General features: G+C 45.9%; 1 protein-coding gene across 1 annotated transcript; it reads left to right on the top strand.

Annotated features, from left to right (window-relative positions):
• The first annotated feature begins 17132 nt into the window (after positions 1 to 17132).
• Positions 17133 to 65617, top strand: LOC141058887 (microtubule-associated serine/threonine-protein kinase 3-like). The gene is made up of 10 exons (XM_073555092.1): positions 17133 to 17195; positions 61602 to 61687; positions 62592 to 62800; positions 63206 to 63344; positions 63436 to 63568; positions 63760 to 63925; positions 64042 to 64140; positions 64762 to 64875; positions 65025 to 65137; positions 65591 to 65617. Exons 1-10 carry the CDS (start codon positions 17133 to 17135, stop codon positions 65615 to 65617), a joined length of 1149 nt encoding a protein of 382 aa, XP_073411193.1.
• The last annotated feature ends 6472 nt before the right edge of the window (positions 65618 to 72089 follow it).

The following is a 72089-nucleotide window of genomic DNA, read 5'->3' as shown; positions in this document are numbered from 1 at the left end:
TCCACATAATGCTACAGTATATGTTGGTCCCCATGGATGAAGCTCCACTGTCTTATGGGCCCAAATAATGCTCCAAACATAATGGGCCCCATTTCTAATGCTCTAGTGTATAATGGGCCCTGTAAATGCTGCTCCAGTGTCTGATGTCCACCTTTGGAATGTTCCAGTGTATGGTGGGCCCCATCTATCATTCTCCAGAGTATAGTGCTCCCCAAAAATTGCTGTCCCAACATTGAAAACAATCAAATAAGTCTCCTCGCTAGGGAATCCCTGTACTTGTCTGGACAGGTGCTGTAGCTTGCTTAACAGCTCGCCAGCCGTCCTCACGCCCAGTATGGATTACATGTGATTGCACAAAGGTTAGAAAGGGTACCGTATCCCCAGATAACATGTATGGATAGCGTACACATTCAAAATATATGTCTCAGGAGGCAGGCTCAGACGGTGTTAGGCCCAGTATGGATTGCACGTGATTGCACAAAGGTTAGAAAGGGTACCGTATCCCTGGATAACATGTATGGATAGCGTACACATTCAAAATATATGTCTATACAGCATGAGGCAGGCTCAGACGGTGTTAGGCCCAGTATGGATTGCACATGATTGCACAAAGGTTAGAAAGGGTACCGTATCCCTGGATAACATGTATGGATAGCGTACACATTCAAAATATATGTCTATACAGCATGAGGCAGGCTCAGACGGTGTTAGGCCCAGTATGGATTGCACGTGATTGCACAAAGGTTAGAAAGGGTACCGTATCCCTGGATAACATGTATGGATAGCGTACACATTCAAAATATATGTCTCAGGAGGCAGGCTCAGACGGTGTCAGGCACAGTATGGATTTGACGGCCCAGATTACACAGCGGAGGAGCAGGGAGAGGTAAAGATTGCAAATGCTGGGGCCCTGCCCAAGCAAGGGGGGCCCACTCGTGGGCGTCGGTACTGGCACTGGGCCCCTCATAGTACAGCGGTGTGTCTGACGGCGGGTGTGCACCACCACCGTCAGAGACACTTGATTGCACTATGAGGGACCCTGTGCCAGTGCCCGCGCCCAAGAGTCGGCCTACCCACCTGTCCAGGGCAACGGCACTCGCACGGTGTCGTGCGGTAGGTGGTGACCCCGGCCATGGGGGGGGAGGCAGCACAGTTAGGGAGTTTTAGAAAGTGGCATATGTTGATGTTGGACATTCAGCTGATGCAAAAGGCGAAATAGGTGAAGTACCAGGAAGAGGTGGACCAAAGCAAGCCATTTTTCTGTCACCCTATGTGTCATCAGGGGAAGGTGGGACAAAATCCTTGGAAACCCATGCGTGGTTCATTTTAATGAAGGTTAGATCATCCACATTTTGGGTTGACAGACGGGTCCTTTTTTCTGTCAGGATTGATCCAGCTGCACTGAAGACTCTTTCCGATAGCACACTTGCAGCTGGGCAAGCGAGCTCCTGTAAGGCATATTGTGCCAATTCAGGCCAGGTGTCCAGTTTAGCGGCCCAATAGTCAAAGTGGAATGACCTGTGTGGGAGAACATCGATATGGGAGGAAAAGTAGTTTGTTACCATAGTTGACAACTGCTGTCTCCTGTCACTTTCCATCGATGCAGTATTACCAGTTGTGTGAGCGGTATTTGAAAAATCAGTCCACAACATTGTCATGAAAGCCCTGTCTCCAACGCCACTTCTGCTGTGTGCACCACGAACACCTCTGCCAAGCTGCCCCCGGCCCGTACGGCTCGTGTGAGAACCATCACCGCTGCTGTGTGCTGGGAATGCCTCAAGCAACCGATTTACCAGAGTTGCTTGTTTATTAGCCAATATTAGGTCAAGGTTCTCCTGTGGCATGATGTTTTGTAATTTGCCTTTATAGCGTGGATCCAGGATGCTGGCCAACCAGTAGTCGTCATCGTTCATCATTTTGGCAATGCGGGGGTCCCTTTTTAGGATCTGCAAGGCATAATCTGACATGTGGGCCAATGTTCCCGGTGTCAATGATGCACTGCGAGTGCTGGGTGGAGGAGCACTTTCTGGCAAATCCACATCCCTCCAGTCACGCACAAACCCTGTACCAGACCTTGCCACGCCAACATTTTCACTTGCCCCACGAGATGCATCCTCCTCCCCTAAGTAATCATCCCCATCATCCTCCTCCTCCTCCTCTTCTTCCTCCACCTCGTCCAGGAGAGGTCCCTGAGCAGACAATGGCTGAATGTCATCAAGGATTCCCTCCTCCTCTTCCTCCTCATCAACATTGGCTGCAGACGCCTGCTCCTTAAGGTGCGTCAAAGTTTGCATGAGCAGACGCATAAGTGGGATGCTCATGCTTAGGATGGCGTCGTCTGCGCTTACCAGCCGTGTGCATTCCTCAAAACACTGAAGGACTTTACAAAGGTCTTTCAGCTTCGACCACTGCACACCTGTCAACTCCATGTCTGCTCTCAAAGTGCCTGGCCGTGTATCCTCCCACAAATGCATTATGGCCTGCCTCTGCTCGCACAGCCGCTCCACCATGTGCAGGGTGGAGTTCCACCTTGTTGCAATGTCGATAATGAGGCGGTGGTTGGGAAGGTGGAGCAATCGCTGCAGCTTCTGCATACGAACGGAGTGTACAGGCGACCGGCGGATGTGCGCGCACAGTCTTCGCACCTTCTGGAGCAGGGCTGTTAACTCCGGATAATTTTTGAGGAAGCACTGCACCACCAGGTTCAAGGTGTGAGCCAAGCAAGGTATGTGGCTGAGTTTTGAAAGGGCTATGGCTGCCACAAAATTACGGCCGTTATCACTAACTACCTTGCCTGCCTCAAGCTGTACACTGCCCAGCCATGACTCAGTTTGTCGCTTCAAGTACTCGGCCAGCACCTCGGCGGTGTGTCTGTCGCCCAAACACATCATCTGCAACACAGCCTGCTGACGCTTTCCACTAGCTGCTCGATAGGGGGACACATCGTGTGCAACAGTGGCAGCTGCAGATGGAGTGCTCGTACGACTGCGCTCTGTGGATGAGCTTTCGCTTCTGGAGGAGGTGGAGGAGGAGGAGGGTCGAACGCCTACAGCCAACTGTTTCCTATACCGTGGGCTAGGCAGCACTGTCCCACCACCGCTGTCCCCTGTGGACCCTGCATCCACCACATTAATCCAGTGCGCAGTGATGGACACGTAACGGCCCTGGCCATGCCGACTGGACCATGCATCAGTTGTGAGGTGCACCTTTCCGCTCACTGACTGCTTGAGTGCATGGACAATGCGGTCTTTCACATGATGGTGGAGGGCTGGGATGGCTTTGCGAGAGAAGAAGTGGCGACTGGGTAGGTCATAGCGTGGTACTGCATAGGCCATGAGTTCGCGGAAAGCTGTGCTTTCCACCAACCGAAAGGGCATCATCTCAAACGAGATTAGTTTGGCAATGTGGGCGTTCAAACCCAGTGTACGCGGATGAGAGACTGAGTACTTTCTTGACCTACTCATAGTGTCTGGGAGGGTGAGCTGGACTTGAGAGCTGCATATGGTGGAACTAGCGGTGGACAGGGCGGACTGAGAGAGGGTTGATGATGGTGATGGAGTTGGTGTTCTTTCTGATGGCCTAGAATCAGTCTTTCGTTGATATAACAGTGGGATTCCCTGACTGCTGTGGCCTTGCAACGACACCTCAACATTTGCTGCTGTGCTAACCGGTGGGCTTACAGTGGGGGAAACAATGTAGCGTTGCTGACTACCTTCGTTGTGATCAGTTGCACATGTGGCACTTGAGGTTTGGTGTTGTGTCCACGCTTGCAAGTGCATGCTGGTTAAATGTCTAAGCATGCAACTGGTATTCAAATTTTTCAGATTTTTCCCTCGGCTAAAGGTCTTTGCGCACTTCTTAACCTTGGCCTGATCATGAGGATTTTGTTAAAAAAACTGCCACACTGCACTCTTCCTACTTTGGCAGACATTTTGCGGCCTAGCACGCTGTGATCTTTTGACCCTCTGGACAAGCTGTCCAGCAACTCTTTGGATGTTTGGAACCTGTCTTTGGAGTGCTCCGGGCCTGCCAGATAACAGCTGTTGCGATGTCGATGTCTGCTGTGGATGCTCCTCATCTGAGCTATTGGAAGCAGCACCCTCTTCCCCCAATGGATGCCAATCTGGGTCAACAACTGGGTCATCCATCACCTCCTCTTCTATGTCATGTGCACCTTCCTCTGTGTCACCGTGTATGGTAGTATAGTGTGCGGGAAGGGGCACCTGAGTCTCATCAGGGTCAGAATCTGGCTCTGTACACTGCGAGGACAATGTAGTGCTCTGAGTGAATGTACCAGCAGAATCATCCATCAGCGGCTGTGCATCAGTGCACTCCATGTGAGATTCATCTTGGCCTGGGTAATTCACCATTTCACTTGATAATCCAGGCATGGTATGTGAAAACAGCTCCATGGAGTAATCAGTAGTATGGCCTGCGTCATCCTTCAATCTTGGTTGGGGTGAAGGACACAAGGAAAGGTGTGGTTCATGAACATGAGCCTCCAATGACGACTCAGTGCTTTTACTTTTTACAACTGAAGAAGAGGAGGCGATAGAACTGGAGGCTGAGTCAGCAATGTAAGACAAAACTTTTTCCTGATGCTCTGGCTTTAAAAGCGGTTTGCCAACTCCTAGAAAACTAAGCGTTCGAGGCCTTATGTAGCCAGACGATGACGCAGGCTCAACACCTCCTGCATTCGGTCCTATTTTGCTCTTGCCACTACCATCAGATCCACCACCAACACCATCATTACCAGCTGCCAACCCCCGCCCAATTCCACGGCCTCTTCCACCAGCCTTCCTCATTTTTGGTAGAAATGTAGACAAAATCCAACAAACTATATAGTATGTAAAACAAGGTGTCTATAGGACAGGGGAGATTTTGAATTTCTGCACACACTTTTGGACACTGGACACTTTTGGATTGTGTGAGGCCCACTGATATCTGAGCGCTATGTCACAGGCTCGATGGCACAGCTGTGACCTAAGTGACTAGAGAATAAGTGAGATTTTGAATCTCTGCACACACTTTTGGACACTGGACACTTTTGGATTGTGTGAGACCCACTGATATCTGAGCGCTATGTGACAAGCTCGATGGCACAGCTGTGACCTAAGTGACTAGAGAATAAGTGAGATTTTGAATCTCTGCACACACTTTTGGACACTGGACACTTTTGGATTGTGTGAGGCCCAATGAATATCTGAGCGCTATGTGACAAGCTCGATGGCACAGCTGTGACCTAAGTGACTAGAGGATAAGTGAGAGTTTGAATCTCTGCACACACTTTTGGACACTGGACACTTTTGGATTGTGTGAGGCCTAATGAATATCTGAGCGCTATGTGACAAGCTCGATGGCACAGCTGTGACCTAAGTGACTAGAGGATAAGTGAGAGTTTGAATCTCTGCACACACTTTTGGACACTGGACACTTTTGGATTGTGTGAGGCCCAATGAATATCTGAGCGCTATGTGACAAGCTCGATGGCACAGCTGTGACCTAAGTGACTAGAGGATAAGTGAGAGTTTGAATCTCTGCACACACTTTTGGACACTGGACACTTTTGGATTGTGTGAGGCCCAATGAATATCTGAGCGCTATGTGACAGGCTCGATGGCACAGCTGTGACCTAAGTGACTAGAGGATAAGTGAGAGTTTGAATCTCTGCACACACTTTTGGACACTGGACACTTTTGGATTGTGTGAGGCCCACTGATATCTGAGCGCTATGTGACAGGCTCGATGGCACAGCTGTGACCTAAGTGACTAGAGGATAAGTGAGAGTTTGAATCTCTGTACACACTTTTGGACACTGGACACTTTTGGATTGTGTGAGGCCCAATGAATATCTGAGCGCTATGTGACAAGCTCGATGGCACAGCTGTGACCTAAGTGACTAGAGGATAAGTGAGAGTTTGAATCTCTGCACACACTTTTGGACACTGGACACTTTTGGATTGTGTGAGGCCCACTGATATCTGAGCGCTATGTGACAGGCTCGATGGCACAGCTGTGACCTAAGTGACTAGAGGATAAGTGAGAGTTTGAATCTCTGCACACACTTTTGGACACTGGACACTTTTGGATTGTGTGAGGCCCAATGAATATCTGAGCGCTATGTGACAAGCTCGATGGCACAGCTGTGACCTAAGTGACTAGAGGATAAGTGAGAGTTTGAATCTCTGCACACACTTTTGGACACTGGACACTTTTGGATTGTGTGAGGCCCAATGAATATCTGAGCGCTATGTGACAAGCTCGATGGCACAGCTGTGACCTAAGTGACTAGAGAATAAGTGAGATTTTGAATCTCTGCACACACTTTTGGACACTGGACACTTTTGGATTGTGTGAGGCCCAATGAATATCTGAGCGCTATGTGACAGGCTCGATGGCACAGCTGTGACCTAAGTGACTAGAGAATAAGTGAGATTTTGAATCTCTGCACACACTTTTGGACACTGGACACTTTTGGATTGTGTGAGGCCCAATGAATATCTGAGCGCTATGTGACAAGCTCGATGGCACAGCTGTGACCTAAGTGACTAGAGGATAAGTGAGAGTTTGAATCTCTGCACACACTTTTGGACACTGGACACTTTTGGATTGTGTGAGGCCCAATGAATATCTGAGCGCTATGTGACAAGCTCGATGGCACAGCTGTGACCAAAGTGACTAGAGGATAAGGGAGATTGGATTGCTTTTAAAAAAGCAGTTTGCGGAGCAGTGGGTAAACAGCAATGCCAGCCTGTCAGGAAGCCTTAGAAGGCAGCCCAACAACCAACACCACTGATACACCACTATATAGCCTCCCCTTGCACTGCACACACAGTGATTGGTGTGTTGTGCAGGCCAAATCGCTAGCAGCAGAAGCAGTTTTTTGGTCTTCTTCCCTGCCTAATGCTCTCCCTACAGAATCAGCAGCAACCTCTCCCTATACTGAGATCGGCAGAAGTAAGATGGCGGTCGGCGTGCACGCCCTTTTATACCCCCTGTGACGCCCACCAAAGCAAGCCAATCACTTGCATGCCCTTCTGAAAGATGGTGGTGACCCGTGCCTATGTCATCACGTTGCCCACAGTGTCCGTGGATCCTGATTGGCTGAAAAAGAGCGCAAAACAAACTTTTGAAACGCGACTTTGGCGCGTAAGTCGCCGACCTCGTGGCCGACCTCATCCTAGGGTCGGGTTTCGTTTCATGAAACCCGACTTTGCCAAAAGTCGGCGACTTTTGAATTTTTTCGACCCGTTTCGCTCAACTCTAGTGCTAAATAAATAAATAAATAATAATAATAATTTGTGAACAAGCAAATCATTATGTAAGTCACACTGGCTCAAGCTGATGGTGTCACTGTGAGAGGTTAACTGAGACAGGTGATGTGCCATATATTTAATAATGTCCTCTCCTTCTCCCCACTAATACATTTGCCATAGACAAAATAGCACTGTGCTGTAGTATTACTGCACCATTGGTGGTTATTAGTGATGAGTGAGTATACTCGTTACTCGAGATTTCGAGCATGCTCGGGTGATCTCTGAGTATTTGGCGTGCTCGGACATTTAGTTTCTGTCGATGCAGCTGCATGATTTGTGGCTGCTAGACAGCCTGAATACATGTGGGAATTGCCTGTTTGTTAGGAAATCCCCACATGTATTCAGGCTGTCTATCCAAACCAATCCAAATACTCAGAGTTTACCCGGGCATGCTAGGGAAATCTCGAGTCACGAGTATACTCGCTGATCACTAGCGGTGATAATTCTTTTGCAGCTGATTGCCGTTGTATGGGTTGTTTTTCTTTTACACTACCCCATCCATTGCCATTGCCACTTTTTCTTTTACCATGTTCTAAAACATTTTAGTTAACTTTTGACAATCTTTTAACCTCAATTATTCAACCGTTGCCAAAAATAACATATTAATAAATGCTAGGTAGGTAGGCAAGTACATGGAGAGAAACGAACATGTGGCAGCAGGCAGTCGTATAGACGTGGAATGAATAGTTGTCAAATTGGACTAGAAAAACAGTTGTGCAATAACAGACACGTCTTCACCAAATTTCTACCTCATTCCCAAAAATGAAAGTATAAGAAATATTAGGTAGGCACACATCTAAAAATCTGCATCATGACGTTGTATTGGTGCGGTTGATCAGGATGTGGATGTAAAATTTGGCTAGTAACATCGATGTACAAATAAAAGTCTTGTGGACTATACGCTTTTTGTGGTACCTGGTTGCAATTAAATGTCTTAATCTTCGGGAATTTAATTTTGTACTTTTCAAAAACAATGATTTCCCCCTTCACAAAAATGATTGCTCAAGAAATGCAAAAATTCAATACAGTTGCTCGATCACACTTTCTCTGACTGACAGTGATTTCAGATGTTTTTGTCTGTAAGAACTATTGTTGGGTTGATACTGCTTTCTAGTGCATTAAGTATTAAGAAAAAAATGTAATTCAGATGTAGCGTTACAGATGCCAGCTACACCATCTCACTGATCATTCGCACTAAGTCATTCTCTGCTGCTGTTGGTATCTCTTCTCCTATCACTTGAATCTCTGTATTATACGCTCTCTACTACTCTCACCTTTTCAGTGATGCAGTTATACAGTACATTACTGGTTGGAGCATATGTCCAATGGTTTAGGGTTGTGAGCTCTGACATCATCTCATTATTCTAATTCACCCAACAATGGCTGCTGCATTCCCTGCCACAGCTTTTATACTGTCTATGATTGCCAGTCGTTTCTCTCAATTGTTTGCAATTTATTCAAATTCACCTGCAAATTTTATCTCTATTCATAACTAATGCCTCCGTTGGAAGCCTCCAAATTTGATTCCTATAGGATATTACATGTGAGTAGGTTATGTACTGTATGTGGCAGAATGTTCCAAAGAATATGGAGTGTGTAATATTTATTCCACATATTTCCAATGTGTGATTGCCGTGTATTCACCACGTCCACATGTCTAATGTGTGAGTGTCGTGTATGCACCACGTCCACATGTCGAATGTGTGAGTGCCTTGTATGCACCACGTCCATATGTCTAATGTGTGAGTGCCCTGTATTCATCAAGTCCACCTGTCTAATGTGTGATTGCCGTGTATGCACCACGTCCACATGTCTAATGTGTGAGTGCCGTGTATTCACCACGTCCACATGTCTAATGTGTGAGTGCCGTGTATGCACCACGTCCACATGTCTAAAGTGTGAGTGCCGTGTATGCACCACATCCACATGTCTAAAGTGTGAGTGCCGTGTATGCACCATGTCCACATGTCTAAAGTGTGAGTGCCGTGTATGCACCAAGAGCACATGTCTAATGTGTGAGTGCCATGTATGCACCAAGTCCACATGTCTAATGTGTGAGTGCCGTGTATGCACCACGTCCACATGTCTAAAGTGTGAGTGCCGTGTATGCACCACGTCCACATGTCTAAAGTGTGAGTGCCGTGTATGCACCAAGTCCACATGTCTAATGTGTGAATGCCGAGTATGCATCATGTCCACATGTCTAATGTGTGAGTGCCGTGTATGCACCAAGTCCACATGTCTAATGTGTGAGTGCCGAGTATGCACCAAGTCCACAAGTCTAAAGTGTGAATGCCGAGTATGCATCATGTCCACATGTCTAATGTGTGAATGCCGAGTATGCACCACGTCCACATATATAGCCCAATATCACTGCCCCCATTCGCTTCTAAACTCCAGGAGCAGCACGTCCACGCTGAACTTTCCTCCCACCTCTCATCTAACCTGCTCTTTGACAATCTACAATCTCGTTTCCGCCCCATCACTCCACTGAGACAGCCCTGACCAAAATTACCAACGACCTGCTTATAGCCAAAGCTAATGGACAATACTCTATACTCCTGCTTCTAGACCTGTTCTCTGCTTTCGACACAGCTTACCACTGCCTCCTACTACAGATCCTCTCTTCCTCTGGTGTCAAAGACCTCGCCCTATCCTGGATCTCCTTATACCTTTCCAACCGCATATTCAGCGTCTCTTACTCCCACGCTACCTCCTCATCCCACCCTCTCTCTGTTGGAGTACCCCAATGCTCTGTTCTAGGACCCCTGCTCTTCTCAATCTATACACTTGGCCAGGGGCAACTCATAAAGTCCCACAGATTCCAGTACCATCTTTATGCGGACGACACTCATATCTACCTTTCTGGCCCAGACGTCACCTCTCTGCTCTCCTGAATCCCGGAGTGTCTATCAGCCATATCCTCCTTCTCCTCTCACTTCCTCAAGCTCAATGTGGACCAATCTGAACTCATCATCTTTCCTCCATCTCACAGATCTTCCTTACCCGACCTAGCTATAACAATTAATGACATCACACTTTCCCCAGTACCGGAAGTCCGCTGCCTCGGAGTAACCTTTGACTCTGCCCTGTCCTTCAAACCGCACATCCAAGCTCTTTCTACCTCCTGTCGCTTCCAGCTCAAAAATATTTCCAGAATCCGTCCTTTCCTCATTCTACTAAACTTCTTGTGCATGCCCTCATCATCTCCCGCCTCAACTACTGCATCCTTTTCTGTGGTCTCCCTGCTAACACCCTCGCACCTCTCCAGTCCATCCTTAACTCAGCTGCCCGACTAATTCATCTCTCTCCTCACTACTCCTCCACTTCTCCTCTCTGCAAATCTCTTCCCATTCCCTCAGCGTATCCAGTTCAAATTACTAATACTGACCTACAAGGCCATCTATAACCTGTCTCCTCCATGTGTCTCTGATCTAATCTCCTGATACCTTCCCTCACGTAATATCCGGTCCTCCCAAGACCTCCTTCTCTCCTTCACACTTATTCGCTCCTCACCCAACTGCCTCCAAGACTTCTCCCGAATATCACACTCCCTCTGGAATTCTTTGCCCCAACATGTCCGACTATTAACCACATTCGGATCCTTCAGACTGAACCTGAAAACCCATCTCTTCAGGAAAGCTTACAGCCTACCGGAGATATTGCCTCAACCAACACCAGAACTGCTGCAACCCCCCTACCTACTGTCTCCATCCCCACCATCCTGTAGCATGTAAGCCCGAAAGGGCAGCGTCCTCTCCACTCTGTACCAGTCTGTCATTGTTAGTTTGGTTACTGTAGATGATAATTGTATTTGTATGTAACTCCACTTCTCATGTACAGTACCATTGAACCAATGGCGCGATAGAAATAAATAATAATAATAATCTGTGGCGCCCCTGAGGGTTCAGTCGCCACAGAGGTACTGCACCTCCTCCTGAGGTGTGGTACCCCACCATCCAGGTAAGGTGTAGACTCCTGACCACACTTCAACACCTGCATCCCACACAACTTGGTAGTGTAGCAAAGCACCCTTTGGTGGCTCCCTGCTTGGAACACGAAGCATGCTGGGAGGCGGGTGGAGTTAGTTGGCACCAAAAGAGCGGGAAGAGTTTAGGATTTAGTCAGTCTGACAGAGTCAGAGGAGGAGTGAAGATCCCCTGAGTGGGATGGATCAAGGAAGGGCTGCAGCCGACCTCAGTGACCTGGGTCCACTGGCGCAGGAAGGAGACATTGATGGAAAGCCTAACTCTCTCCATAAGAAAGAAGGATTAGTACGGAATGTGAGGAGAGGAGGACTAAGGATTAGGGTTAGAGGAGAACCCTTCTCAAGTTCACAGCTCAAGGCCGGGGTCCGGTCCCTGAGGTTGTATGGATACTAATGGTCCTGCAGCAGACACCGGAGAAATAGAAGTTGTCAACACTTTATTCCCACACAAGACTTGGGGGTACAACAGCAACGATAGTGAGCCGGGACTTAGTAGCAAGGAGTCCCCGAAGCAGGCTACAGCTGTCTGCCGTACAAGTAGAGTTCATAGGAACATCTGACGGGAGGAACTCCAGTGTAACTCAGTACTGTGAGTACTTCACTATAGGCACGAAAGGGAGACGTTCAGAAATGGCACATATGTTGGCAGAGTGTTGGAACAGAGTACTTGATCTTGCCTGGTGGTTGGCTGGGCCCCTGACCCGGAGGACACTGCACCGAGGCAGGCACCTGTATGCATCGCAGACTGTGAGTAAAGCTTTGGAACTACATGCCCTGGTGTCCTCCACTTATTCCTGCACCAACACACTCAGCACTGCTACATCGCTGTACCTGACACCGCACCATTTACGTCTCCTCACGATCTCTCGACCTACACTACCCTGGGACTACAGCCCTACCTGTGGAGGGCTACACCATCATTGCTGCACCACACCATCAGTCTCAGAGGATCTGTCTGCAGCGTCGGCTTAACACCTTCATTGCCGAACACCACAGGTGGCGTCACAAATCATTCACTAATAAACTTTAAGCATCATCCGCACACTCAACATTTTCCCCCTTTTACAATGACAACTCCCATTGAAATCCACCGGGCCCGGCTCCAAGTACCCCCACCGCCCTGGGTGAGGGCAATCCAAATCCACATGTCAAGTGTGTGAGTGCCGTGTATGCACCACGTCCACATGTCTAATGTGCGATTGCCGTGTATGCACCAGGTCCACATTTCTGTGCGAGTGCCGTGTATGCACCACGTCCACATGTCTAATATGTGAGGGCCATGTGTTCACCACGTCCACATGGAGAGAGAGAGAGATTTTTTTGGTGCCAGAAAGGCTTTTGGGGTTAAATTAAAGGAACAGAAATGGAAAAAACGGAATCCAATGACAGATCCGTTTTTTGACTGACAGCAACGGATTCGCCGCCCATAGGCGTCCATTCTAGCTGACGATGGATGGCGACGGATCCGTCACAGTTCGCCTTGTTGACTGAGACAAAAAACGTTCCTAGGGACTTTTTTTGGGCTGACGGACAGCTATTTTCTGACGGATCCGTTGTACATCGGATGAAACGGAAGGACATCCATCACTAATACAAGTCTACGGGGGAAAAAACAGATCCGTCAGGCAAATCCGTCAGATCCGTTTTTCCCACAAATGGCGGATTTCGACTGATGCCAAAAAACGGGAGTGTGAAACAAGCCTGTGCACCACGTCCACATGTCTATTGTGTGAGTACCATGCATGCACCACATCCACATGTCTAATGTGTGAGTGCCATGTATGCACCACCTGTCTCATGCGTAGATGTAATTTTTGTGTATGTTAACTGCCTGATGTGAAAACAGTGTAATATAAATCTGTATATTTTATTTCAATGAATACTGGTATAAATTACATTTGTGTAAATTTGTTGCAATAGCAGGGGCTACTCTTACTAGTGGAGCACCTCAGGGGACAGTGTTGGAGTGGTCACTGTTACTAGTTGGGCACCTCAAGCGACAGTGTTGGACTGGTCACTGTTACCAGTGGAGCACCTCAGGGGACAGTGTTGGAGTGGTCACTGTTACTAGTGTGGCACCTCAGGGTACAGTGTTACAGAGGTCACTGTTACTAGTGGGGCACCTCAGGGGACAGTGTTGGAGTGGTCATTGTTACTAGTTGGGCACCTCAGGGGACAGTGTTACAGTGGTCACTGTTACTAGTTGGGCACCTCAGGGGACAGTGTTGGAGTGGTCACTGTTACTAGTTCAGCACCTCAGGTTACAGTGTTGGAGTGGTCACTGTTACTAGTGGAGCACCTCAGGGGACAGTGTTGGAGTAGTGACTGTTACTAGTTCAGCACCTCAAGGGACAGTGTTTGAGTGGTCACTGTTACTAGTGGGGTACCTCAGGGGACAGTGTTGGAGTGGTCACTGTTACTAGTGTGGCACCTCAGGGGACAGTGTTGGAATGGTCACTTGTTACTAGTGGGGCACCTCAAGGGACTGTGTTGGAGTGGTCACTGTTACTAGTTGGGCACCTCAGGGGACAGCGTTGGAGTGGTCACTGTTACTAGTGTGGCACCTCAGGGGACAGTGTTACAGTGGTCACTTGTTCCTAGTGGGGCACCTCAAGGGACTGTGTTGGAGTGGTCACTGTTACTAGTTGGGCACCTCAGGGCACAGCGTTGGAGTGGTCACTGTTACTAGTTGGGCACCTCAGGGGACAGTGTTGGAGTGGTTACTGTTACTATTTGGGCACCTCAGAGGACAGTGTTGGAGTGGTCACTGTTACTAGTGTGGCACCTCAGGGGACAGTGTTACAGTGGTCACTTGTTACTAGTGGGGCACCTCAAGGGACTGTGTTGGAGTGGTCACTGTTACTAGTGGAGCACCTCAGGGGACAGTGTTGGAGTGGTCACTGTTACTAGTGTGGCACCTCAGGGTACAGTGTTACAGTGGTCACTGTTACTAGTGGGGCAGCTCAGGGGACAGTGTTGGAGTGGTCACTGTTACTAGTTGGGCACCTCAGGGGACAGTGTTACAGTGGTCACTGTTACTAGTTGGGCACCTCAGGGGACAGTGTTGGAGTGGTCACTGTTACTAGTTCAGCACCTCAGGGGACAGTGTTGGAGTGGTCACTGTTACTAGTGGAGCACCTCAGGGGACAGTGTTGGAGTAGTGACTGTTACTAGTTCAGCACCTCAGGCGACAGTGTTTGAGTGGTCACTGTTACTAGTGGGGTACCTCAGGGGACAGTGTTGGAGTGGTCACTGTTACTAGTGTGGCACCTCAGGGGACAGTGTTGGAGTGGTCACTTGTTACTAGTGGGGCACCTCAAGGGACTGTGTTGGAGTGGTCACTGTTACTAGTTGGGCACCTCAGGGGACAGCGTTGGAGTGGTCACTGTTACTAGTGTGGCACCTCAGGGGACAGTGTTACAGTGGTCACTTGTTACTAGTGGGGCACCTCAAGGGACTGTGTTGGAGTGGTCACTGTTACTAGTTGGGCACCTCAGGGGACAGCGTTGGAGTGGTCACTGTTACTAGTTGGGCACCTCAGGGGACAGTGTTGGAGTGGTTACTGTTACTATTTCGGCACCTCAGAGGACAGTGTTGGAGTGGTCACTGTTACTAGTTCAGCACCTCAGGGGACAGTGTTGGAGTGGTCACTGTTACTAGTGGAGCACCTCAGGGGACAGTGTTGGAGTAGTGACTGTTACTAGTTCAGCACCTCAGGCGACAGTGTTTGAGTGGTCACTGTTACTAGTGGGGTACCTCAGGGGACAGTGTTGGAGTGGTCACTGTTACTAGTGTGGCACCTCAGGGGACAGTGTTGGAGTGGTCACTTGTTACTAGTGGGGCACCTCAAGGGACTGTGTTGGAGTGGTCACTGTTACTAGTTGGGCACCTCAGGGGACAGCGTTGGAGTGGTCACTGTTACTAGTGTGGCACCTCAGGGGACAGTGTTACAGTGGTCACTTGTTACTAGTGGGGCACCTCAAGGGACTGTGTTGGAGTGGTCACTGTTACTAGTTGGGCACCTCAGGGGACAGCGTTGGAGTGGTCACTGTTACTAGTTGGGCACCTCAGGGGACAGTGTTGGAGTGGTTACTGTTACTATTTCGGCACCTCAGAGGACAGTGTTGGAGTGGTCACTGTTACTAGTGTGGCACCTCAGGGGACAGTGTTACAGTGGTCACTTGTTACTAGTGGGGCACCTCAAGGGACTGTGTTGGAGTGGTCACTGTTACTAGTGGGGCACCTCAAGGGACTGTGTTGGAGTGGTCACTGTTACTAGTGGAGCACCTCAGGGGACAGTGTTGGAGTGGTTACTGTTACTATTTGGGCACCTCAGGGGACAGTGTTGGAGTGGTCACTGTTACTAGTGTGGAACCTCAGGGGACAGTGTTAGAGTGGTCACTGTTACTAGTGGGGTACAATGGATCAGTATTAGAGAGGTCATTAATCAGTTGGGTACCACAGGTCAGTGTTTTAATGGTCGCTGTTACTAGTGGGGCACTACAGGGGGCAGTATTGCATCTTTTTCATGTTAATATTTTGATGAACGACCTGCACAATAGAATACCCATTTCTGCAGATGATACTTGCTGGTGTAATTACCACCAGTATTCTGTTGCAGATGGATCTCGATACGATGAAGGATTGGGCAGATAATCGGTAAGTGAGATAAATATAAAGTTATGAACACTGGAACGATTCCATACTAAACAGAAAAACTCTTTGTAAAGGTTACATGGAAAATGATTTAGGAACTATAACTGATGCAAAGCTTTAGTATAGTGACCAGTGACAGGCAGCTGACGCCAAGGCAAATAGGATCATGAGGTTCCTACATGTAGACAGGGATGCTCATGGCGAGAGCTAAGTCTACAATTCGTCCGTCTGCGCATTAAATAATATGTACTGTTGGCCACCAGTACACAGGAAAATAGAGTAAACCTTGAGAAGAGTCTAAGGGGAGAAGTCAAATTAAAAAAGGTAAAGCGTGGACCCAGATACATTATCGGCTGATGTGCAACCCAATAACTATGTATAATTAGAGGTCTCCTTCATGATCTGTTTATACCCAAGATTGCCTCTCAAACAAATGGGCATTAACTACATGTAGAGAGAATATTTCCACGTCATAGACCGGATTCTTTACTATAAGAGCAGTGGCTCTATGGTAGAGGAAATGGTGATGGTGAAATCAATGGAGGGTGTTACGTGTTACAGAACCACTTAGCACCCAGAATATGTTGTGCAGTTATATGTATGTATAATAGGTTCTATGTGAGATGCATGTCCCTAATGCATCAGCCCACAGGCTGCGCCCCTGGGCAGAGGGGACATGATATTCTCCTTTTGTCCGCCCTCCCCCCACCTTTGTAATTCCCACAGTAAACATCGGCAGGCTCCGGCCACCTGCGGCTTTTGTAATGCATGTCTGGCCTGCCGCTTTTCTATTGGCCTGCCCTCTATATCTGTGTGATATATTCTGTGTCCTGTGAGTAAAGTGTTGTCAGACTGGAAATACATGGAGAAGCAGTGATCTTTTATATGCGACCATGTAACCAAGGAATTCCAGCCAGCGTCATTCATTCAGACTCCAGCCAACGCAGAGCGGACCTCCGAAAACACGGGGTGGTACTGAAAGAGGTACCCCAGCCTGGGTAGACCCCGTTACTCTGGTGGCAGCAGTGGGATTTGATACCCCTTCTACAGGAGGAAAGGAATGAATGGAAAATAACTACCAGAAGTTAAAGAGGACTACATTAAAAGATCTGGTGGAAGCCCGAGGGTTGATCGCCAGCAACAAAACAAAAGCGGATTTGATAGCAGCCATCATGGAACACGACAGTGCAGCGTCCTCCAATGTGAATGTGGCGGAGACCGAATTCCAGAGGGAGGTAAAGAACAGACTGGCGTTCTATGGCCTAAACCCTGCAGTAGAGATCATATGAGAGGTGATGGCTGAGCTAGCCAAGATGGAGATGGCAGAGCGGACCAAAGTGGAGCTGGCCAAGATGGAGATGGCAGAGCGGAGAGAGGAGAGCCAGCGAGCAGGGGGAGCTCTGGCCTTCGACCAGGTACCTTCAACAGTAAGCCACAAAAAGATCCAGTATAATGCCTTCCGACAGTTGGGGGAGGCAGAGGAAGACATTGATGGCTTTCTGCAGGACTTTGAGCGGCAGTGTGCCCTTCATCAAGTGAAGCCGGAGGAACGGGTTCAGATTCTGGCCAGCAAGCTGACAGGCCAGGCAGCGGATGCCTATCGCACGGTACCTGATGAGGACTGTATGGACTATGAGCGGATCAAAGAAGTGATCTTGGCCCGGTATGCGCTGACACCAGAGGCCTACCACCAAAAGTTCCGCGGACTTATAAAACGCGTAACCGATACCCACGCTGAATGGGCCTGTAAATTACGGCGGTCACTGCTACAGTGGGTACAAGGGAGCCAAGCAACCACTAAGGAGGACGTCCTCCAGCTCTTCCTGTTAGAACGATTCTTTAATGGACTAAACCCAGAGACACAGGAATGGCTTCGGGACAGGCGGCCAACAACTCTTGAGGAAGCCGCTCGTCTGGCCGATGAACATCATGATGCCAGGAGGCCGCAGTTGTCCGGATCAAAGGTGGTCACTAGGGGCCCGCCCATGGACCTGGAGGGCCCCAAACCACCGAAGATTGTAGGGGGACCAGCTAGAAACCCGGCCTACCATAGTCCCCCTGGGGCGCGATGCCACACCTGCTGTCAGCTGGGCCACCTGCAAAGACAATGTCCCAACCGGACTCAGCATACCCAGTGGCCAAAGGCGGGAACAGCTACCTTCAGCCGGGCTGCTGTACACTGCTACCAAGGCGAAGCTGACCCGGCATTGGGGGCTACGACTAACCAAGGGGTGGAAGAGATGGAGGAAGTGCTGCATGAAGTAGACCCCGTGCAGGCAGCCCGGGCAGATAATCGACAACAGCATCGACAGGTCGTGTGGGTTAATGGGAAACGTATGCAGGGACTAAGAGATTCCGGGGCAACTTTGACCCTTGTGAAGCCTCATCTTGTCCGGGACCAAGAGAAGACGGACCGGACAGTGGCAGTCCGTGTAGCAGGGGGAGCTATACATCGACTACCCACTGCCAGGATTCACCTGAACTGGGGAGACGGGGATGGCCTTGTTGAGGTCGACTTGATGGAGGATTTGCCTGCAGACGTCTTGCTGGGAAATGACTTGGGGCCCATGTTGTCTGCATTCTTGGTGGCCCCTCTGGCTGAGACCTATCCTGTGACCACCCGGAGGCAAGCTCGAGCTGCGGAGGCGGAATCACACTCAGAGGAGGCCCAGGTAAGACATCCCAGCCCTGCACGTATTCCCATAGCCAGACACATTTCTTGGGCCACCCCAGATGAATTTAAGAGGGAGTTACTTGAGGATCCCTCATTAGAGGGATATCGTGGGAAGGCACAGGAGGGGAGAGGAGTACTGGAAGGGGAACAGTTTGTATGGAAGTAGGGACTCCTCTACCGGATCACAGAGCAGCACCACACAGGGACAGGCCTCACTATAAAACAACAGCTGGTAGTTCCCAAGAAGTATAGACAGGAGTTACTGCAAATCTCTCATGATGTACCCTTGGCCGGGCACTTCGGCGTCAGTCGCACCAGGCATCGTCTGACACAAAACTTCTTTTGGCCGGGGGTAACCTATGATGTTCGTCAGTACTGCCAGACCTGTGACTGTTGTCAGCGCATTGGCAAGAGGGGGGATCGATGCAAGGCCAAAATACGCCCCCTCCCCATTGTGGAGGAACCATTTAGCCGAGTAGCAGTCGATCTGATAGGGCCGTTAGCCAAACCCAGTCTGTCAGGGAAAAAGTATATATTGACAGTGGTAGATTATGCCACACGGTATCCAGAGGCGATTGCGTTACCTAACATACTGGCAGAGACGGTGGCGGCCGCCCTGCTCCAGGTTTTCTCACGGGCTGGATTTCCCCGGGAGATTATCTCAGACCAGGGTACCCAGTTTACAGCAGAGGTGACCAACCAACTGTGGAAGCTGTGCGGCGTAACGTCCATTAGAAGCGCCCCGTACCACCCGCAAACCAATGGGTTGTGTAATCGCTTTAACGGGACATTAAAACAGCTCATTGGGACTTTTACCAGGACCTACAGGGACTGGGAGAACATCTTGCCACAGCTCCTGTTTGCCTATCGGGAGGTGCCCCAAGAATCCACGGGGTTCTCCCCGTTCGAGCTGGTATACGGGAGACGGGTAAGGGGAGCCCTAGACTTAGTGCTGGAACACTGGGAAGGGGAGGGCCTCATAGAAGGGGTACCTATTGTACCCTATGTGCTGGAATTCCGGGACCGCCTACAGGAGCTGACCCAGGTTGTACGTGAGAACCTGCAGGCGACACAGCGGCGCCAGTGCATATGGTACGATTGGAGGGCCAGAGAGCGCACTTTGGAAATAGGACAGAAGGTCCTGGTGTTAGAGCCCACTAAGCAGAATAAGTTTCAAGCTGCATGGCAGGGGCCCTACCAGGTAGTGGGGAAAATAGCTGACACAACCTATAATGTCGCCGATTGTGACGACCCCAGGGTTATCCGCATACTCCACGTGAATATGCTGAAGCCCTACCGGGAGCGCCCTGAAGAGGTAGTGGCCATCTGTGCACCTGCAGCAGAGGATTTAGCCAGATTTCCCTTGCCGGATGTCTTAGGGGAAGGACTCAGTCTAAAACATGGGACCAGGTACACTTGGGTGAATACCTAGGCCCGCGGGAGAGACAGCAGGCGAAGGCATTGTTGAGCCTGCGACAGAGGATGTTTTCAGAGAGACCGGGGTACACTCGCCTGGCACAACACATGGTTGAGACCCAGGATCAGACCCCCCTGCGACAAAACCCCTTCCGCGTCCCTGAGTCTGTACGAGAGAGGATGCGACAAGAGATACAAGAGATGTTGCGTTTAGGGGTCATTGAAGAGTCAGATAGTCCCTGGGCATCCCCTGTAGTGTTAGTGCCCAAGAAGGATGGGACTACACGGTTTTGTGTAGACTATCGTAAGCTCAATGAGAAAACAGTGACGGATGCATGCCCCATGCCGCGTGTGGATGAGTTGTTAGACCGGCTGGCGGGGGCAAAGTATTTGACCACCATCGATCTATGCAAAGGCTACTGGCAGATTCCCCTTAGTCCTGACGCTATTCCCAAGTCGGCATTTGTCACCCCGCTCGGCTTATTCCAGTTTCGAGTTATGCTATTCGGGATGAAGAATCCCCCGGCAACCTTCCAAAGGCTGGCTGATCGGCTTCTGGATGGTCTCCAGGACTATGCTTGTGCCTACCTGGACGACATCGCCATCTACAGTGCGACATGGGAAGAGCATCTAAATCACCTAGAGACAGTATTGGACAGGATCCACCAGGCCGGAATCACCCTGAACCCAAACAAGCATCACGTGGGCAAAGCAGAGGTTCAGTATTTAGGGCATTGGGTGGGAAGTGGGAAACAGCGACCAGAACCAACCAAGATTGAGGCCATAGCCAAATGGCCCATCCCACGCACTAAAACCCAGGTCATGGCGTTTCTAGGGACAGCGGGGTATTACAGGAAATTTGTTCCCAATTACAGTAGCGTAGCCAAGCCCCTCACTGATTTGACCCGTAAGAACCAACCCCGCCAGGTAACCTGGACCTCAGAGTGTGAGGAAGCCTTCCGCCAACTAAAGGACGCCCTCACCAATACCCCTGTATTGGCCACACCCGATCCTTATTCACACAGACGCTTCTATGTTTGGATTGGGGGCAGTACTGAGCCAAGTCGGGCCGGACGGCCAAGAACACCCGGTAGCTTACCTGAGTCGGAAACTACTGCCCCGTGAAGTAAGCTATGTGGCCATCGAGAAGGAGTGCCTGGTGGTAGTATGGGCACTCAAGAAGTTGCAACCATATTTGTATGAATGACAGCTTTCCCTCCTAACGGACCATAATTCCCTAGTCTGGCTTAATCGGGTCTCCGGAGAGAACGCCAGATTGCTGCGGTGGAGTTTAGCCCTACAACCTCTGGACTTCACCATCCACCACAGACCCGGCAAACAAAATGGTAACGCCGATGGACTAAGTCGACAAACGGAACTTGTACCAACCCCATAAACTTCGGTCATCCCCAAACCGATCCGTTGAGGATCAGACTGTGTATGCCGATCGCGTCGCTGAAAAGGGGAGCCGTGTTACGTGTTACAGAACCACTTACCACCCAGAATATGTTGGGCAGTTATATGTATGTATAACAGGTTCTATGTGAAATGCATGTCCCTAATGCAACAGCCCACAGGCTGCGCCCCTGGGCAGAGGGGACACGATATTCTCCTTTTGTCCACCCTCCCCCCACCTTTGTAATTCCCACAGTAAACATCGGCAGGCTCCGGCCACCTGCGGTTTTTGTAATGTATGTCTGGCCTGCCGCTTTGCTATTGGCCTGCCCTCTGTATCTGTGTCATATATTCTGTGTCCTGTGAGTAAAGTGTTGTCAGACTGGAAATACGTGGAGAAGCAGTGATCTTTTTTATGCGCCCATGTAACCAAGGAATTCCAGCCAGCGTCATTGATTCAGACTCCAGCCAATTCAGAGCGGACCTCCGAAAACACGGGGTGTTACTGAAAAAGGTACCCCAGCCTGGGTAGATCCCGTTACAGAGGGGGTTCACAACAGGTCTAGAGGCTTTTGCTGGCTGTAATAATGGTACAGGATAGGGGTGCTAGATCAATGGTGATGGGACATGATCCATTGATTCTCCCTGACTGGACTGCCACATTTAAAGACTGTTTTATGTAAGTTTTGCAATCCATTGAATTGACTACTTTGTCTTGTTCTTTACTTGATACAAGGATAATTTCCATATTTGGTTAAATATGTCTTTACAGAAGCGGCAGCTGTCGCGGGAAGAAATGTTGAACCCAATTCTCCTTGATGGGAAGATCTTCCTTTGACAATGTGGAGAAGCAATGTGTTTGATGTAAAAATAGCATTGACCAGGTCAGACATCTGTGCCGAGGACGTCATGTTACGTACAGGGGATACGGATGAAATGAAACCCACATGATGGGTTTATGTATCTCACTCTGACTGGAGGCTTAATCAGATTGTTTGCGATGGCTCCGAGCTGATGACTTCCAGTAGCCGAGTCTTACATATAATCTATCTATGGACATGGATGGCTCTGCTTCTTGTTTATGGCTTATCACTCCAATCTGGAAGAGAAGGAGGGGTGCTGAAGATTTTGGCTTTATGATTATCTTATTCATGGACAACATGTGTCATCCTGGTAATAATGGATGGGGATCAGAAGAACATGTGTGCCCGCTCCCGAAAACAAGAGGAACTGATTTAGTTATTTCTTTAACAAGTATCTAGCTGGACAGAGAGGGAGCTAATGATTCCTGCCCCCAAAATCAGCCCCAGGTCCAAAAAACATTGAGAAATCACCAGGAACATCGTCTCATGAAACTCCTTATTTTCCTTCTTTCATATGGGCTTTCTTTTAAGCAATTACCTTCGTGTCTTGGTGGCATTCGTCCCATTCTCCAATATGTGAATGCCATGGGACACTTCACTATTATAGATGAGTAAATTCATTTCAAGGAAATTGAAGTCTCCCCTAATTTTTCAAAAAAAAATCTGAATTTTTTAAACCTGAATTTATTTGCAATTTGTTTCAGCCAGCTGGGCACCATTTTGCTGATTTGTAGAGGATTAGAAAAAGGGTTAAAAAAATAATAACTATCTTGCCACTCACCTGCCCCATCACCAGCTCGGCTCAACCTCCGTTCCTCCTCTCCATCCGACCTCTACTTTCCTCCTCCTTCCGTCACACAATGTTTATTCTGTGGATCTCCATTCTGCGCAGGCTTCCAGCGCAGTAGGCCTTCAACTTTGCAGTGTAAGTTATGATGTCTTGAAGTGGGTAGCCCAAGGCTAAGTCAGTAGCTGAAGAGACAGGTGATGATCGGCGATCTGAGTATTAATTTTGCTCTGGGGTCTAGAGTAAATTTTCCTGCCGAGTGATCTACAGAATTCAAGCCTCACAAGATTCGCTCATCTCTATTCATCAGTCATCACGTCTTTGTTTCTTCGCTCAGAGTCACCTCCACAGCATGAAATCTCTATAGATCGGACTTATTTTTCCAGCGCATCCCAGAGATGGTCGATCAGATGGAGACCATTTCTGACCAGCTGTAAGAGGCCACAGCCATCAGGGAATATTGCTGCCATCTGACTTACGTAACACTGTCATTGCAGCTTATTTCAACCAATTAAAGTTCAGCTTTCATTTTTACAGTGCAGTTTAAGAAGAGAATGCTGAGCTCTGATTGGTGCTTTGGGCATCACAAACAGTCTTAGTAAAGTTTTTATAAATGAGACACAATGTCAACATAATGCTAATAAATGAGGCCTATCAAGCCCGAATATACAGGGTTCACCACAAAAAAGACACCTGAGAATGTCACATGAACAGAACGTTCATTACTCTCGTCTACCTAATTTTTTTCCCTGGCTATGTGATTTTAAGGATGGAATAAAAGCTACGTTTTATCCCTATATACTTTCTGGTTCCTCGGATTTTGGGAATCTGCACTGCTTTGGACCTTGTGGGGGGGTCATGCCATGTCTGCACAGAGCCACCATTGAATGAGAATTTCTCACTGATCCATTATTCCGTGATAGATGGAAGGTTTGTCTTAGTGACAGTGTGCCTTTATTAGGGATATCTTATGTGGCGCCCCTGAGGGTTCAGTCACCACAGAGGTACTGCACCTCACCCAGAGGTGTAGTACCCCACTCTCAGGTAAGGAGGGAGCACCCCACAGGAATCTAACATCTGCACCCAACACACACTACAGCAGCAGGTGCTCTTCTATCCCTGCTGGGTAGGAAAGGGTGTTGGGGGTGGATGGAGTGTAACAGATGGAGAGCGGGAAGAACAGTCTAGAGTGAGGCAGAACGTGAAGAGAAAGTGAAAGTAACAGACGTGTGGTGAAGCAGCTCCCTGTCAGGAGGAGCTGCAGAAGGGAAGAGACAGAAAGAAGATCCCAGAGGGGAGTAGAAGGGGTCTCACGGGCACGGGGAGTGCGGATGCCACCTGTGGGGCCCGATCCAGTAGTGGAGAGACCAGGTCGCAGAAGGGTATTGGCCCCTAGCATAGTGGAGTGAACAACGGACTCAGCTAGCAAGCCAAAGGCAGTGGCACCTTTTGGTACCTCAGCCACAAGCCACAGTTATCTTCACCAGAAAGGCAGCCATAAGGGAGCAAGGAAATGCAGAGAGTACATTATCCAACAAGGTCCACGGCTGCTGGCCTGGGACACTGACTGTGAGGTGTTGGGTAGGAGAGGCGAGAAACCAACACAGTGAGATGGCCAGGAAAGGCACACACTTAAAGGAGTCCTGGAAAGGTGTATTCTGATCTACCTGGGAGTTTGCTGGACCCCTCACCTGGAGGACGCAGTGCCAAGCGGGCATATGCGCATGAGAACAGTGAGTAAAGCTTTGGAACTGCACCCAGCTGAACCCTCTGAATTCTTCCTGGGTCACCTATCCAACTCTGATACCTCTATCATCAGTACACACCAACTAAGCACTGCTACATCCCTTTCCAAATACTACATCTCTTCTATTACAACTGCCCTGGGACAAATCTCTGCCTGTGGAGAGCTATACCAACTCTGCTGCATCACCAACAGTCCCAGAGGATTCTGCTCTGCAGCGCTGTCACCTCTGGCCAGAAAGCACAGGTGTTGTCACAAACACTTATTACAGACTTTATAAACTCTTATCCCTTGTAAATATCCCCTGTTGTGAGTTAATTTTTCCCTTCACCAGTGAGGTCTGATGAACTCCCTCTTCTGGCGAAGGAAGGTAGTGAGGCTGATTACCAAACAGCTGAGCAGGTAGATGATGACTGGGTCACAGGAACTGATGACTGGATATAAGGCAGCTGACGCCCTGCTGCCTTGCCGGTGATTTCCCTGCTGGATTCTTGGAGACCAGTCTGATTTCTGCTTCTCAAAGCTAAGTTTTGCTCTGCCTTTTGTACACTTTAGTTCTGGTTTTGTTTGCCTTGTTTTTTGGAGTTCAGCCATCCCCGGCCGGGGGTGAGCTGAAATCCATTTTTGTGTCTGATGTGTTTATCTCTGGCTCTGTCTTCAGAATATACCTGAGTGCTGATATAGTCTTTTTGAAGCCTAGCGACTTCAGGGCCTGTTTTTCCTATCAGTCTGTTGGTTCATTTTTGGATAGGGTTTTTGCGGATTTTCTATCCTGTCCTATTTAGTTAGCTTGGGCCCCATCATTTGCTCAACCTATCTTTCTATCTGTGTTAGTGTTTTTCATCTTGCTTCACAGTCATTATATGTTGGGGGCTGCCTATTGCTTTGGGGTCTGCTCTGGGGCAGTTTAGATTTCCCCTTTCTGTCTTTAGGCTAATTTAGTTCTCCGGCTGTGATCGAGGGGTCTAGGGCACCGTAGGAACCCCCCACGGCTACTGCTAGTTGTTGTGGATAGGTTCAGGGGTCTGCAATCCGATAGCTTCCAACTTCTCTGGTTTTCTGAACTTAGCTATTATTTTTGTTTTTTTCCTCCTTCGGTGACTCATCCATAACAATCCACCTTTCATTGGACGTCCAGGGCCATAGACCGGGTAACTGCTGCCGTGACACTGCCCCTTTAAGGAGCAGGCCGGTACCAAGTATCCCCACTGTCCTGGCGGGCGCTCCAATTACATCCACTATATATTTATTGGTTACAGTGAGAGAATTATACCTCCCAACTGTAAAAGAAGGGAAAGAGGGGCACATTTATTATGCCAATACAAACCCTAACTGTGCCCAATCATTCTGGTGTCCTACATAGAAATAGTGCCTCTGCTGAAGTCCCGCACAGTATGACAGGGGTACATCTAGTAGGGCGAGGAGCAGGCAAGCACTGTCAGCAGACAGGCACAGGCACAGTGAGTGGGAGGAACACTGTCAGGCCACCTTTTGCAGTGGTCTGAGGCATCTCCTACATGGCAGCACTACTTGGAGTGAATTTCAGCCATTCTCTGAACCAGTTGTTAAACTGACAATGACCTCAGAGAACACGTAAAATGCTGGCTCCATGCATTCAATCATAGTCACATCTTTCAGGCACAAGTACAATTGAAGCTCTACCACCAGGACTTCCTGGATCAGAGTGACTCCGACAGCATGATTAGGTGATGATGAGGTGTCATCATGATGAGGTCATGACAAATCCCCGGGCCCGGATGGGATACACCCCCAAGTACTGCAGGAATTAAGCAAAGTCATAGATAGACCATTATTTTTAATCTTTAAAGATTCCATAATAACAGGGTCTGTACCACAGGACTGGCGTATGGCAAATGTGGTGCAAATATTCAAAAAGGGGGCAAAAATTGAACTTGGAAATTATAGGCCAGTAAGTTTAACCCCAACTGTGGGTAAAATCCTGAAGGGTTTTCTAAGAGATACTATACTGGAGTATCTGAAGAAGAATAACCTCATGACCCAATACCAACATGGGTTTACAAGGGACCGTTCCTGTCAGACTATTCTGATAAGCTTTTATGAGGAGGTAAGTTCTGGACTGAACTAAGGGAATGCAGTGGACGTGGTGTACATGGACTTTTCAAAAGCTTTTGATACGGTGCCACACAAAACGTTGATACATAAAATGAGAACAATGGGGATAGGGGAAAATATGTGTAAGTGGGTTAAGAGCTGGCTCAGGGATAGGAAACAAAAGGTGGTTATTAATGGAGCACACTCGGACTGGGTCACGGTTAGCAGTGGGGTACCACAGGGGTCAGTTTTGGGCCCACTTCTTTTTAACATATTTATTAATGACCTTGTAGGGGCATAGAGAGTAGAATTTCAATATTTGCAGATGACACTAAACTCTGCAGGGTAATCAATACAGAGGAGGACAATTTTATATTACAGGAGGATTTATGTAAACTAGAAGCTTGGGCTGATAAATGGCAAATGAGCTTTAATGGGGAAAAATGTAAGGTCATGCACTTGGGTAGAATGAACAAGATGTATAATTATGTGCTTAATGGTAAAACACTGGGCAAAACTGTCACTGAAAAAGATCTGGGTGTATGGGTGGATGACAAACTCACACTTAGTGGCCAGTGTCAGGCAGCTGCTGCAAAGGCAAATAAAATAATGGGATGCATTAAAAGAGGCATAGATGCTCATGAGGAGAACATAATTTTACCTCTATATAAGTCACTAGTGCGACCACACTTAGAATACTATGTACAGTTCTGGTCTCCGGTGTATAAGAAAGACATCGCTGAAATGGAGCGGGTGCAGAGAAGAGCGTCCAAGGTTATTAGGGAACTGTGGGGTCTGCAATACCAAGACAGGTTATTACACTTGGGGTTAATTAGTTTGGAAAATCGAAGGCTTAGGGGTGATCTTATTACAATGTATAAATATATGCGGGGACAGTACAAAGACCTTTCTAATGATCTTTTTACTCTTAGACCTGTGACGGGGACAAGGGGGCATCCTCTACGTCTGGAGGAAAGGTTTAAGCATAATAACAGATGCGGATTCTTTACTGTAAGAGCAGTGAGACTATGGAACTCTCTGCCATATGATGTTGTAATGAGTGATTCCCTAATAAAATTAAGAAGGGACTGGATGCCTTTCTTGAAAAGTATAATATTACAGGGTATATACACTAGTTTCCTTAATATTGCGTTGATCCAGGGAGCTAGTCTGATTGCCGTATGTGGAGTCGGGAATGAATTTTTTTCCCCAATGTGAAGCTTACTGTTTGCCACATGGGTTTTTTTTTCCTTCCTCTGGATCAACATGTTAGGGCAAGTTAGGACAGGATATGGGTTAAACTAGATGGACTTAAAGTCTTCCTTCAACCTTATTAACTATGTTACTTTGTTACTGTGAGGTGTCATCATGTTAATGTTACTGCTGCTCCACAGAGAAGGATGTCAGCGATAAGGTAAGCCCTCCAATGGAGCTGAAGAAACAGAATCATTATTGTGGTTAAAAATCTTGTGAAGAGACAGTAAAGGAGCGGAGGGGGGGAGTGTGAGGGGACAGTATGGAGGGAGAAAAGTGTGAGTAGACAGTATGGAGGAGATAACTGAGTAAACAATATGGAGGGAGAAAAGTGTGAGTGGACAGTATGGGAGGGAATAGTGTGAGGGAACAATATGGGATAGAAAAGTGAGGATACAGTATGGGGACAAAAGGGTGATGGGACAGTATGGGAGGGAATATTATGAGGGGGCAGCATTGAGGGGAATAGTGTGAGGGGACAGTTTAGGTGGAAATCATGAGACAATGGAGACAGTGTGGGGAGAAAAGTGTGAGAGGACAGTTTGTGGGAGAAAAGTGGTTTAACAGTATGGGAGAATGGTGTGATCAGACAATATTGTGATGATGGTATATTAAGGGAAGGAAAGTGTGAGGGGACAGTGTGGGGAAGAAAGGTAAGGGGTCAGTATGAGGAAGAAACAGTGTGACGGAACAGTATGGGGGAATAGTGTGAGGGACAGTATGGGGGGATATTGTGAAGGGACAGCATGGGAAGGGACAGTGTGAAAGGTTAGTATGTGAGAGAAAAGTGATTTAACAGTATGAGGGAAAAGTGTGATCAGACAATATTGTCATGATGGGACAGTATGGGGAGGAAAGTGTGAGGGGACAGTATATGGAACAAAGGTATGGGGTCAGTATGAGAAAGAGACAGTGTAAGGGGACAGTATGGGGAATAGTGTGACAAGATAGAATGGGGAGGGAAAGTGTAAAAAGAACAGTATGCGAGGAGAGTAAGGTCAAGGTGACAGTATGGGTGAGAGTGTAAGACGAAAGTATGGGGGAATAGTATGAGGGGACAGTATAAAGAATAATGTTAAGGGACAGGTTAAGGGGGTAAAATGTAAAGGGGTTAGTGTAAGAGAACAGCATGTGAGAGGGCAGTATGGTGCATTGATGTGAGGGGCAGTATATGGGGAGAAAAGTGTTAGGGGACAGTATGGGTAAAAAATGTAAGGGGACAGTATGTGAGGGTTTGTCTCTATTTTTGTCTTTGTCTTTATTTATTTGATTGTCTCTTCTTATGCCTTTCAGATTACCATTTGTGGACTACGTCGGAATCTTTGGACTACTTTGGATCAGTATGGCTTTTTTTTTAATTAATAAATTAGTGAACCAGTCAGTCGGGGAGTGTTTTTTAAAACAAACTATTTTATCAGAACCCCATTGAATCCAATGGGAGGCAAAACCAAACAAATAGACAACACCTACAGGGGGCCCAAAAGTTGCCAAGACAGCTTAAAATATGGACAGACACCAGGAAAAGTTGCATCAATTGACCCAGAGTACGAATATTATAATTGCCTGGTGCTCTGAGAGGCTTGACAAATTCAGGCAACACACATGAAGGAGAACCAACTTAGAGGCCACACATTTCCAAAAATTATCGGCAGACACCAGGAAAAGTGGCATAAATTGACTCACAATAGAACTTTTATAATGGCGCAGCATGGGTGCATGGGACAGGGCCTGGACCAGCTTTCTAGCTTATAAATTGATCAGTAAGAGGTGGATGAGTGACAGGAGTAGGCCTGGTGCGCTGACACCCCTTCCACTACAGGCAACCCACCAGATGGAGACCCTAGTTGGAGTATTCCTTTTCAAAAATTATCTACAAGGCGTACTGTTGTGTGGCTTTCAAAGAAAGGGAGTGGAGTAGCTCGTGCAGTAGCCGACGTTGTTAGTTGTATTTGGGTAGTACTAGACTATGTTTGTTCAGTAGAGCTTTCAGTATCATGACCACCTAACCCACGTAGACCTCGAACACCAAGCGTAATTCCCCTTCCACCACAACCATGCCTTTCCCCACTCATGTTGGATGTACCCTTCCCCTCTTTTAACCAGCTGCTTCACAACCCTAGGCCCAGATTTGTCAGTCACCTGTCACTAAATTAACAATCAGTATTTATTTGCTGAGATAGTGTGGCTGCACTACAGAATTAGCACAAAATGTTTATATGCTGAAATGTGAACTGGTGTCTGGACCACACAATTACCACAAAGGATTTATATGCTGGAAGGTCGATGTGACACAGGATCCTATCTATCTGAACTAGCTGAGAATAAACTACCTAGCTAACTATCTGACTACTTGCAGCAGCAGTCTCACTACTCTTTTACAGTCACAAAATGGTGCCAAAGTCAAATGTCCATTTTTTGTATGGAGATGGACATGTGACTTCGTCAGCCAATGACAGAAGTCTCTGTGTCTGTATGTTGTGGATGGTTTCTGCACCCTGATTGGCTGTTGGAATTGTAAGGAGGAATACCATAGCAGTGCACAACATAGAAAAAGATTTTCCAGGGTACAGGGTGTGTTAGCGCAGGAATAATTGGAGGACACCAGGGCTTGTAGTTCAAAAGCTTTATTCACAGTCTGTAGTACACACAGGTGCCTGCCTCCGTGCTATGTCCTCCGGGTCAACCTCCAGATCAGATGGAATGCTCTCTTCCAACACTCCGCCAACATGTGCCTTTCTGAACGTCTCCTCTATAGCGCCTTTAAGTGAAGTACTCCTAGTACTGAGTTACACTGGAATGCCTCCTGACAGATGTTCCCAAGAACCGTACTTGTACGGCAGACAGCTGTAGCCTGCTTCAGGGACTCCTTACTCCTGAGTCCCGGCTCACTATCCAAGTTGTTGTTGTGCCCCAAGTCTTAGATGGGATTAGTGCATTTACAGCTCACTACTCCACCGGTATCTGCTGTAGGACCATTAGTATCCATACAACCTCGGGGATCGGGCCCCGGCCTTGCGCTTAGAACTTCTAGGCAGGGTTCTCTCCTAACCCACTTCCTCTGTTCCCTTTTACTCCTTCGTTTCGTACTAGTCTCTCCTTCTTTCGGAAGATCAGGTTTCTGTTCAATGTCTTTCTCCTTCTTTCCTTTCCCGTGCCAGCAGACCCAGGTCACTGAGGTCTGCTGCAGCACCTCTTTCCTCCATCCCTCTCCCAGTGATATTCTCTCCTCACTCCCTCTCTGACTGACTGACTTGAAATCCTAAACCTTCCCGTTCTTTTATGTATTCTAAGTCCACCCGCCTCCCAGCACGTTTCGTGTTCCAAGCAGGGAGCCACCAAAGGTGCTCTGCTACACTCCAAGCAGGGAGCCGCAATGTGGCTTTGCTGAACTACTGTGTTGTGTGGGATGCAGGTGTTGGAGCATGGTCAGGAGCCTCCAACGTACCTGGATGGTGGGGCACCACACCTCAGGAGGAGGTGCAGTACCTCTGTGGCAACTGAATACTCAGGGGCGCCACACTGTCACCCATGTTGCAGGGGAGAAGATTTTGAGTGCTGGACGAACCGGGTCATGTGACTGGGGTAGGCTAGGCAGGAATATATAGCGCTGTGCGCAGAAAAAAGGGCAGAGCTCACGCAGGAAAGCTAAGTGGCAGGACAGGCGCTGTGACCGCTTTGAGGGCAGATCATCTCACTTGCGCAGGTCGCCCCTACAGACTCCCTGCAGAGAGGTCGATCGCTGGTAGGCAACCAAGTGACAGGTTCCCACCTCTCTCACCAGGAGGTGACTTGGGGCCAATGTCACAGACTGTGCCATTAGCAGAACTCCGTGAGGGACTCCCGGCTAGGCCAGGACCTAGTTTACAAGGACTTGCACACCCCGCGGAGGGAGAGCTCGTTCCCGCGGTACCTCACTTTGGACTCAGTACCGTGCCAGACACCGTTAGGTATGGGAAATCTACCCGCTCCCCAGAGACTTCATCGAGACGTCACGTGCCGCTGTTGTCGGTGCCACCATTGGACCCCGTCCATCACAGACTTCATCTGGACCTCACGTGCCGCTGTTGCCAATGCCATCGTTGGAACCCTGAGACACTGTACACCAGAAGACTACAGTCTTATAAGTTTTCCCTTTTCTTTCTGAACTATCATTCGTCCCTTTCCTATCCCGTTCAAACACCCTGTCCCATCCTTTGTCCTATCATACCCCTCCGTGCCCTGTTGCTCCCTGCGTGGAGTATATTTGTTGTTAACTAAATCCTGTTAACTCTTGATCTGCCTCCTCTCCTGGCGGCATTCCATGTTACCTGCGATTTCTACAGAATCTCCACACATTAAGTTAATTTTAAAAAAATAAATAACAGTCCGTCGGTACTCTGACCTCCCCTACCCCTCCCCTCATCAAACACGTCTCTCCATTCCCCCTGCTCATCATACAGCGCCACTATCCTAGCAAAAGTCCTAACAAAAGCATTAGTGGAAACTCGTTAATTTACTGAACTTTGGTGAAATTTTAGAGTTGGAAGGGACCTCCAGGGTCATCGTGTCCAACCCCCTTCTCAATGCAGGATTCACTAAACCATCTCAGACAGATGTCTGTCCAGTCTGTGAAGACTTCCATTGAAGGAGAACTCACCACTTCTCTTGGCAGCTTGTTCCACTCATTGATCATTCTAACTGTCAAAAAGTTTTTTCTAATATCTAATCTGTGTCTCCTCCCTTTCAGTTTCACTCCATTGCTTCTCTTATTTCCATGTGCAAATGAGAATAAAGTTGATCCCTCTACAATGTGACAGCCCTTCAGATATTTATAGACACCTATTAAGTCTCCTCACAGTCTTCTTTTTTGCAAGCTAAACATTCCCAGATCCTTTATCCATTCCATGTGGGAAATACTTTGCAGTCCACTCACCATCCTGGCAGCTCTTCTCTGAACTTGCTCCAGTTTTTCATTGCCTTTTTTAAAATGTGGTGCCCAGAACTAGACACAGTATTCCAGATGAGGCCTGACTAAGGAGGAGCAGAGGGGGATAATTACTTCACGTGAATTAGACTCTATGCTACTCTTAATACTTCTGAGGCTACTTTCACACTTGCGGTTTTTTGCGCTGCATGCGCAGTGCAAACGCGCATAAAAAACGTATCATGCGTTTTTAATGCGTTTCCTTGTTTTTTTGTGCATGTTTTTTACAAAAAAAATCATGCGTTTTTAAACGCTGACGTGTGCATGACCATGCACATGTCAGCGTTCCCATAGACTTTAATGTGTGTTTGGGTGAATTCCATGCGCATTGCGTGTGCATGCGTTTTTTTGAGACAGGTCGGATGCACCAAAAATGCAACAGGTTGCATTTTGTGCACCTGGGCACACACTACAGAAAAACACATGTGCATACAAACGCGTACAAACGCATGACAATGCGCACCCATGTTGAATATAGGGGAAAAAACGCATGCGCATGTATGTGCAAAAACGCAGCGCAAAAAAACGCAAGTGTGAAACCAGCCTTAGGACTGTGTTTGCCTTTTTTTCTCTGCTGCATCACACTGTTGACTCGTGCAGTCTGTGATCTATTAGTATACCCAAGTATTTTTCACACGTACTGTTGTTTAGTTCCATTCCTCCTATTCTGTAGATGTAATTTTCATTTTTCTTGCCCAGAAGTAGAAGTAGAAGTAGCCGCTGATTGTTATTCAAGCTTATCTAGATCCTTCTGAATCCTTTCTCTGTCTTCTGCAGTGTTATCTATTTCTCCTAGCTTTGCATCATCTGCAAATTTGATCAGTTTACCTTCAGTTGCCTTATCTAGATCATTTATAAAAATGTTAAACAACATTGGGGCCAGGACAGAGCCTTATGGTCCCCACTTGAAACACTGTTCCAATTGGATGTGCAACCATTTATTACTACCCTTTGGGTACAATCACTGAGCCACTTATGAATCCACCTAACTGTAATCTTGTCAATCCTATACTTGGTCACTTTTTCAATAACGATACTATGAGATACTTTTTGAAATTATTTGCTGAATTTGGGAAATACTCTATCTACCGCTTTTCCCTGATCCACCTAGTCAGTGATTCCATCATAGAAGGAAATTAGATTAGTCTGACACGACTTGTTTGCTACAAACCCATGCTCGCTCTGGTTAATTACTGTATTCTTATCCAGGTACTTACATACATGATGTTTAATAATTTGTTCAAAGATCATTCCTGGTATAGAAGTAAGGCTCTCTACATTTTTGCCGTTTTGAGGAAAATGCTCTGGAATCTGTATACGAATCCGAATGTGCAAGGTCCGTGCCGAATTTGAGATTGGTGAACGTTTTCCAAACAAGTTCGCTCATCTTCACCCAGCAGTGACCTGGGAGTCACAGATGCATCCAGACGTCTTCCGCATGCTGTTTCCATCCAGGTCAGCGATTTTTCTGCCCCTCTCCCCCAATCCCTCCTCTTAGGGTCTCTTGGAAAAATGCTTGCGTTTCCCATAGATTTCCATTAAACTCGTTACCCGAGTCAAGCCCAATCGAGCTTTCAACCTGCTGGATTTGAGAAGCAAGCACTCGAGCATTTTAGTGCTCGCTCATCACTACTCAATAGTATTCTTCTTTGCACTGATATCTACAGATATGTCTCTGTATTCCAACACCTTACTAGATAAATAAATGTCTGACAGGTAAGTCTGTCTGGCCATGTGAATGCACTCATGGATGTGTAATATGACTTTCAGATTGCAGCTGAGCACTTCAGATTAGTTTTGGGATTTTTCTGTACCCCTGACTAAATAGGTTGTAATGGGAAATGAATGTTAGTCCTCTCACCTCCTCATGGTTTTACTGTTATGACTGGTTGATGTACACCCTTAGGTGGTAATTCACAGACGTAACCCACAAAGTGGGGGCAGGCTGATATTGGATCATTTTCTGGTTCCTCTGTGACAGGAAGCTGAAGAAGATGGTAAATCCCACCAGGACCCACACAGAGAAGAATTAACCCCCCCAGATCATCCGCCATATAATGCTGCCATCAGGTTCCCTTCTTCACAATTTCTCTATTGTGAACACTAAATCCCAGATATCTCATTGTGTTTCCCCTAAATACTGAAGCGACGTATTGTTCAAGATTCCTGAAAAGGTCATTTATGAGAAGGGGCTTTACGCTGAGTAAAGCAGATCCACAGGTCCGCGCCATATTTCTCCTTAATGCCAAGTACTTACATAGAATTAGGGAGGGGTGTCTGTGAAGATCCCTGAAAACATCAGTGAAAGGGCACGGGGTATCAGCCATTTGAGGGTGAACTTAATATGAACCCCCAAAGTTCTTCACTAAAACTATGAAGAGAGGAAAATTATACTTCTTTGCCGACATTAAACAACATGGCCCATAATTATTTTAATAGTTCATTTGCTTCCTAAATGCAAAGCTACGAAACCTTCTAAATAGTCTTCGGTAAAAATTTTCTACAAATTTTCAGCAAATTTTTTGCTGCTGCAAAGTGTCTGTAAAGGACCCCATAGACATTGTATAGCGAGACTGACCGACCTTCTGACTTGTCACTACTCTCCCCTGACATCGTCCAGTGATCTGCAGATTGGAATTTCACCAGCTAATTGTTTTGTTTGTTGGTAAAATAAGTCATCCCTAGAGGAGTCTGACAGCGGCTCTCTCCTAGGGAGCAAAGGGCAGCCAAGAGTTCCCATTCATAGGGAGCCGGGAGAGTAGCTGTCGGCCAAATGGCCTTTATCTAGATGAGCAATCTGCAAAAATGATGGAAATCTGTCAGAGCTCCTGCTCCTGATGGCTTTCTGCTCCTCCTGTCTCTCAGTGTTAGAAATAACAGAAGGAGGAACGAGATGTGCACGGATCTACAGCGGAAAGGGGAGAAAGCATCTTTTTTAAATCTAATGGTCAATTCACAAGAGAGAATGAGCTATTCCTAACTATCAGGCCATCTAAACAGGGTGTCAGCCATCCATAGAATGAACAAAATGCTAGGTAAAAAAATCATCATTATTGACAGTGCAATCCCTCATGTAAAATGCAGCAGATAACATGAGACCATATGGGGACAGAAGAATTGTGGTAACGATTATTCTGAGTTCATACAGTAGATGCTACTCAGACTGTCCATCCACCGCTAAGACTGGAAGGTGCCTCTAGTCTTAGCGGTGGACAACGCAGTGGGCCTGGTGCAGCGAATAATAAAGGTCTATTAGTGACCGAAACATCTAATTTTTTTCTGTATTTTGCCACTGTAAATAAATGGTTTTGTTGAATACACCAAGCAGAATGCCAAGTTTCTTACAATATTGATAATGGATTTGGTATCCTAACTCTTACAACACCTATATTCCAAAAGTGCCTTGTCTTTTTTTTATGATATTACTGGGAGAGACACACAAACCTCACATCCAGCCTATGTTACTGGGAGAGAGAGACACAGACCTCACATCCAGCCTATATTACTGGTAGAGACACACAAACCTCACATCCAGTATATATTACTGGGAGAGACACACAGACCTCACATCCAGCCTATATTACTGGGAGAGACAAACAGACCTCACATCCAGCCTATATTACTGGGAGAGACACACAGACCTCACATCCAGCCTATATTACTGGGAGAGACAAACAGACCTCACATCCAGCCTATATTACTGGGAGAGACGCACAGACCTCACATCCAGCCTATATTACTGGGAGAGACACACAGAGCTCACATCCAGCCTATATTACTGGGAGAGACACAGACCTCACATCCAGCCTATATTACTGGGAGAGACACACATACCTCACATCCAGCCTATATTACTGGTAGAGACACACAAACCTCACATCCAGCTTATAATACTGGGAGACACACAGAGCTCACATCCAGCCTATATTACTGGGAGAGACACAGAGCTCACATCCATCCTATATTACTGGGAGAGACACACAGAGCTCACATCCAGCCTATATTACTGGGAGAGACACACAGAGCTCACATCCAGTCTATATTACTGGGAGAGACACACAGACCTCACATCAAGCCTATATTACTGGGAGAGAGACACAGACCTCACATCCAGCCTATATTACTGGGAGAGAGACACAGACCTCACATCAAGCCTATATTACTGGGAGAGACACACATACCTCACATCCATCCTATATAACTGGGAGAGACACACAGACCTCACATCCAGTCTATATTACTGGGAGAGACACACAGACCTCACATCCAGCCTATATTACTGGGAGAGAGACACAGACCTCACATCAAGCCTATATTACTGGGAGAGACACACAGACCTCACATCCAGCCTATATTACTGGGAGAGACACACAGACCTCACATCCAGCCTATATTACTGGGAGAGAGACACAGACCTCACATCAAGCCTATATTACTGGGAGAGACACACAGACCTCACATCCAGCCTATATTACTGGGAGAGACAAACAGAGCTCATACACAGCCTATATTACTAGGAGAGACACACAGAGCTCACATCCAACCTGCATCACTGGGAGAGACACACAGACCTCACATCAAGCCTATATTACTGGGAGAGACACACAGACCTCACATCCAGCCTATATTACTGGGAGAGACAAACAGAGCTCACACACAGCCTATATTACTAGGAGAGACACACAGAGCTCACATCCAACCTGCATCACTGGGAGAGACACACAGACCTCACATCAAGCCTATATTACTGGGAGAGACACACAGACCTCACATCCAGCCTATATTACTGGGAGAGACACACAGAGCTCACATCCCAGCTATATTACTGGGAGAGACACACAAACCTCACATCCAGCCTATATTACTGGGAGAGACAAACAGATCTCACATCAAGCATATATTACTGGGAGAGACACACAGACCTCACATCCAGCCTATATTACTGGGAGAGACACACATGCCTCACATCCCACCTATATTACTGGGAGAGACACACAGACCTCACATCCAGCCTATATTACTGGGAGAGACACACAGACCTCACATCCAGCCTATATTACTGGGAGAGACACACAGATCTCACATCCAGTCTATATTACTGGGAGAGACACACAGACCTCACATCCAGCCTATATTACTGGGAGAGACACACATATCTCACATCCAGCCTATATTACTGGGAGAGACACACAGACCTCACATCCAGCCTATATTACTGGGAGAGACACACAGACCTCACATCCAGCCTATATTACTGGGAGAGACACACATATCTCACATCCAGCCTATATTACTGGGAGAGACACACAGACCTCACATCCAGCCTATATTACTGGGAGAGACACACAGACCTTCACATCCAGCCTATATTACTGGGAGAGACACACAGACCTCACATCCAGCCTATATTACTGGGAGAGACACACATACCTCACATCCAGTCTATATTACTGGGAGAGACACACATACCTCACATCCAGCCTATATTACTGGGAGAGACACCCAGACCTCACATCCAGCCTATATTACTGGGAGAGATGCACAAACCTCACATCCAGCCTGTATTACTGGGAGAGACACACAGACCTCACATCCATCCTATATAACTGAAAGAGACACACAGACCTCACATCCAGCCTATATAACTGAAAGAGACACACAGAGCTCACATCCAGCCTATATTACTGGGAGAGACACACAGACCTCACATCCAGTATATATTACTAGGAGAGACACACATACCTCACATCCAGCCTATATTACTGGGAGAGACACACAGACCTAAACATCCAGCCTATATTACTGGGAGAGACACACAGACCTAAACATCCAGCCTATATTACTGGGAGAGACATACAGACCTCACATCCAGCCTAAATTACTGGGAGAGGAGAGACACTCAAACTTCACATACAGCCTATATTACTGGAAGGACACACAGACTGCATTACAGATGGGTTGAAAATGTAAGGAAATTTTAAAATGTTATCCTTCAATGGAAAGATGAAAAAAGAGGAATTGTAATCCTTTTTAATATTTAAGTTGAAAATGACTTTATTTATTAAGATACTGAACTAACTGTAGACACAGGAGAGCCGTCACAGAGGGTGACCTGGCACACGCATGGATCCAAAGGTCCCTCTGATATAACGCTGGTATTACTATGTCACCACATAGCAGGGATAGATTTTCCAAACTGGCAGTAGAGGGTGATGATAAATGAAAGAAGTAACGTTTCGGCCCAGTGTGCACCGGCCTTTCATTGTTATCCACGCTCCACGTTGCCGGATTTTTACATCCCCCCTTGTTGCCATTTTGAGTTTTTTTGGGCCTCCCCTCACATCTATCTGTATAAGGCCAGCCATAGAAATGAATGGTCTTATTAATAGTCTTCTGTGTTAGTTTAGAGTCACGGTTCTCATTATTGTTCACCTGGAGAGGTGGATTAGCAAAGCCACAATTCAGTATGAACAGCTCAGGTGTTGGGCATGCTGGAGCGAGGTTCAGTAGAGCTTGGTGTAGCAAAGCCTTGTGTGCAGAGTACATGGTCAGGCACCTTGAATTAGCAGAGTCGTGGGTGCAGACAGTATCTAAGAACAGTAGTTCTGCGATTCTTAGTAGGAATCTATGGACATCACCTTGGAATAGCAGAGCTGAGAAGGCAGTCAGCATTTTTCCCAAACAACCAAGATCCAAGATTTCAGGATAGCCTTGAATTGGGGGAGATGTCCCACTGTCTCAGGAGGCCGGGATATGTTTTTTCTTCAACTTTGCAGCACAACAATGTCTGCTACATACAGGCTCAGAGGCTGCTGTGATCTTTAGTTTCTTCTCCTCTTCTGACTCAGGACCTTGGTGGATGGGCTGGCATCTGTCTGCACTCTATTTGTTCATTGGTGGATGGGCTGGCGTCTGTCTGCACTCTATTTGTTCATTGATTAACGCTTTGCGTTCTCCTGATTTCTGGGATTCCAACTCACAACCTCTTGCATGGTAGGCAGCAGCGTTATATTGCCAAGGATAAAAAAAAAAATTCTGGCAAAAATTCATATAGAGACACATATAGAAATAAAATCTTATATCTTTCCTATTTTTTAGGGTTGGGTTACTTTATTTTTTTTATAGAATAAAGGGGTTATCCAGGCTTGAACGATAGTCTGCTGGCACTCTATGGTTTATGGGACTAGGCTTTCTCCGGCAGTCCCTTAAACATTGAATGGTGTGGAGGCCGAGCGTGCCCACCACTACTCCTTTCAGAAAGTGGATGCAGAGCTCCAATGTCGGGGCTTTTGTAGATTCCAAGAGTCAAATTGTGGTAGGGGTCAAACCTTAGCTATCAGCAAGTTATCCCATGAAGACAGGGTGGGCACTCTTACTAGAAAAAAGCAGCTTTGTTTTCCTAATCCAGAGCTGTTTTCCTCTAAAAACCACTGTTCACACTGTTATAAGTGGCATTGTAGATCATTCAATGCAATAAAGCTGAGCTGCAGTACCAGACACAACCCCTGGACACGTGTGGCGCTATTTCAGGAGAAGAGCTGCCATGTTTTCCTAGACCCTCAAAAAGCTCTCGTCATGATTACGTATTACTGCATTCGCCATTGCTTACTTCTTTGCCATCGGTGGTACCCTTGATCTTGCTTTCCTTCAGGTCTTTAGCTTCGGTTTGTCTGAGTTTAGAAGTTTCAGGGCGAATAAAAAATTGTAACAAAAATTGTATAAATGTATTTTAAAAATTCAATTAATACCAACTTATTAATCTCCTTTGATTACAAAAGGTCCACCGATGTCCCACTCTCAAGCCAAGGTCCCATTTGCAAGCCCAGTTCTTACTTGTTTTCTTGTTTTTGGCTTACAATATAGCGCTTCCTCTCCCCTCCTTGTGTTGGCATTCAACCAGTTCTGTGCTTAATGCCTGATTACAATAACTAAGCCAGCCCCCTTGGCTGTACATGCATTGGCTGAGACAGAGAAGGGGACTGGCTTAGCTATTGATATGAAGCAGTGAACCAGTCTCCACCAAGCGTGTTACCATCATGGAGAGGAATAGAAGATGTCCTCCACATGGAAGCCAAGCTTGAAGTGGAGGCAAAATAATGGATCTTTCATAATCAGAATATGTTATTAAGTACACCTAGGACAATCTTTATTCACCCAAACACCCCCTTTAAATAATACATGCTGCCAACTCCTACAGACTGGTGACCACAGGTGGAGGAGGAAGTAAAGGGTTGATGGAATCATCGATGAGTGAACTTCCAGGAACCTGGCTGATCTGTAGAGTGAAGAGGTCAGCCAAATGAATTGTCTCCTTAATTAACGGCTTCCCAGATGAACGTATAACTGGATATTATGTCTTATTAATTACAGGATCTTTTCTTCTAATGTTGCCTCATTACATGAAGTTCTTATTTTGCAATCCTATGACTTGACCCGTCTAGTCTGGAAGCGGAGTACCTGGAAGTGTGTAATCACCATGTTTCACCCCCGCTCCGCTGTGTAAATCAGAACTTTCACCATAATACGTGACTATCATGTGCTTGTTCCACTTGTACGTGTATACACCAGAATATAACCCCAGGGCTGATTTATCCATTGCTTCTAAACAAAATAAAATGTGTAGGAGCAAGAGATGAGCGAATCTTTTGAACATCGAATTCACCAGCTTCGAGAAAATTTTTCCCAAAATTTGATTTGCTATGAATAGCATGGACTTCAAAGCCTCAAGTTTCCCTGGGAGGACATGTTCTCCTTCTGTGGTCCATGCCAAAACTGATTGACTGCGCGTTTAATAAATGATGGCCTCAGGGACCAGGACTTGAGGAAAACCAACCATCCTTATGCCACTGTCCATCCCATCAACTCAGTGTGTTGCTTTATGCGTCTAACATGGTAAATGTGGACTCGGAGTCTGACGCCTGGGTCAATTTCACTCTCCAACAAAAAATGGACTTGGGTCTACCTGGAAACATTCACACCAGTCAAGGCACCAAAAGGCCTCATTTTAGCTAAATTTTATGATGATGGCAATCACAGTAGCTTTGAACTTTGAAAACATTTCACTTTTTGCTTTGGGTAAGGGTCCAAGCCTGCGCTAGGTCATGACAGTGTAATTCACCCCAGTCAATGGAAAAAATATTGTTTTTTATAAAAAAGAATAATGACTATGATAAAGAAAATTGTACTAATTAAAGCCCATGAATTTGGGTCCTCCAGAACAAGATACACTCTTCGCAACCTCTCTACACTCTTGATGTTAAGCTGGGGTCATGAATAAAGGATCTCCTTATATTAATAACCTGGTGAAATTTTCCAGTTATGTAGATGACCAAAATTTCTACTTTTCCAATCAAGAACTTAAAAAAAAATAATCAAGAAAAGTATCAGTTGATTTTACTGTAAGGGTTAAACCCATCTTCCCATGAGCAGTTGTCACCTCTTATTATGTGTTAGGAACATAACATTGTCTCGTTGTCTTTGGTGTTTGTAAGCCCCGGGATCAATATCAATAAGCGTGTAAGACTTTGATTCTAGTGCATTCAGTGTGTGCAGGATTAACTGTGCTTCCCATGATGGCGTCCACGGACACAACAAGTCTCTCAGCTATGAAAAGACCCACTGATCCGAGGCTTTCTTGCCATAAACACAGTCTATTTACAGCCGCCCCACCTCGCCTGCCATCATTTCCATAATACGTGTGATTAATTTATCTCATCACAATAGCTATGACTCTAAAAGGATTTGTTGGAGGAAGGAGATTTTTTTTCTGCGAAAACATCTGAAGAAACGTTCTCAGATTCCCAGACGTGGAAAATGGAAATGATCTTCACGAAGTATGGAGCCTTTGACGTTCTTCATGTTCTCTATAAACCACAAGTTTGTCTCACGGGAACGACGTAAGGAATGTAAACATCACTGGACCTTCAGAAGAGCCATCATCGTGTGTGCACATGTTGGTGGATCTTCAGTGTGAAGCCACAGACAAACTTGCGAAGATTTTGCCTTGAATGAATATATCATGTTGTTACTATCTGTCCTGGCTCCAGCACCAGACCCTGCATGTTCCATCTGCTGCGGCCATCTCCCTGTGCTCTTGTGCATGGCAGCTTGCTATAATAATCTGGCTTTCACCTCTGATGTCATATCTCCAGGCTTCTTAAGGCCTGCTCAGGCTGCTGCTCGCTGCTTGAGTATTCAGGTAATTAGTGCACACTGTTACCACGTGACTACTCCATTCCTCACTAAACTACAAACATAGCTCTTTTATTGCTTCTCTCTGATGCTTCATGGTACTTGCTGCTAACTGAGCTCTACTCTTCTAAAGTGCTGTCCATACATTTAGGTCTGCTACAACCATGTTCCTGATTGCCTGCTGTCTCAGCTCTGCTATTCCAAGGTACTGCTCTGCTACAACCAGGAGCCTGACCAAGAAAAGAAAGCGGGACAGATGATGAGGATGCAAAATTTAAGATGATGCCCTAAAACACAACCCTATCCACACCCACTTACTATTTCATTTTCTCCTGGCCATATACTCAAAACCCAAAACCCAATAAACCATTACGGAATTGCATTTTTTTCACTATTTCTTTAAGATTTTTTTTTTCCTATTTTCAGTATTCTCCATGGAAAAATGGATGGTGTCATTCAAAACTACAACCTGTCTTGCAAAACAAAACAAGCCCTGATATGTCTATGTCAAAGGAAAAATTGCCAGTGTGAGCAGGCGGTCAAGTGACTGCCCGAATACAGTTTATGGTTTGCATACTAGCTGTTCTTGCTCCGACAAGATTCATCCAACTTCTCTCAATTCACTTCTATGGAGAAAAGCCAAAAATGGCCAGTCGGTACATAATTGCAAGTGTGCAAATTGCCTACATGTGGTCACGTGACCTCAATACCAAATAATGACTCTGTGACCATTCAACAGTCTGCATCCACTAGCGGACTGTGCTATACATAATGTGGCTACATTCATGTATCCTTGTGCAGTGTCGGTGTGCTGCGTGCTTTTACAGATGCATTGAGCATATCCGATGCTGATCCTCAAAATCGGATCAGAATAGAACATTCTCTAACCCCCGCAGATCTCATTCTCAGATCCGTGATTTTCATTTATGTGCGAATTGACTTATAAAACTCTATGAGTCCGTGTGCCATCCAAAAAAAAAATCTGAAAGCACACGGACATTTCATACAAATGTGAGAATGTAGAACAATGGATCTTACGGATAACATTATCACTCCACGTCACACAATACAGATCTCTATATATAAAAGTGAATGTGTGTGTGTATCACCAACCAATCACAAAGCATGTTTCATTTTAATAGAGCTGTTCAAAAGAAGCTGAGCTGTGATTGGTTTCTATGAGCAACAGTTTTCCTTGCAACCAATCACTAAGCATCTCTCATTTCACCAGAGCTGGTTAAAAGTAGCTGAGCTGTGATTGGTTGCTATGAGCATGTTTTCCCACTTGACAACACCTCAGCAGAAACTGACATGGTGGGAGAAATCTAGCATCCCCGGGAACATAAGCTCCCAGCCATTGTCTGCCACACATCCTCCATCCCATAGGCACATATTCCCTCTTAAAGAGATCATTGGTATGGAAATCAAAGCAAATCCATCCAGGGCTTTGGTTTTGACCCCAGGCCTCTCTTAAAGGGATCCCTGGTATGGAAGTTAGAACTGTTCCACTCTGCTCTGTGGTTCTGACATCAGGGTCTCTTAAAGGGATCATTGGTATGGAAGTTAGGGCAAATCCACTCTTTGGTACTGACCCCAGGCCTTTCTTAAAGGGCTCTCTGGTATGAAAGTCAGGGCAAATGCATCCAGCGCTTTGGTTCTGACCCCAGGCCTCTCTTAAAGGGATCTCCTGTATGGAAGTTAGGGCAAATCCCTCAATGCTCTGATTCTGACCCCAGGCTTCTATTAAAGGGATCATTGGAATGGAAGTCAGGACAAATCCACTCAGCGCTCTGGTTCTGACCCCAGGCCTCTCTTAAAAGAATCCCCGGTATGGAAGTTAGGACCGTTCCACTCAGCGCTCTGGTTCTGACCCCAGGCTGACGGGATGGCTCTGGCTGATGGGATGATGACCCAGGGCTTCTATTAAAGGCATCATTGGTATGCAAGTCACGGCAAATCCACTCAGCGCACTGGTTCTGGGCCAAAACTGCTGCGGATCTGCAGCAGAATCCGCAGTGTGTATACAGACCGTGACCGACATCGCAGGAAGCAGCGATAAATAGCAGATCTGAATTCAGACTAAGTCGAGGAAAGGTAACCCCTTTATGGTCAGACCGGGAAAAAGGGAAAACTGGGCTCAAACCCTGGTTTGGAGCATGACAATTATAATGTAGGAGCATGTGAGAAGCTATTGATTTTTTAAAAACTTTAGCAATAATATCATCATTTATTATACTTATTTGCACATCTAAAAACTCTAGACTACAGTGCCTTTCGAAAGTATTCGGCTCCCTGGAGCTTTTCAACCTTTTCCCACATATCATGCTTCAAACATAAAGATACCAAATGTAAATTTTTGGTGAAGAATCAACAACAAGTGGGACACAATTGTGAAGGTGAACGGAATTTATTGCTTATTTTAAATTTTGGTGGAAATTCAAAAACTGAAAAGTGGGGCGTGCAATATTATTCGTCCCCTTTACTTTCAGTGCAGCAAACTCACTTCAGAAGCTCATTGCGGATCTCTGAATGATCCAATGTTGTCCTAAATGACTAATAATGATAAATATAATCCACCTGTGTGTAATCAAGTCTCCGTATAAATGCACCTGCTCTGTAATCATCTCAGGGTTCTGTTTGAAGCACAGAGAGCATCATGAAGACCAAGGAACAAAACAGGCAGGTCCGTGATACTGTTGTGGAGAAGTTAAAAGTCGGATTTGGATACAAAATGATTTCCAAAACTTTAAACATCCCAAGGAGCACTGTGCAAGCGATCATAATGAAATGGAAGGAGTATCATACCACTGCAAATCTACCAAGATCCGGCCGTCCCTCAAAACTTTCATCTCAAACAAGGAGAAGACTGATCAGAGATGCAGCCAAGAGGCCCATGATCACTCTGGATAAACTGCAGAGATCTACAGCTGAGGTGGGACAGTCTGTCCATAGGACAACAATCAGTCATACACTGCACAAATCTGGTCTTTATGGGAGCGTGACAAGAAGAAAGCCATTTCTCAAAGATATCCATAAAAATTGTCGTTTAAAGTTTGCAACAAGCCACCTGGGAGACACACCAAACATGTGGAAGAAGGTGCTCTGGTCAGATGAAACCAAAATCAAACTTTTTGGCAACAATGCCAAACGATATGTTTAAATCAAGAAAGGCACATCCAGCCCATGAATGGCAGCGCTTCCCAGGACTCACATCCAAAGATGATATTTCATATTTTTTTATTTGATAGGTTAAAAAAGAGGAGATACAAGGCATTTCGGATACAGTGTATATCCTTCATCAGGTATCATAAAAACACAGTACAAATCCTAATAGTATAAAATTCAGTTACACTTATATATAGCAGTATCCAGTAGCGTAGCTACTGGGGGGCCCGCACTGTGAGGGGGCCCACCCGGATTTACACTTAAATGTATCTGCGGCAGAGAGGGAGAATCAATCATCTCCCTGCTCTGCCTCTATGTCGTCCTTGTGGCGCCCCTAAGGCTCAGTCGCCACAGAGGTACTGCACCTTCTCCTAAGGTGTAGTGCCCCATCATCCAGGTAAGGTGGGAACTCCTTTCCATGCTCCAACACCCGCACCCCACACACAAGTCTTCAAACAGAGGCTGGACAGACATCTGACTGGGATGATTTAGCGAATCCTGCTTTGAGCAGGGGGTTGGACCAGATGGCCCAGGAGGTCCCTTCCAACTCTACGATTCTATGATTCTATGATTCTATGATTCTATGACACAGGGTAGTTCTGCACAGCCACAAGCGGCTCTGTACTTAGAGAGTAGCAGAGCACCTTTGGTGGTTCCCTGCTTGGAACACTGGACATGCTGGGAGGTGGGTGGAGTTAGAATACATAAAAGACTGGGAAGGTTTAGAATTACAGGTCAGTCTGCAGAGGTCAGTCTCCGGGGGCAGTCTGCGAGAGCAGTCCCCTATGAAAGGAGGAGAAGGAATCCACTCGGAGAGGAATGGGGATCCCTGGAAGAAGGGATGGAGGAAGGAGTGCTACAGCTGCCTCAGTGACCTGAGACAGCTGGTACGGGAAAGGAGAGAAAGGAGAAGGACGTAGAACTGTAACCTAAGTTTCCATAAGAAAGAGAGTCAAGTACGGAACGAAGGCGTAGAGAACAGAGAGGAGAAGTGGGTTGGAAGAGGAACCCTGCTTATAGGTTCTCAGCGCAAGGCCGGGGCCCGGTCCCCGAGGTTGTATGGAAACTTATGGTTCTGCAGCAGACTCCGGTGGAGTAGTTGGCTGTAAATGCACTACTCCCATCTAAGACTTGGGGCACAACAGCATCTGTATAGAGAGCCGGGACTCAGGAGAAGGGAGTCCCCGAAGCAGGCTACAGCTGTCTGCCATACGAGTAGAGAACACAGGAACATCTGTAAGGAGGAACTCCAGCGTAACTTAGTGTTAGGAGATCTTCACACTTAAAGGCACAATAGAGGAGACGTTCAGAAAGGTACATGTTGGCGGAGTGTTGGAGAGGAGCCTTCCATCTTGCCTGGGGGTTGATTGAGTCCCTGACCCGGAGGATACAGCACGGAGGCAGGCACCTGTGTGCCCTACTGACTGTGAGTAAAGCTTTGGAATTACAGACCCTGGTGTCCTCCATTCATTATCGCGCCTACACCCTCAGCACCACTACATCTGGGTACCAGCTCCTACACCGCCTGTGCCTCCCCTCATCGATTAATACTACACTGCCCTGGGGCTATAGCTTCACCTGTGGGGAGCTACACCATCTATGCTGCAACACACCACCAGCCCCAGAGGATCTGCATGCAGCATCGGCCTAACATCCCTCTTGCCGAATACCACGGGTGGCGTCACGAACTATTACACTACAAACTGCAACCGTCATTGATTTGGGCGCCCAGGGCCACGGACCGGGTCACTGCTGCTGTGACACATCCCACTGATACCGGCCCGGTACCGAGTACCCTACGTCCCTGGGAGGGTGACCCAATTTGGCGTCACGAACAGGATGACGAGACCCGATACCATCGAACAGGATGACGAGACCCGATGCCATCGGGTTCTGTGTGCCTGAGATTTGTTGGACTTAGAACTTTTGAAAATGTGTAGAAGACCCAATTTGATAGACTGTAAAATGGACATTAGAAATGGCCGCTGGCGCGGAGAAGAAGGGCGTGAAGAGATGGGAGGTCCTAGGAAAAGACCGCGAAGAGTCTTGGGCCTCCCCTGCCTGAATTACTATGTGACAGCAACATGGCCCACCCCCCGAGGGGTTCGTATACTGGCTTGGTATGGAGGCGCTGGAAGAAGACACCGCCCCCGGAAGGAGGGGCAGAAGAAGCCAGTGGTGCGAAAGGGGCCAAGACAGGAAGAAGAACGCCAGAACACCATTTTGGAGAGAGAAGGAAGGAGGCCTGGAGTGCGCGTGGAGGTTGAGTCGGATCTCCCCGGCGCCATGGCTGAAGGCTCCAACCCAGCATCTGAGATGAACCGCCGGCAGCTGGAGGACGAGATTGCCCAGCTGACACGCCGCCTGCAACTGAGGCAGGAAGCGCTATGGACATTGAATCTGCAGCGCGTCCAGGAGGGGCCTACACCTGCGGTACCTGCAACACCGGTACCCGCCGCTGCTGCACCGGACCTCTTCCAGGCAGACCCTGCGGAGCCTGCAACCGCTGCCATACCATCGGCAGCGTACCTTGATCCCTCGCTGCCACTACTTCCCGAGGAGTTATACACAGCACAGGGAGCTGAAGCGGAGGAGGAGAGGCCCCCGTCCGGACCTGATGCGGCTGCGCAGGTCCCTACAGAGACCCCTGTGGAACCGGAACCGCCATTAGTTCCACCGCAGTCCCCGGTGACACACCGAGCAGCACCCACTGCCACCAGGCCTGCACCGGAGCGGAGACCACACCAGCAGGAGGTACCAGGTATATACCCCGGCCCCCCTAATGGGTTACCCTCTGAATTTACGTTGTCGGAGGCTGGTTTGCGGCAACTCGAAATGGGGCAGTTGGAAGAGTCAGCTGGGGGCGCTAGTGAGTCGGAGATGGGAAGGTGGAGGAGGTCCCTACTGAGAAGGGTACGGCTGGAACAGGCGCGTACATTTCGACACCTTCGGGGAATAGAGGAGTCCAGGTCGCTTTGGGACAGTGATCTCGGGATCCCTTGGCTGCCGAGTCCCCATGTGGTCGCCTATCAGCGCCGGCAAGCTGAGGCATCCCTCGGTGCTAGGCCTCGTACTAGAACAGAGGAACCACCTATTGAGGAGGAACAGTTGATGGGCATTGAGATGCATCATGGGTTCCCTTTGCCACAGCTCCAGTATCCTACAGCTAGCAACCAGCAACAGGGTGAGGACATTCCCAGTACCACATCTGGTAGCAGTTCCAGTACCGCTTCCAGAACCCCAAGAGGAGACCAGCATTAATAACTCTCGTTACCCAGGAGGGTATTTTGCACCGTTGTGCCTTTTTTTGTTTGCATCATGGTTTAGTTTTGTGTGTTGCCCTGTTTTATTGGCAGCGTCTTCTAATCTGAACTTCCATGATCATGAACTTGGAGTGCATCACAAACTTAATTGTAAAGAGTTGCACCTCTTTAGGTGCCCTCTCTTGGTTTTATATAAAGACACTTTTCGAAGATAAGGTATTTTACATAAGGACACTTTGCGAAGATGATGTCTACCTCAAGGGACACTGCAAGAAATCCCGGCTGGGATCAGTGTTCAGCACTTACAAGAATTTTTGAATGTTTGATTGTGAAGTATTTGTTAATGTGTCTTATGATAGCTTTTATATAGAATTAGGAATGCTTTGAGGAAGAAATGAGAGATTTGAATAAAGAGTTGGAAATGCAAATGATGATTGTCACTCAGAGTAAAAGAGAAGAGTAGAGAATGTGCACTAGAGATGAGTAAGAAATGTGCAGATGCAGAGTACTGAAGTGATAGTGAGTAACAGATGATAGCACTTTGAATTACACATAGTATTAAAAGATTTTGCACTTTTGGAACTTAGAATTCTAGATAGATAATTAAGAATTGTTTGCAACATTTAAGGATAGTGCCTCTCATATTGGGAAGTTTAGTATAAGAAATGTTTATTTAGCATTATAAAATTATTGTATGTTCCTGTACTGTCAATTTTGTTTACCTTGCAGCCCGCGGATGTGCTGTGTTTAACGGGGGGTATGTGGCGCCCCTGAGGCTCAGTCGCCACAGAGATACTGCACCTTCTCCTAAGGTGTAGTGCCCCATCATCCAGGTAAGGTGGGAACTCCTTTCCACGCTCCAACACCAGCAAGCGGCTCTGTACTTAGAGAGTAGCAGAGCACCTTTGGTGGTTCCCTGCTTGGAACACTGGACGTGCTGGGAGGTGGGTGGAGTTAGAATACATAAAAGACTGGGAAGGTTTAGAATTGCAGGTCAGTCTGCAGAGGTCAGTCTGCGGGGGCAGTCTGCGAGAGCAGTCCCTGTTATGAATGGGTCACCGAGGAGAAAAAAACAAAACAAGCTAAGTCACAGAAAACCAGAGAGGTTGGTAGCTATGCAGATTGCAGGTCCCTGATCCTAACCACACAACTAGCAGCAGCCGTGGAGCGTACCTACGATGGTCCTAGACGCTTCGTCACAGCCGGAGGACTAAATAAGCCTGAAGCAAGAAAAGGGGAAAACTAACTGCCCCGGAGCAGACCCCAAAGGAAAGACAGCCCCCACACATGTATTGACGGTGAAACAAGATGAAAGCACAAACACAGGCAGGAAAATAGGCTGAGCAAACGATGGGGCCCAAACTAACTAGAAAGGATAGGAAAGGAAAGACACTGTCTGCAATCTGCAAAAAATCCTACAAAAATAAAGTCCAACACTTCTGATAGCAAAATTAACCCTGAAGTCACTAGACTTAACCCACTATATCAGCACTCTGAAATATTCTGAGACAGAGCAAAAAGAGGCCAATCTAATAAGGGACAAAAAGCAAATTGGCAAATACAGATAAATAAGAGTGGAAATTTAGCGCAGCCCCAGCCGGGGCTGGCTGACCACACAAAAAACTGAATAGACGAACAAAATCAAGTGTGAAAACTAGCAGAAAAACTTAGCTTTAGATGACTGGAACAGAGCTGAAAACCAAGACCTGACAAGCCAGAAGGAATCACCAGCACCAGAATAAGGCGCCGGCTGTCATAAATCCAGTCTGAGATTCCTGAGGTCCAATCGTCATCCTCATTATCAGGTGGCAGGTCTCTACTGATTAAATCAGCCTCACTACCTCCTGTTACCACCAGAGGGAGCCTGGAAGGAGAACTCACAACTGGTGGACCAGAAAATGAACTCACAACAGTACCCCCCCTTGAGGAGGGGTCACCAAACCCTCATCCACGCCACCCGGCCGATCAGGATGGGCCCGGTGAAAAGCACGAACCAATCTATTGGCATGAATATCAGAGGCAGAGACCCAAGAATTATCTTCCTGGCCATAACCCTTCCATTTGACCAAATACTGGAGTCTCCGTCTAACCAAACGAGAATCCAATATTTTCTCTACCTCATATTCCACATTGCCTTCAACCAACACAGGGTCAGGAGGTGCTGCCATAGGAACCACTGGCTCAACATTCCTCTTCCACAGAGATTTGTGAAATACGTTATGGATCTTGAACGTAACTGTAAGAGCCAATCGAAACGAAACAGGATTAAGAATCTCCAAAATCTTATAAGGTCCAATAAATATTGGCTTAAATTTTGGAGATGCAACCTTCATAGGCATATTCTTAGACGACAACCAAACCATATCACCCACTTTAAACCGGGGAACAATGGTCCTATGCCAGTTAGAAAATCGCTGGGCCTTTTCCTGAGAGAGTGACAACTTATCCACCACTTGGTCTCATATCTGCTGCATTCTCTCAACCATAGTGTCCACACCAGGGCAGGACGAAGATTCCACTTGCCCTGAAGAGAATCGATTATGAAACTCAAAATTACAGAAAAAGAGTGACATCAAAGTGGCAGAACTAGCTCTACAGTTCAGTGCGAATTCGGCCAAGGGCAAAAATGAGACCCAATCATCCTGATCAGCAGATATAAAACATCTCAAATAAGACTCCAAGGTCTGGTTTGTTCTCTCAGTCTGTCCATTGGTCTGGGGATGAAACGCGGAGGAGACGGATAACTGAATTCCCAGATTGGAACAAAAGGCTTTCCAGAATCTGGAAACAAACTGGACTCCTCTGTCGGACACAATGTTCTCAGGAATCCCATGTAACCGAACCACCTGTTGTAAAAACAATGGCACCAACTCACCGGAAGATGGCAACTTTGGGAGTGGTACAAGATGGACCATCTTCGAAAATCTATCACAAATCACCCAGATAACAGTCATTCTCTGAGACACAGGAAGATCAGAAATAAAATCCATTTAGATATGGGTCCATGGTCTCTTGGGCACCGGCAGGGGCATCAGCAACCCACTAGAATGAGAACAGGGTTTAGACCGAGAACAAGTCCCACAGGACTGTACAAAATTCCTGACGTCACGAGATAACGCAGGCCACCAAAAAGACCGACTCACCAAATCTCTGCTACCAAAAATACCTGGATGACCAGCCAATGCGGAGCAATGAATTTCAGACATTACTCTCTTTCTCCACTGGTCAGGAACATACAATTTTCCCATAGGGCAACGCTCAGGTTTATCCTCCTGAAATTCCTCCAGGGCGTGTCTCAAATCGGGCAAAATGGCAGAAAGAACTACCCCCTCATCTAGGATGGTAGTAGGCTCGGTCACATTAAGAGAATCGGCAAAGAAACTCCAAGAAAGGGCGTCTGCCTTAACATTCTTAGTGCCCGGAAGAAAAGAGACCACAAAATTAAAACGCGTGAAAAACAAGGCCCATCTAGCCTGTCTAGGATTCAAGCGTTTGGCCGACTCCAGATAAATCAAATTCTTGTGATTGGTGAGGACCACAACTTGATGTCTAGCTCCCTCCAACCAATGTCTCCACTCCTCAAATGCCCATTTCATGGCCAACAATTCCCGATTCCCCACGTCATAGTTGCGTTCAGATGGGGAGAACTTTCGAGAAAAGAAGGCACAGGGATTCATCTTAGAAGTCACAGGGTCTTTTTGGGACAAAACAGCTCCTGCACAAATCTCAGAAGCATCTACCTCCACCTGAAATGGAAGTGAGACATCAGGTTGCCGTAAAACTGGAGCTGAAGTAAATCTCTGCTTAAGCTCCTGAAATGCTGAGACAGCCTCAGGAGACCAATTCAGCACATCAGCGCCCTTCTTGGTCGGATCAGTCCGTAGTTTGGCAATACCAGAAAAATTACCTATAAATTTACGATAGAAATTATCAAAACCCAAAAACTCTGAAGGGCCTTCAAAGAAGTAGGCTGAACCCAATCATAAATGGCCTGTACCTTGGCCGGGTCCATTTCAATAGTCGATGGAGACAAGATAAATCCCAAAAATGAAATCCTCTGTACACCAAAGAGGCATTTCGATCCCTTATCAAACAGGGAATTCTCCCTCAAAATTCGGAACACAGTCCGGACGTGTTCCACATGAGAATCCCAATCACTAGAAAAGATGAAAATATCATCCAGATAGATGATCAAAAACTTATCCACAAAGTCAAGGAAAATATCATTCATAAAGGACAGGAAGACAGAAGGGGCATTAGTAGCCCAAAAGGCATCACCAGGTACTCAAAATGTCCCTCCGGAGTATTAAACGCCGTCTTCCATTCATCCCCGTGCTTGATGAGAATAAGATTATATGCCCCCCTGAGGTCAAGCTTAGTAAACCAGCAGGCACTCTTAACTCTGGAGAATAAATCAGACATCAGAGGTAACAGGTACTGATATTTAACCGTCATCTTGTTAAGGGAACGATAATCAATACACGGTCTTAATGAACCATCTTTCTTGGCCACAAAAAAAAAAACAGCACCTAAAGGTGACGAGGATGGTCTAATATGACCCTTCTCCAATAACTCCTTAATATAGGATCGCATAGCATCATGTTCGGGTACTGATAAGTTGAAAAGCCGACCCTTGGGAAATTTACACCCAGGCATCAACTCAATTGTACAGTCATAACTCCTATGAGGAGGCAAAGACGCAGACTTGCTCTCACTAAATACATCAGAAAAATCAGCCAAATAATCAGGAATATCATGAGACTGAGGAGAGGTGGAGAAAACAGGAGCATCCCTAAGAACACACTGATAACCCCAACTCACCACAGACCCAGACTTCCAATCCAAAACTGGATTATGAGTTTGCAACCAAGGAAAACCCAGAACAATAGTATCATGCCAATTATGCAGCACCAAAAATTTACAATTTTCTTGGTGGTCTGGGGCAACTCGCATTGTCACCTGGGTCCAAAACTGAGGTTTATTCTCCGCCAAAGGAGTAGCATCAATACCCCACAAAGGAATAGGCGTCCGCAGAGGCGTCACGGAAAAACCACAACGTTTAGCAAAGTCCAAATCCATCAGATTCAACGCTGCTCCTGAATTCACAAAAGCCTTCGTGGAAAACGTGGATAAGGAGCAGATCAGAGTAATTGCCAAAAGAAACTTAGGTTGTATACTGTCCACAGCAAATGTGTGTGCAAAACGTTTCTCTCATTTAGGGCAGACAGAAATAGTATGAGAGGCGTCTCCACAGAAAAAACACAGCTTATTACGCCTTCTAAACTCCTGACGTTGCGCCCTAGACAAAACCCCATCACATTGCATAGGTTCAGACGTTTGTTCAAAAGGTGGCAGCGCCTCTCGTGTAGTTTTACGTTCATGTAAACGCCGATCAACTTGAATGGCTAATGACATAGAATCATCCAGACCAGAGGGAACAGGAAATCCCACCATAACATCTTTTACGGTCTCTGATAAACCCTTCCGAAAGAGAGCTGCCAATGCACTATCATTCCATGTAGTAAGGACCGCCCACTTTCGGAATCTTTGACAGTATAACTCTGCAGAATCCTGACCCTGGTTTAATGCCAACAGGGTTCTCTCAGCTTGATCAACAGCATTAGGTTCATCATACAACAACTCCAAGGCCTGAAAAAATGCATCCACATTAGTCAGAATAGGATTTTCAGGTGTCAGAGAAAAAGCCCAATCCTGGGGATCGCCGTGCAGCAAGGAGATGACAATTTTAACCTGCTGCACAGAGTTCCCCGATCCCCGATGAGTTAGGCTTCAAGGCCAGAAATAATTTACAATTATTCTAAAAAATTCAGAAATTTAGACCGATCCCCAGAAAACACATCAGGAGTAGGGATCTTAGGTTCAGCAGCATGTGACTGAATGAGGTAGGTGGAAATTCCCTGCACTTCAGCAGCAAGTTGCTCCACACGATCAGACAATTGCTTAATCTCCATTAGGGAAAAAAAAATCCTCCTACGGCCCCAGAGAAAAAGAGGAAAAAAATATAAAAAAAAAAAAAATTCTGACACTTTTCTTTTTTTAACAACTTTCTCCTGCTTTTGAGTACCCTAGAATCTGAGGTATGGCTGGTGATTCTGTTATGAATGGGTCACCGAGGAGAAAAAAAACAAAATAAGCTAAGTCACAGAAAACCAGAGAGGTTGGTAACTATGCAGATTTCAGATCCCTGATCCTAACCACACAACTAGCAGCAGCCGTGGAGCGTACCTACGATAATCCTAGACGCTTCGTCACAGCTGGAGGACTAAATAAGCCTGAAGCAAGAAAAGGGGAAAACTAACTGCCCCAGAGCAAACCCCAAAGGAAAGACAGCCTCCACACATGTATTGACGGTGAAACAAGATGAAAGCACAAACACAGGCAGGAAAATAGGCTGAGCAAACGATGGGGCCCAAACTAACTAGAAAGGATAGGAAAGGAAAGACACCCTACAAAAATAAAGTCCAACACTTCTGATAGCAAAATTAACCCTGAAGTCACTAGACTTAACCCACTATATCAGCACTCTGAAATATTCTGAGACAGAGCAAAAAGAGGCCAATCTAATAAGGGACAAAAAGCAAATTGGCAAATACAGATAAATAAGAGTGGAAATTTAGCGCAGCCCCTGCCGGGGCTGGCTGACCACACAAAAAAACTGAATAGACCAACAAAATCAAGTGTGAAAATTAGCAGAAAAACTTAGCGTTAGATGACTGGAACAGAGCTGAAAACCAAGACCTGACAAGCCAGAAGGAATCACCAGCACCAGAATAAGGTGTCGGCTGTCTTAAATCCAGTCTGAGATTCCTGAGGTCCAATCGTCATCCTCATTATCAGGTGGCAGATCTCTACTGATTAAATCAGCCTCACTACCTCCTGTTACCACCAGAGGGAGCCTGGAAGGAGAACTCACAACTGGTGGACCAGAAAATGAACTCACAACAATTCCCCTAGGAAAGGAGGAGAAGGAAGCCACTCGGAGAGGAGTGGGGATCCCTGGAAGAAAGGATGGAGGAAGGAGTGCTGCAGCTGCCTCAGTGACCTGAGCCAGCTGGCACAGGAAAGGAAGGAAAGAAGAAGGACACTGATCTGTAACCTAAGCATCCATAAGAAAGAGAGAATAGTACGGAACGAAGGAGAATAGAACAGAGAGGACGTGGGTTGGAAGGAAGCACCCTGCCTATAGGTTCTAAGCGCAAGGCCGGGGCCCGGTCCCCGAGGTTGTATGGACACTTATGGTTCTGCAGCAGACACCGGTGGAGTAGTTGGCTGTAAATGCACTACTCCCATCTAAGACTTGGGGCACAACAGCATTTGGATAGAGAGCTGGGACTTAGGAGAAGGGAGTCCCCGAAGCAGGCTACAGCTGTCTGTCATACAAGTAGAGTTCTTGGGAATATCTGATGAGAAGAACTCCAGTGTAACTCAGTACTAGGAGATCTTCATACTTTTAGGCGCTATAGAGGAGACGTTCAGAAAGGTACATGTTGGCAGGGTGTTGGAGGGGAGCCTACCATCTTGCCTGGAGGTTGACTGAGTCTCTGACCCGGAGGACACGGCCCGGAGGCAAGCCCCGGTGTCCTCCATTCATTATCGCGCCTACATCCTCAGCACCACTACATCTGGGTACCAGCTCCTAGACTGCCTGCGCTTCTCCTCATCCATTACACCTACACTGCCCTGGGGCTACAGCTCCACCTGTGGGGAGCTTCACCCTCTTGGCTGCCACACACCACCAGTCCCAGAGGATCTGCAAGCAGCGTCGGCTTAACACCTCACTTACCGAACACCACAGGTGGTGTCACGAACTATTCATTCAAACCAGCTACAATACGAATTTCCCCCATTACTTGGGTGCCCAGGGCCATGGACCGGGTCACCGCCGCCGTGACACATCCCGCTGACACCGGCCCAGTACAGAGTACCCCACAGCCCTGGGAGGGTGACCCACTTGCTACGCATGGCATTTTGTGATGTCACCTCTACGAGTAGTTACCCTCTGATGGGAACTTTCCCACAGCAGGGTCTCTCTACATAGACGGCATGCATTATACATTTGTTATATCTCATATCACACCAGGAAACACTGTGTCTAGCAGAGTTTATCATTCCCAGGCCACAAGGATTGGTGATTGGGGATTGTTCACCCTCACCTGATTCCATTGGTGACTGGCAACAGTTGGCTTCTGGGCAGATATCAGGATATTATAGTGCGGCATGTTTACCCGATTATATATATTTAAAATCTCTCTTTATGCACGACGGCTGAACACGGGAACAATTAGGATTTATATATAGTCATTTGTTTTACAACTACTAGTAATTTGCTGCAACTGCCCTCTGTGTGTTTGTTGGTTTGAGGCACCTTTTTATGTCGTTAATGTTTTCTCTTTTATGTATTGCTTTAAATATTCAAAAATAAAGTGCTCTATTTTATTTTGCATTGAATATAAGCACTTCTTGATTTGTATGTTGCATACATGTGGCATGATCATTATGGCTTCCTATTGTCCTGTAGCCTAGTCCAGCCTTGTGCAGGTCTACAATTTTGACCCTGGTGTCCCTAGACAGCTCTTTGGTCTTTGCCATGGTGGAGAGGATGGAATGTGATTGATTGTGTAGACAGATGTATTTTATACAGTTAAATTCAAACAGGAGCAATTAATACAGGTAATGAGTGCAGAGTAGGAGGGCTTCTTAACGCCTTAACAACCGCCGATACGCCTTTTAACTGCGGCAATTAAGGGTACTTAAACCACAGCGCCGTTGCGAAGGAATAAGGGTATAGCGCCCCCCAAAGTCAGAATTTCTCTGTGGTTTCAGTTACCTGGGGTAGCTGAGACCACAGAGAACATGATTCGGGTCAGGTTTTACCGACCTCGGTGTTGCGATCGCCGTTATTAACAGTATAATGGCGACCGCAGAAAAAAAGTCAGATTTTCCATTTAATTTCTCTCTCATCTGAGGTGATCGCACATAAGAGGAGAAAAAAATAGGGTCCTTGATTCCACCCCGGAACTTCCCAGTGTCCCTGGACCCTCCTGCATCCCCCCAGTTTCCCATTAGGGTTAGAGCTGGGCTAAAGTGAGTTGGGTTAAAGTTAGGGCTGAAGTTAGGCTTAGGGTTGTGGCTAAAGTTAGGGTTAGGTTTTGGACTAAAGTTAAGGTTCGGACTAGGGTTAGGGTTGGGGCTAGGGTTAGGGTTAGGGTTGTGATTAGAGTTACGTTTGTGATTAGGGTTAGGGTTGTGTTTAGGTTAGGGTTGTGTTTAGGGTTATGGTTAGGGTTGGCATAAGGGTAGGGGTGTGTTGGGTTTAGGGTTGGGGTACATCAGAGGGGTCTCCAAACGTGACATGGTGCCATCATTGATTACAGCCAATTTTGTGTTCAAAAAGTCAAACGGTGCTCCTTCCGTTCTGAGCCCTGCCCTGCACCCAAACAGTGGCTTTTCCCCACATATGGGGTATTGGCGTACTCAGGAGAAATTACACAACAAATTTTGAGATCCATTTTCTCTTGTTACCCTTGTGAAAATAAAAAAAATTGGTTCCAAAGTAATTTTTTGTGATAAAAGTAAAATGTTCATATTTTCCTTCCACGTTGCTTTAGTTCTTGTGAAGCACCTGAAGGGTTAATAAACTTCTTGAATGTGGTTTTATGCACCCTGAAGGGTGCAGTTTTTAGATTGGTGTCACTTTAGGGTATTTTCTGTTATTTTGACTCCCAAACTCACTTCAAATGTGAGGTGGTCCCTAAAAAATGTTTTTGTACGTTTTGTTGGAAAAGTAAGAAATCGCTGGTCAACTTTTAACCCTTATAATGTCCTAACAAAAAAATTTGTTTCAAAAATTGTGCTGATGTAAAGTAGAAATGTGGGAAATGTTATACATTAACTATTTTGTGGGACATATCTCTCTGATTTAAGTGTACAAAAGTTAAAAGTTTGAAAATTGCAAAATTTTAAAAAAATTTGCCAAATTTTCGTTTTTTTTCATAAAAAACGCAAGTTACTTCGAGCAAATTTTACCACTGACATGAAGTACAATGTGTCACAAAAATAGAATCTCAGAATCAGTGGGATATGTTAAAGCGTTCCAAAGCTATAACCTCATAAATTGACAGTGGTCAGAATTGTAAAAATTGGATCTGTCAATAAGGGGTTAAAGAAAAACTAACAGGTCTGGGAGAGCCAGAATTCTTGCTGGTTGGTCGATGATCACGTACTTATTTCATGCAATAAAATTCAATTTAGTTATTTAAAAATCATATGTGATTTTTTGATTTTTATTTTTAGATTCTGTCTCTCCCAGTTGAACTGCACCTATGATAAAAATTACAGATCTCTCCATCCTTTGCGGGTGGGAAAACTTGCAAAATTGTCAGTGTATCAAACACTTATTTTCCCCACTGTATTTGTGCAGAGCCGATCCTTGAACATTCCATCACAAGATTCCATGATGACATCACTGGTGGTGCTCGGCCATTATGAGATCACTGGTGGTGCTCGGCCATTATGAGATCACTGGTGGTGCTCGGCCATTATGAGATCACTGGTGATGCTCGGCCATTATGAGATCACTGGTGATGCTCGGCCATTATGTGATCACTGGTGGTGCTCGGCCATTATGTGATCACTGGTGGTGCTCGGCCATTATGAGATCACTGGTGATTCTCGGCTATTATGACCTCACAGCTCTGTCCCTACTTCTAGAATGTACACAGGGTCACCGCTGCCATTTTTGGTTCTATAGTGACTGAGAGCATTTGCAATTTTTCACTATGGCTGAATTACTTTTGCAGAATTTTCAGGTACAAGCACTGTGGGAGATTCTTACCACCCATCACCCTGACATTGTGCTTCCACCATCCGATGGCGTCCTCAGCTTCACTCACCAGCTGGTGGTGCAGCTAGTAATGGATTGCCTGACCAAACACCAACTAGACCAACTAACGTCAGACTATCTGACGGATTTACGTCACAACATCAGGACATTACTACACCAGGTAAATGGCGGACGCTCCGCACAAAACTTCTCCGTAATCATAGATAATAATGGTGGGAGAGAAGCTTCTTCTTTCCTCCAATATAAAACACGACGAGTCCCCAGATATGGAGTCATTGTATCCGCAGAGAGGAGCAGATGACGAATATAATGGCCGCCTCCATTGTGTCTTTTCTCATCTCAGATTTTTCCTTTTTGTTTCTTTTCTTCTTTATAGGCTGAAAAAAGATCTCAAATTGAAGATTTGGCTTTTATTAAAGATCTGGCCGAAAAAGTCCTGTGTGTCCTAGAAGGTCCGGCCTGCTCGTCGGAACGCCCGGTAAGGAGCCATCATCTTCTCTATCACACAGCCTTATTTTTTGATCTTCTCCAGATCACCAGAGATCAGAAGATCTGGTGTTAGGTCTTACAGGCCTCCCTGTCAGTCCCCGGCAGGCACAGGAGGTTTTATGGCCGCCTGTCTGTGCTGCTCCCTCCTCTGTGAGGACAGTCTGTATTCTGCTGATGTAGTCACAACTCAGTGAGGGGAAGTCTGTATCCACGGTGGAAAGAGCGGGGATAATGCAGCTCTGGGATATCACGGTGCATAACATAAAATCTGACACCGAACGGGAGATTTTTCAATATTAACTCATCTTAATCCACATAAGGGAGAGAATTTTCTGAGAAAAGTTCTCATGATGGCGCGTGATTTGTAGAGTTACAATTGGTGCATCTGTAAATGTTGGTTTAGTCCTTCCTGATTGGTGCATTTGTATTTGTATTTTTTACATCCTGAGATGTTTTCCTGCAGCTTCTGTATCTTAGTATTATTTCTTATTCTTTTTTAGGACTTGATCAGATCATTGATCCCGGCAGGAGAGCCGCGGATCAGCGACTATGAGACATCTAAACGGATCGGCAGTGGAGCTTTTGGGTGAGATTTCTGTTCCCATAATCCTCATTTCACAGGGTTCCCCATAACAATGCTTCTGCCCCTGTGCTCTGCCATTCAGTGTTATCATAGGGAAGCGATCAGAGTCCACATCACTGTCCGCATCTCAATGTCACTCTACATCTCAGTTATATACAGCTGAGCGACCAGATCTGTAACCAATCAGTCTGTAAGGAAAGGGCGGATATAATACATTACACCCACCGGTCCGAGACCTCATCTGTTCTTATGCTGCCGCCTCCACCACCGCTTTCCCGTCCTCCGCACTGATCTTCAGGTTTTTCGGGGCCCCATTATGGAGCTGATAATAGTGATTGGCTGCACACGGTCACGTGAGGGGTGACACGAAACTGACGCCAATGACATCAGCACCCCCACCCTCCACCATGACCATGTGAGTCTGATCACCGGCCTCAGCAGCAGAAGTGAGGACAACCAAAGACTGGCACAGAGGACGGAGGACTGCAGTGATGGACGGGGAGGGACAAGGACAAGGGGGTGTAATGCGTTAAATTATATTTTAACCTCTTCCCCTCCCTCCATTTATTCTACCTTGGGCTACGGCAATTGGAACATTTTCAATTTAGACCGATTTATATTTGGACTGAATCGTACGCACTGGTCGGTTATAGCGAATCTGCCCAAGATGAATTTCAGTAGATTCTCTCATCTATAATGTGACCTGGGTGAGGGTCCGGCAGACGTGGCGTTGTGCAGACCTCCAGTAGGTGATCTATGCAGAGCTCTTTTATGTATTTCTAGATGTGGATTTCTAGTGATGGCCGGACTGCTGGCATCAAACATTACTAAAAGATCATATAATGACTTGTATATACAGACTGTTAATAAGGCATCATTATAAACCATGGCTTCTCCTTCTCTCCAGGTCCGTCTTCTTAGTGCGCCATAAAGAATCACAACAGATCTTCGCTATGAAGGAAATGGCCAAGCGGAACCTGAATACTCCAGAACATGTGAAAGCGGCCTTTATCGAGAGAGACATCCTCACCTTCGCAGATTGTCCCTTTGTGGTCTCCATGCTCTGCTCCTTCCCTACTACATCTTACCTGTGTATGGTCATGGAGTATGTAGGAGGTAGGACACGTACATTGCATTATATTCTTCCCATACCTGCTGACATCTTATCACCTCCCATATCATTAGGATTGTCCCCGTGGACGGTTACATCCCACACGGCATTTACTATAGGTTATCTATTACCAAGATGCCCAGAAAGTCATTGATCTGTGTCATCTCCCTGTATGTCCGCACTGAGAGCGTCAGTATCTCCAGCTGTAGGCGAGATGTGACATCACTTTATGTTATTAGTTACATAGATGACATTTCATCATGACCTCAGACTAATTCATTGTGCAGTATACAGTATATTATATCGTCATATATTGTCTCCTGCCCCAATGTCTCCGCTCACTTCTCATCACACATCATGGTGATCTGCTGTATAAACCCCTCACCGGCCATATTTCCTTTCTTCTATAGGTGGAGACTGTAGGACCCTTCTAAACACCAGGGGTCCTTTCTCTGTCCCGATGGCCCGCTTGTACTTTGCAGAGGCGGTCCTTGCTGTGGAATACCTGCATAGTTACGGTGTGGTGCACAGAGACCTGAAGCCGGAGAAGTAAGTCAATACCTGTACTATGAGAAAAAGAGGAAAGTTATCCTTTATTATCTCACGGTCTATGAAGCTACAACCATCTTCTCTTTCACAGCCTCCTGATAACATCTGCTGGACATATTAAAGTTACCGACTTTGGACTTTCAAAACTTGGAGTCATGATGCCAAACACCAACACCTACAAGCCATCAGCAGAGGACATCTCCAGAGAGTTCCAGGACCATGAGGTTGGCATTACCTACAGGAACTTAGCTTGTTCTGCATAAATCTCATAACCCTATTGTCTCTTCCCTACGGTCTTCATTTCTAGAGAACTTTTTCACTGATATTTTATCTTCTGTATTTCTGTTTTTATGTGAAGAACTTATCATAATAATTGTTTCATCGATTCTCATCTCACTCTTCTGTTGGTTTCTAGTTCTGTGGCACTCCGGGGTACATAGCCCCTGAGGTCATCCTGATGAAAGGCTATGGAAGACCTGTGGACTGGTGGGCAATGGGCATCATATTATATGAGCTTCTCATGGGATATAGACCATTTAATGGAAATTCCTGTCCTGAGATGTATGAAAATGTGATCAATGGTAAGTACAATAATCTGATCATGGCTTACACTGGTCATCTTGGTTTAGTTACGTCTTTTGCTTTATCTTACTGTCCAGTAAAGAGGTTTTATGTTCTGCAATTTTCTATATAACAGGAGATATAATTTGGGATAGTAATGAAACTATTCCACCTGATGCTCAGGACCTCATCACTCAGCTGCTCAGAAAAAATCCTGTGGATAGACTTGGGACAGGTAACATATACAATGATATCAATATTCCTTTGTTACACCGAGGACATATCACTCATGTCCATGAGGATCATTACTTCTCCATCAGCTTCTCCATTTATAGTTCTCATTGCTAAGATTTTCAATCTATTTCCTACATGTCTGCTCGGTTACGTAATTAATTCAGATTAAGATAAACTGTTCAGATATAGTTACATAGTTACAAAGGCTGAAAAAAGACCTCGGTCCATCAAGTTCTCCCTTTCTCCACCAATTATTCATTTTGTCACTAAATTACCTATAACTTATAATCTTATGTGCATTGAGGAAATCTTCCAGCTTTTTTTTAAAAGCTGTTATAGTGTGTAGTGTATAGGGATCGCTGGATTTTATCTCTCTTTTTATACATCCTAAAATCTTTGCTTTTGCGGCTGTTGCTTGACATTGAGTATTGCTGCTCAGCTTACTTGTAACCAGAATATCCAAGTCCTTCTCCTGTTCTGTATTCCCAAGTATTCTCCCATTTAATGTATATGCAGTTACCATGAGATGGTCCCAGCCCACTCGATTAAGCGCTTCCCTTAATTTGTTGGTATGGAGCTGTCTCTGACAATGTCCCTATCACTTTTGTTTTTCTTTATCCAGGAGGCGCATTTGAGATCAAGGGTCATGCATTCCTTAGAGATTTAGACTTTGATAACCTTCTAATTCAAAAGCCGGTGTATGTTCCTCAGCTTGCATCAGATTTATTTTTTATCAGTAAGTAGAAAAGACGTCATCTAGACATAGTGTCTGCTTGTCTCATCTTCCATATTATGTGATAATCGGCTCCCACTAATATTAATGATAATTGGTGACTGTGTTATACTGACAACCTCTAATAACACTTCATTGTCTATGTCTTATAGACCATTATAATATGATGAAACATCTGGTCCCAGAGGATGAGAAGGGTACAAGTGAGGACAATAAGTGGTTTGACTTTCAAAATTTTACATCATCATCTGAAAGGCTTTCTAAAGTAAGTATGTGATTAATAAATCCAAAATATACATAAAAAGACCCTTAAAAGTAAACAAAATGATTTCATATCTTGTTGCTTCCGCACGTAGCTCTATACCACCACTAACGGAATGATGAACGATGAGGATTCCAAGTCCCCTCCAGAGTGTACCCCAACATCCAACACTGACAGCTCCGAAATGTGAGTAGATTATATGGTCATTACTGGGAACTTCAGGCTGATATATGTGCACAACACCAAATATAGGACAGAAATACCATAATATCACATGCAGCATCCTTGGTAGTTGTTTTCCACTCCACTCTATAAAAGTTAGTTTTGAGCATTACACCTTCCCCACTATGGCAGTCATATGTCCTATTAGGCCTTATAGTCAGTGTTCTTATAGTGAGACAACCCCTTTTATACTGTGTTTCCTTGTGATTCATGTGTTTTTCTTCTTCCAAACAGGCAGAAAGATTCTTCCCCAATAACTGATAGAGACGACGCTATTAGCATATTACCATCCTCGTCCCCACTATCAGGTATGTCCATGTCTGCAACACCAACAATCTGAATGTTGACTTCAAGGCTCAAATATTTCCACATGGTTTTTCTGTAATAGGTCTCCTATGTTATTCATGATTCATGGATCACAATTATGTTGTCCATGGGCCCATATTGTATCTCTATTTCACTGATTTTGCACAGGAGCTTTTTCATGGATTCTGTGAGATGCGTTGCAGCGTCCAATAACCTCCATCATCATAAGGAGACATCATCTCCTACAATAGAATATCGCTCATCAGTGATGCACCACATGGCGGCACACAGGACGCTTACTGCTCTATATCAGCGACACATCTATTGCCCCTCAGATGGGATTATGTACATTATATAGGACTTATTCTGCCCTAGTATGATATAATACCAGATTATCAGGACTATAGGAGACAGGACTAGAACAATCCTACTATATACAGGAGACTAAGCAGATCCCATTAGGATATGTCATTACTGAGGCTTTTTTTTACTTTATGATCAGAATTTCCTGCTCAGGAGGAAAGAAAATCTACAATAAATCTGAGTAAAGAAGAAGAAAAATCAGAAAATGGAAAAAAAGGGAAGAAGAGACGAGGTAAGTGTGAGAATCAGCCCCATGTTGTGTGATATCAGTGAGAATCACTCATGTGGAGCAGATGTCATCTGTCAGTGATGGGATTATCACATGTATGATGGCTGACAATGATCCCTGACCTCTGTGTGATAATATTCCTCTGCCGTCTGGCCACAGTGACCGCACAGTAGTATCATGTCATATGGAGTCCCATCACTTACATTATATTTATTTCTCTTTTCATAGGTTCCATCTTCCGCCGGATCTTATCATCCTGCCGGCGTGGATTATCCAGGGCTGCTCGAGTATTTGCAGGTTGTCACTGTTGCCCTAGAACCATCTGAAAGACAGGAAACCTAAGCATCCAGCGCCCTGAAGTCCAGCAGATCTACCATCACTGCTGGACCTGTATAGAAAGACCTTCACCAACAACCTGTGTCCATCTGACTTTTACATCTAGACCTGGACATGTTTCGGTATCACCTCTGTCACCAGGCTCTGCGGTAATCCTACTGCTCGCCTGACCGGACATTTACTGATCACCTGGTATCTGACCCTGGCTGTCCTCCTGACTATGATTTACCCTATTGATACTGTTCCCTATCTTCTCCCTCCCTGAAGCCCAGCAGATCCACCATCACTGCTGGACCTGTATAGAAGGACGTTCACCATCTACCTGTGTTCTTCTGATTTTTACATCTAGACCCGGACATGTTTCGATATCACCTCTGTCACCAGGCTCTGCAGTAATCCTACTGCTTGCCTGACTGGGCTTTTACTGATCACCTGGCATCTGACCCCGGCTGACTCCCTGACTATGATTGTGTCTATTGATTCTATTCCTGGTTTTAACCCTCCCTTATCCTTCTATCCTATTATTAATTAAAATAAACAATAAATTGAAAAACTTTTAGGTTTACTGAAATTTTTTTTCAAACTTAACTATGCATTTTGTTATCTGATAAAATTCAGTACATTTTAGTGCATTTTTCTCAATTTTTTTCAAAGACTCTCCATAGAGAGTCATTGTGTGTCAAGGGGTAGTAATAAGGCTATGGATGTGCCCAGGCAGTATTAAGGCTATGGATGTGCCCAATACTCAGGGATCGTTCACTGTGAGCCTTTTGTCTATGGCATTATACCCTGACATAGTCATCCTAACTAGTCCGTTAGACTGGCACCATCATCCCCCTCTAAAATGTGGATAGATTTGCCATTTTACAAAGAAAACATTGCTCACGTATCGCCAGCTGTGATTTTTGACAAAACTACCAAAATATACAACGCAACCGAATGAATAACATGACCATACAAAATGGATAACAACATATTGCACTAAATCTCTTTTCATTATTACCACTTTTTTATGTAATACCTTATATCTAGAACATAGATTAATCACAACATAGGGAGGTAGAGTGGACAACTCTAATGCACGTATTGCTATGAAATATTTTATGGTCCGAACTGGGCATTCGGGAAATGACAACTACTGCTGGGTGACTATGCCTGGCGCACCTTCCAACCGCATGGCTGTGAAGAATTCAACTGTTACCTCCATTTCTACTTTGAAATATATTCCCTCACTCCCATGTTCCCAATTATATTGACACTGAATCCCAAATTTGCGCAGAATGACGATTTGAGCGGTAGATGATGGTGGTGGTGGTGATGGTGGTTTGTTCACTTAATCCACAATTATGAAGAAGCAGAGATCATTTGAAAAGAAGCCTCTTTACTAATGCTAATGGGGCTTGTCAGTAGTTCTCACAATGTGTTACAGCATACAGTTTACACAGAAATCACAGTATTTGCATGGAACACATTATACATCCCGTATGTCATGGAGATGGGATATTTGTGGAATAAAACATAGGGGACACCACAATGAGGGTACAGAGGAAAGCACTGATAGCACTGAGGCCAGAAATAAACCGGCTAAGCCAGCCATCCCTCTCTTATGAAGCAGCCAGTACTATCGATAGAAAAAACATATCTGCTACATTCCATTAAATCTTCTATTATATTTATTGATACATCTTAAAATCTCCCTATTACCCCACACAGATATAAAAAAAATCTGCGCCTCTCATGCAGCAAAAAACACATTCTTAAAACCTCTTCATGACAAAACCAAATGTTTTCAAATCTGACGCGTTACTTCCTATAGCAATAACTCTGTAATGGATCCAGTGAATTTGAGGGTTTTTTTGTGACACATTATGCTTTATGGTAATGGCAAATTTAGGTTAATATGTTTGCATTTATTTATAAAAAAAAATATTAGAAATTGGACAAAAATTTCCCAAAAATTGCAATTTTCAAGCTTTGAATGATCTGGATATTCACACCCCACAATAATAAATAACGTTTCCCTCATGTCTGCTTTACATGAGCTCCATTTGTAAAATGTTTGTTTACTTTGCTAGGATATTAACAGGTTTAAAAACTAAACAGCAATGTTTTCTTTTTTGCTAAGAAATTTACTAAACTTATTTTTTAGGGAACTATTCAGATTTTACGTGACTTTGGGGGACATATCTACTGGAAATCCCACAACAGTGATACCATTTTATCAACTATCAATATATTAAAAACTGCTATCGGGTAGTGTATTAACCCTTCAAGTGCTTTTCAGGAATTACTAGAAAATGGCATGACAGGAATAAAAATTTTAGCTTTTAAAATGTAGAAAAAGTAAAATGTTGCTAACTCCAGAACAGGCCACTATACCCGGCAGGCATTAATGCTGTTATTTGTCTGTGAATTGCAATGGCAACCATCAGGATCACACAATCATGATAGCAAGGTCTCAATAGGGTTAAAAATAGAGCCCCGCCTTCTCTTAACTATTTAGATGCATTGTCACTATTGACAGTAGCATCTGAGGGGTTAAATGGTGATGGTCGGTGTCATCACCGATTGTGGCTTATGCAGCAAGGTGTCGGCTCTTGTTAAGATGTTAGAAGGATTAAAAGTTTAGCACTAATTTCTCATTTTTTCAAGAAATTTCCAAACCTGTTTTCTTTTCAGGACCTATTTAGCTTTAAATATATATTATAAACTTCCCAAAAGTGATACCATTTTTAACCCCTTTACCCCCCCAAGGGTGGTTTGCACGTTCGTGACCGAGCCAACTTTTACAATTCTGACCATTGTCCCTTTATGAGGTAATAACTCTGGAACGCTTCCATGGATCCCGGTGATTCTGACATTGTTTTCTCGTGACATATTGTACTTCATGTCAGTGGTAAAATTCCATTCATATAACTTGCGTTTATTTGTGAAAAAAATGGAAATTTGGCGAAAATTTTGAAAATTTTGCAATTTTCCAACTTTTAATTTTTATGCCCTTAAATCACAGAGATACGGCACACAAAAAACTTGATAAGTAACATTTCCCACATGTTTACTTTACATCAGAACAATTTTCGAACCAAAAATTTTTTTTGTTAAGAAGTTATAAGGGTTAAAAGTTGACCAGCAATTTCTCATTTTGCAACACCATTTTATTTTTACGGACCACATCACATTTGAAGCCACTTTGCGGGGTCTATATGATAGAAAATACCCAAAAGTGACACCATTCTAAGGCTAGTTTCACACTAGCGTTTTGGAGCACAGCGACGGCCTGCGCACGGCCGCCGCTAAGCCCCGCCCCTGCCGCGCCCCCACCGGTAGCTCCGCCCACCGGCGCATGACGCTGCATGCGCCCTGCGTCCCCTATCTTTATCACAGGGGGCGCAGGCCGTGCGCAGTATGCGTTTGGCGGCGCATGCGCCTTTTTGACGGTGCGCCGACGCAACCAAAATGCAGCAGGTTGCGTTTGGCGCAGGTCGGCGCACCGTCAAAAGGACGCATGCGCCGCAAAACGCATACTGCGCACGGCCTGCGCCCCCTGTGATAAAGATAGGGGACGCAGGGCGCATGCAGCGTCATGCGCCGGTGGGCGGAGCTACCGGCGGGGGGGCGGCAGGGGGCGGGGCTTAGCGGCAGCCGTGCGCAGGCCGTCGCTGCGCTCCAAAACGCTAGTGTGAAACTAGCCTAAAAACTGCACCCCTTAAGGTGCTCAAAACCACATTCAAGAAGTTTATTAACCCTTCAGGTGCTTCACAGGAATTTTTTGAATATTTAAAAAAATGAACATTTGACTTTTTTTCACAAAAAAATTACTTCAGGTCCAATTTTTTTTATTTTACCAAGGGTAACAGGAGAAATTGGACTGCAAAAGTTATTGTGCAATTTGTCCTGAGTATGCTGATACCTGATATGTGGAGGGGAACCACTGTTTCGGCGCATGGCAGAGCACAGAAGGGAAGGAGCGCCATTTGACTTTTTCAATGCAAACTTGGCTAGAATTCAGATCGGACGCCATGTCGCGTTTGGAGAGCCCCTGATGTACCTAAACAGTGGAAACCCCCCCAGAAGTGACCCCATTTTGGAAACTAGACCCCACCAAGGAACTTATCTAGATGTGTGGTGAGGACTTTGAACCCCCAAGGGCTTCACAGAAGTTTATAACATACAGCCGTACAATTAAAAAATCATATTTTTTCCACAAAAATGATCTTTTCACCCTCAATTCTTATTTTTCCAAGGGTAACAGGACCCTAAAAGTTATTGTGCAATTTGTCCTGAGTACGCTGATACCCCACATGTGGGGGTAAACCACTATTTGGGCGCATGGCAGAGCTCGGAAGGGAAGCAGCGCCATTTGACGTTTTTGGCTGGAATGGAGATCGGACACCATGTCGCGTTTGGAAAGCCCCTGATGTGCCAAAACAGTAGAAACCCCCCACAAATGACACCATTTTGGAAACTAGACCCCCCAAGGAATTTATCTAGATGTGAGGTGAGAACTTTGAACCCCCAGTGCTTCACAGAAGTTTATAATGCCCGGGCGTGAAAATAAAAAAATCGTATTTTTTCCACAAACATGATCTTTTAGTCCTCAATTTTTTTATTTTCCCAAGGGTAACAGGAGAAATTGGACCCCAAAAGTTGTTTTGCAATTTGCCCTGAGTACGCTGATACCCCATATGTGGGAGAAAATTACTGTATGGGCACACGTCGGGGCTCGGAAGGGAAGTAGTGACGCTTTGGAATGCAGACTTTGATGGAATGGTCTGCGGGTGTCATGTTGCGTTTGGAGAGCCCCTGATGTACCTAAACAGTGGAAACTCCCCACAAGTGACCCCATTTTGGAACCTGACCCCCAAAGGAACTTATCTAGATGTGTGGTGAGCACTTTGAACCCCCAAGTGCTTCACAGAAGTTTATAACGACCGGGCATGAAAATAAAAAAAAATGATATTTTTGCCCCCAATTTTTTATTTTCCTAAGGGTAACAGGAGAAATTGTACCCCAAAAGTTGTTTTGCAATTTGTCCTGAGTATGCTGATACCCCATATGTGGGGGTAAAACACTGTTTGGGCGCATGGCAGAGCTTGGAATGGAAGGAGCACCATTTGACTTTTTCAACGCAGAATTGGCTGGAATTGAGATCAGACGCCATGTTGCATTTGGAGAGCACCTGATGTGCCCAAACAGTGGAAATCCCCAATTCTAACTCCAACCCTAACCCCAACACACCCCTAACCCTAATCTCAGTCCTAACTCTAGCCCTAGCCCTAACCCTAGCCCTAACCCTAGCCCTAACCCTAATGGGAAAATGGAAATAAATACATTTTCTTTTTATTTTATTATTTTTCCCTAACTAAGGGGATGATAACGGGGGGTTTGATTTACTATTTATGGCGGTTTTTATGTTTGGCAGCTGTCGCACGCTAAAAGACGCTTTCTATTGTAAAAATAGTTTTTGCATCACCACATATTGAGAGCTATAATTTTTCC

The sequence above is a fragment of the Dendrobates tinctorius genome, unplaced genomic scaffold, assembly GCF_039654945.1.
Source record: "Dendrobates tinctorius isolate UK_male_01 unplaced genomic scaffold, ASM3965494v1 ptg000216l, whole genome shotgun sequence".
NCBI lineage: Eukaryota > Metazoa > Chordata > Amphibia > Anura > Dendrobatidae > Dendrobates > Dendrobates tinctorius.
Note: the sequence above shows the minus strand (reverse complement) of the source record. Positions and strands in the feature narration are given on the sequence as shown.

What these genes read in the sequence shown, in the direction of transcription:
- LOC141058887 (XM_073555092.1), top strand. Translation starts at nt 17,133, where the DNA reads ATGGAACACGACAGTGCAGCGTCCTCCAATGTGAATGTGGCGGAGACC. An exon ending in GTATGAAAATGTGATCAATG is followed by an intron (nt 63,926 to 64,041) that starts GTAAGTACAATA and finishes TCTATATAACAG; the next exon opens with GAGATATAATTTGGGATAGT. An exon ending in TGTGGATAGACTTGGGACAG is followed by an intron (nt 64,141 to 64,761) that starts GTAACATATACA and finishes TTCTTTATCCAG; the next exon opens with GAGGCGCATTTGAGATCAAG.